This window comes from Bufo gargarizans, chromosome 9 (genome assembly GCF_014858855.1).
Source record: "Bufo gargarizans isolate SCDJY-AF-19 chromosome 9, ASM1485885v1, whole genome shotgun sequence".
Taxonomy (NCBI): domain Eukaryota; kingdom Metazoa; phylum Chordata; class Amphibia; order Anura; family Bufonidae; genus Bufo; species Bufo gargarizans.
Window position 1 is genome coordinate 129,632,352 of NC_058088.1, and position 72,089 is coordinate 129,704,440.

General features: G+C 47.4%; 1 pseudogene; it reads right to left on the reverse strand.

The window, feature by feature from the left end:
- Positions 1–12,923: 12,923 nt before the first annotated feature.
- On the reverse strand, positions 12,924–35,510 carry LOC122919809 (annotated as a pseudogene).
- Between the last annotated feature and the right edge of the window lie 36,579 nt (positions 35,511–72,089).

Consider the following 72,089-nt stretch of genomic DNA (forward strand, 5'->3'; position numbering starts at 1 on the left):
AATCCCCATGGCCAAATTGAATGCCTAGAACTTTGGCTGACGACTGGGGCCCAGGGTGTCCGGGAGACCGAAAGGCGGATTTCCCTCTCCCAGCCAGAGACTTTGACACTTATCCCTGTTGATCAAAGACCCGGAAACCTCAGAGTAGCGATCCACTTCTGACAACATGTATTCCGCCTCCCCTCCCGAGGACATGAAAACGCCACCACCCTCAGAGTGACTTCTTGCTCTGCCGGATCCATCCTGACTCCCGTCAACAGTCCACAATCAATCCTCATAAGAAAAGGATCAATCACGAACACTTATAAGAGCGGGCTCAACGGACAATCCTGGCAGAATCCAGACCCGGCCTCAAAAGGGCTGCTAGACCAACCGTTCAACAGTGGGAAACTCTCTGGCCCTGCATACAAGATCTTTAACCAATCGACAAACCATATCTCAGAAGGATGGACCAGAGGTACTCGTGGTTAACCCGATCAAATGCCTTTGCTTGATCGAAGGACAGCATGTACCCCTTTCAGATACCGTCCTACTCTGCTCCACTGCCTCTCGGACACAGAGTACAGCACTAAAAATGCTGGAAGTGAGCAATGTTGGGTCCCCAAAAAAAGCCGGAGTACACACTTCACAGGCCGATTGAACAGTATCAGCCAGAGTTTTCCTGTCCGTATTGAGAAGCGCTATGGGATGCCAATTCTCAACATGGCTTGGATCTCTAACTTTTGATAGAAGATTCAGTGCTGACCTCCTCATTGACTTTGGCAGAGCGCCCGAGGATAGGCACTTATTGAATACCTTTGTAAAAAGGGGATCTAAGGGGTCCTTAAAGGTCTTGTAAATCTTGGATGTTAAGTAATCTGGGCCCTGCAACATCTTGAGGGCAAGCCCTTCAATTGCTAGGCTAACTTCCTCTTCTCTGATCTTTTCTACCAAAACATCAAGAGAAGGGTTTACTCTTGACTCGGACAGTTTCAGCCAGGAAAGCCGACATCCTGTCCCGATTCAGATCCTTCCTCCCCAAGAGACACGAGTAAAAGGATCTGGCGATTTCCAGGATCCCTGACATGGACCTGTCCAAAGATCCTGTACCTTTGACCAGTCCTGTCACCAGCTTGCAACTCGCTGACATTTTACCGCTCGCCCGACCCTTACAGAAACTGTATTTCGCGAAATCCCTCTCAAAAACCAAAGGTGTGTTTATCTACTGGCACCTCTTGAGCAAAGATTTCACTTCGGAGATATCACTGCGGCTACCCCCAGTCAAGAACAGATACTCAAATTTCCTCCTCAGTCCCTGGTACAGGTGGTACCTGTCCTGAGGCTCGAGGGCTGTTGGAAGAATTTTGCTATCTGATCTTTGAATATCTTCCACCACTCAGATTTATTCTACATGCACACAACCGACTGAGTGCAGTCCGCATCTTTTGCGGCCCCATTGAAGTGAATAGGTCTGCATCCGAGCCGCCAAAACTGCGGCTCTGATGCGGACCAAAACAACGGCCGTGTGCATAAGGCCTTAGTGTCACAAAGATCCAGAAATGATACCTGACTCTTAACGAAGTCCTCAAAGGATTGTCTCACCTCTGCTTCCTCCAGGAGGGCCGAATTCAGCTTCCAGTATCCTCGTCCCATTTGGGGAGACTCAAGAAAAAGTAGTCTCCTCCTTCAAATAAAACCTATCTATTCTAGACCTGGTTTGACTACCTCAATAATAAGTGAACCCCGCGTGGCCTGGGGTGAGCCTAATGTGGTCATCCACCAGGCGAGCCTCACTAGCTATGCTATTCAATGCGACACTATCATAAGCCAGCCGCTCTCTGGCACCTCATCTGTCTTGGGACCTTGTGACTGTATTGAAGTCTCCACCAAAGACCACATGCTGGCTCATAAAAAGAAAAGGCTTAATCCGCATAAAGAGACCCTTCCGGGCCCACTTAGTTTGGAGACCATAGATGTTAATTAAGCAAAGCTCTTGTCCCTTCATGAAAACGTCTAGGATCAAACACCTTTCCATTGTTAATCTCATTGGTCACCACTACCCTCCCACTCGCACCACCCCTGTTGTCCTCAGTCTCAGGGCCTGGACCTGCCTCATCTCCTGGGGACCTTGCATCCCCACTGGAGAAAAGCTTGGGGCCTCCCAAAGGCTCTCTCTCCTCCCCAGAGGAAGAGGAGGCGTCGATTTCATTCAAGGTGAGGTATCGGTTGGAGAGCTCCAGGAGGGAGTTAGTTTCACCTTCCACGGCCACTCTGGTCGGTCTAGATTATTATTTTTTTTATTGGTGAGGCTCTTCCTTCTGATCTGACTCTGTCCTGCTACCCTTGATGAACTTTCGTAGCACGAGTCACCTTGGTACGGTCTAGCCTCCTGATTTCCTCATTCAGCTCGCTTTCCCCCAGGGTCTCAGCTCAAGGAGAGGTATTCTCCTGGGAAGGCGCAGGCATCCCCCCGGGATGGGGTTCCTCCTGCCCCCTCTCCCTCCACCTGGGATGAGCCAGATTTTCCCCAATGAAGAGGCTACATGAGGCGCACTTGCCACTTTTACAGTGGCTGGTCGACCCCCTCTTCAAATCGGGGCCCGAGGCAATACCTCCGACTTTATTTATTTCTTCAGTAGCCATTTCTGTAATACCTTTCCCCCAGACACACTGCTGGGCCAGATGGGGCTGTCCTCAATTTATATTGCTGGGCATCCACAGCTTTTAGAGCTGTCTCACTGACCCTGGTTTTAAGCGCATTGCTTTGATAAACCTGCACGTTGGCCACTCTCTGCTCTGCCTCCCCCTCACTCGAGGAGGACAGGGCAGACGTGGCTGAGCCATCACCAGACTTTACAGGCATTTTCTTTCTGGATGACTTGCCAGTTTTTGGCCAGTGCATCATGGAACCACTGTTCCCAGCAGCACAGGCCTCTGACACTGCAATTGCTGAGATCCCGCCTACCACCGCCATGCTCGTAGACATGTCCACTGGAACTCCCATAGGAGTGTCCACAGACTCTCCCTCCGTCCCTGATCCATCGCCCCCCCCCCCCCCCCGCAGCCGGCTGACAGCGGATCACACTGGGGCAGTGGATGAACAGAGGCAGAGATCCCGATATTGATCATGGCAGGGGGGCGCGATTCCACCCAGCACTTCTCCAGTGCTTATGGGGCTGCAGCGGCGGCTACCTGATATACAGCCACACCCCTTCCCTATCCTCCTCTGGAGCCTTCCTGTCTGGCCTCTGGGCCGACTCCTTTTCCTTACCGCCCCTACTATGGCAAGCGGGGATGGCATCCTGCGCCAACTTGGTTAGTTTCTTTCTCTCCCCACTCCTACGCTCCGGTTCGGATTAGGGAGGGTAGTGGGGTCTGCGCCCTGGAATCACTTTGCAGCCGGCCCAGTGCGCAGTTGGTGAGGGACATAGATAAGTCCAACCTCCATGTTTTCTTTGTCTTTTTTTTTTTCTTTTCCGGTGTTTCCTCCCAACAGGTTTATTGTCCAGTAATTCATTGCTGAAAACACAATTGTCTACATGGACCTGAGGGGACTCCAGGTGACGTAATTTTTCCATGACTTGTCCCCCCACACCACTGCTTTCGCTTTTCTCCTCATATGAGCTTGTGGGGGGCAGACGTACCTGCTCTGCAGGAATATTAGAGCTAACAGTCTGTTCCCCCGGGTCCTCCTCTGATGCTTCATCTGAGGACTCTGTGTTTCTTGCTTTTTATTCGTCTTTTCTGCCATCTTGCCAAACCTTTCCTCGTTTTCAAACTTTTCCTTGAAATTACTACTTTGCTTTAGAATGGCCATTCTCTTGTCCTCCTTATCTTTTATCTCTGCCTTGAGTTGCTTGATTTTGGTGGCGATTTACGGCCTCTCTTTCTTTGAGGCCCAATTGGCCTTGACTTGCTCTATCTTCAACTCAGTATTGAGTCGCTTCAGTTCCTCCTTTGCCTCTTTGTACTCCCAAAGGAAGGTCGCAATGCGGGAGCTGTAATCGGTGACAGGTTCCTGGGGTCTCATGTTACCCAAGTCAGCCTTGACTGCAGTATATGTGTTAATTATAGTGGATGGCACTTCTGGTGTATGGTGTTCGGTGCTCAGTGGAAGGGGTCAGTCAGAATATATATATAGAGACCACAGCACAGCCTTCACTGCACACTGCTTACCTCCAGCAGCACTCAGCCCACCTCTCTAAAGGTTACTGTCCAAACCCATGGATCTGCCAATGATGATCTCGGCGGCAGTCACAGCCCTAGAGCTGCCACTGCTTACCTCATTCCCAGGGGCTACAGGGGTCCCTTCAATAAGACCCCTGCTAGATCTTCTAACTCTTGGGACGGATGTTGGAGCCGAGGTTAGTAGCTCACCTCCCCTACCCCCCGCCGGCCTACTCCGGGAAGTGGGATCCTGGGTCTTGCTTGGCTTCATTGCCCAGGGACCCACCACCTTCCTGGGAAAAGGCAGGCCCAGGGCTGGGGAAGATGACAAATCCCTTCTGGATGTAGACAAAATACAGAGGAGCTCCACACAGACACCTCACCGCGGCTGCTGGCACCAGACTTGCCCTTTAATAGATTCCACGGATTTGCCACACCAGCTCTGTGACCAGGGAGAGGCGCCTGAGCCTGCCGAGACTGTGTAACTCCTTGCGGGATGTGCGAATCAGGTTCACTCTCATTCCAGTTCTCATTTTCAAAATGGCACTGTCTATGGTTCTCTGCAGCAGCGGGAGAAGGTCAGGGTCTCTCGCCCTTCTCCCCCGGGGTGTGAGAATCTGGATTCCATCGGGCGTGCCACACGAGTTCTGTGACCAGGGAGAGGCGCCTGAGCCTGCCGAGACTGTGTAACTGCTCGCGGGATGTGTGAATCAGGTTCACTCTCATTCCAGTTCTCATTTTCAAAATGGCACTGTCTATGGTTCTCTGCAGCAGCGGGAGAAGGTCAGGGTCTCTCGCCCTTCTCCCCCGGGGTGTGAGAATGTGGATTCCGCCGGGCGTGCCACACGAGCTCCGTGACCAGGGAGAGGCGCCTGAGCATGCCGAGCCTGTGGAGCTGCTCCCTGGATGCGCCAATCAAGTTCACTTTCATTCCAGTTCTCTTTTTTAATATGGAACTGCCGCCGTCACCCGCGGGGCGGCCGAGCCCCCAGGAATACGGCAAGGGGTTTGCCACTTCCACGGGAGGTGTTTATCTTGCACATGTTTCCCTGGAGCTTATTACTGGCACTGGAGTCACGGGACAGTCGCTTACACTTCTCTGCCTGCAGAGGAGGGAGCGGTGGGTGCCTACACATGGCCGCATCCCTGGAGCTCCCATATCTTCTCCCAGGGGCCACCATTAAGCCCATTTAGGGTGTACCTTCTCCCAGGGGCCACCATTAAGCCCACCTGGGTGTGCCTTCTCCCAGGGGCCACCAATAACCCCTTAGGGACCCATGACGTACCAGTACGGCATGGATTCCGAGTCCTTAAGGACCCATGACGTACCGGTATGTCATGAGTTTAAAGAGAGATTGTGGCACCCCAGGGGTTAATCCGCACAGGATGCCGGCTGAAATCATTCAGCCGGCATCCTGTCACAATGCTGGGGGGGGGGGGGTCATATGACCCCCCTGTATCGGTGATCGCAGCAAACCGCAGGTCAATGGTCAATTCAGACCTGTGGTTTGTTGCGATTTCTGCAGTTTCTGATCGCCGCGGTCCCTGAAACTTTAGTGTGGCGAAAATCTATATTTATCACCCCCCCCCTGCACCTCTGAATGATTTTAGCCCGGTGGGAGGTGCAGGGGGGGTGTTGCGGGCGGTGCGGGAGGCGGGCGGTGCGGCAGGCGGGATCGCGATCCCCCGCCCGCCTCTCGCCAAATAATCGTTGGCACATTGCTGACACCCTGGTATAAAAGGCTGACATCTGTGAATGGATGTCAGCCGTTTAACCCTTTCCATACAGCGGTCTGTACGGACCGCTGTATGGAAAGAGTTAACAGAAAGATGCGGATCCTTCCCCCTCCCATCGGGGGGCTGCTGTGCCTTTGCAGCCCCCCGACAGGATGGGGTGACAGAGGGAGGGAGCCCCAGTCCTTACCCTTCCCCGTCTGCGAAGTTCTGGCCACAACTTCGCAGACGGGGAAGGTTCCCATGGAAACTGGACGCCTTCTCAGGCGTCCTGCTGTTCATGGTGCTGAACAGATCTGTGCTAAAGGCATAGATCTGTTCAGACAAAGTGTAAGTAAAATATAGTACAGTACAATATATATTGTACAGTACTGTATTATACAGACATCAGACCCGCTGGATCTTCAAGAACCAAGTGGGTCTGGGTAAAAAAAAAAAAGTTAAAAAAATGTAAAAAACAAATTTATCACTGATTAAAAATGAAAAAAATAAAATCCCCTACACATGTTTGGTATCGCCGCGTCCGTAACGACCTGATCTATAAAACGGTCATGTTACTTTCCCCGCACTGTGAACGCCATAAAAATAAAAAAATAAAAACTATGAGAAAATTGAAATTTTGCCCACTTTACTTCCCAAAAAAGGTAATAAAAGTGATCAAAAAAGTCGCATGTACGCCAAAATAGTGCCAATCAAACCGTCATCTCATCCCGCAAAAAATGAGACCATACCCAAGATAATCGCCCAAAAACTGTAGTTTACAGCCACATATGGGGTATTTCTGTAAACAGCAGAGTCAGTGCAATAAAGATACAGTCTTGTTTGGCTGTTAACCCTTGCTTTGTTAGTGGAAAAAATGGGTTAAAATGGAAAATTAGGCAAAAAAATGAAATTCTCAAATTTCATCCCCATTTGCCAATAACTCTTGTGCAACAGCTAAAGGGTTAATGAAGTTTGTAAAATCAGTTTTGAATACCTTGAGGGGTGTAGTTTATAGAATGGGGTAATTTTTGGGGTGGTTTCTATTATGTAAGCCTCGCAAAGTGACTTCAGAGCTGTAGTGGTCCCTAAAAATTGGGTTTTTGTTAAAAATTTCAATATTTGCTTCTAAAGTTCTAAACCTTGTAACATCCTCAAAAAATAAAATATCATTCCCAAAATAATTCAAACATGAAGTAGACATATGGGGAATGTAAAGTCATCCCAATTTTTGGGGGTATTACTATGTATTACAGAAGTAGAGAAACTAAAACTTAGCAATTTGCTAATTTTTCAAAATTTTGGGTAAGTTAGGTATTTTTTATGCAAAAAAAAATTTTTTTGGACTTCTTTTTACCAGTTTCATGAAGTACAATATGTGACGAAAAAACAATCTCAGAATGGCCTGGATAAGTCAAAGCGTTTTAAAGTTATCACCACTTAAAGTGACGCTGGTCAGTATTGCAAAAAATGGCCAAGTCCTTAAGGTGAAATAAGGCTGAGTCCTTAAGGGGTTAAGCCCACCTGGGTGTACCTTCTCCCAGGGGCCACCATTAAGCCCACCTAGGTGTACCGCTCCGGGGGTGACAATTAAGCCCTCTCGGGTGTATAAGCCTCCCGACTTGCCGAAGAGGGTGTCTGGAGGAGAGAGAAAGAGGGGTTGGCACCAACATCACGCATCCTCGGTCACTGCCCCTTTGGACGTGGCCACGGGGAAGCGTGCGGGGTCGATTTTTGTGGAGGAGGATCGGCTTTTGCCCCGCGGATATTTTTTTTCCTTTGCAACAAAAGCTTGGCTCAAGGGATGACTTTCATTAGATCACAGCGAGGTAGCTGCTCTGCTACGCACAAAACCCTGACCCAAAATCAGGTCATCTATAAAGGATTTAGAACCAGGTTCCCAACGAACGTGCAATGCGCTTCGGGAGAGTGGCTCACCCATCTCTTAGGACCGACTTGCCCATAATCAACTGCTATTCACATGGAACCCTTCTCCACTTCGGCCTTCAAAGTTCTCATTTGAATATTTGCTACTACCACCAAGATCTGCACCTACAGTGGCTCCGCCTGGACTCCTGACTGCACCTCGGCGGCCCTCCTACTTGTCACGGCTTAGCCCCCCGCAGATAGGCTTTGGCCTGGTATGGGCCTGACGCTCCAGCGCCATCCATTCTCAGGGCTAGTTGATTTGGCAGGCGAGTTGTTACACACTCCTTAGCAGATTCAGACTTCCATGGCCACCGTCCTGCTGTCCATACAGTGAGGAACAGAAGTATTTGAACACCCTGCGATTTTGCAATTTCTCCCACTTAGAAATCATGGAGGGGTCTGAAATTCACAATGTAGGTGCATTCCCACTCTGAGAGACCTTGTATTATTTTTTTAAGAATTTATATGTCTTGCACTGCTGAACATAATTATTTGAACACCTGAGAAAATCAGTGGTAATATTTGGTACAGAAGCCTTTTGTTGACCAGGTTTGCACACACTGCAACAGAAATTTTGGCTTGATCCTCCAAACCCCCCGGCAGGCCATATCTCAGAAGGACAAACCAGAGGTACTTGTGGTTAACACGATCAAACTCTTTTGCCTGGTCCAAAGACAGCATGTACCCCTTCCAGTGACCCACCCTACTCTGCTCCACTACCTTTCGGACACCAAGTAAAGCACTGAAAGTGCTACGGCCTGTAACTGAGCAATGTTGGGGCCCCTGAAAGGAGCCGAAGTGCAAACTTCACTAGCCGGTTGAACAGTATCTTGGCCTGAATATTCCTGTCCGTATTGAGAAAGCACTATGGGACGGCAATTCTCAATACGGCTCAGGTCTCTACCCTTTGATAGAAGGATCAGAGCTGACCTCCTCATTGACTTTGGCAGAGTGCCCGAGGATAGGCACTCATTGAATACCTCGGTCAAGAGGGGAACTAAGGAGACAAAATTCTTGTAAAGCTTGGATGGTAATCCATCCGGGCCCGGCGACTTCTTTAGGGCTAGTATTGATAAAGACCAGCACTCTAAATCTGAAGTCACGCAGAGGGTCAAATATGTAACTAATTAATAGTCTATTTAATATTAATAGTAGAAATACATAAACACACCCCTGAATAAAATATAATAAATAAGATAAAATATAAGAGAATAAAAAGGGATAAAAAAAAAAGGGGGATGACCACCCTGTAGTATGTAGGCATTAGTTCTGTGACATTTACACTGCAATCACCTGATTTCAAACACTATAGAAAAGGAGCACAGTATTTAGCTGCCAATGTAGTTGCACTATTAGTCCACATCAAATCTGTCTCTATATAGTCACCATGCGGTATTTATAATATAGCCATCAGTTTCATATAAAACACTGCAGGATGGATTCTTAATGTTACTTGTAGAGCAGATGTAATGTTACCACAAGGTGGCAGCACAGACCAGAACTGGGCACGTAGTGAGTCCTGTATCTCGGCCCGCTTGGAACACATATAGCCACAAGTAGGTTCCATCAATTATCTCCATGTGTTCCACCTGCTTAGTTCTGGTTAAAGGTAGATTATGCTTAGTCCCGGTCAATGATAAAATAAAATATTGCTACTCTGATCAATGCACTGGTCCGATATCTCCAATTCTGCCAGAGTCCATTTGGCAGATACAATAATAGCAGGACTGTGCTGACCGATGTTTGACAGTGGCGTCCCACAGTACATGGATGTGCTGGCCGCTTACCTGTCCCGGCGTCCGCCCGGAGCTCTCGCTGTTGGAGAAGGCTGAGTGCTTTGCCTACAATTGGCACCCCACGTGTTGCCTCTGGTTCGGCGTCCCACATATGTATGTTGGCTCTGTGTATTTTGCTTGTGCGGACAGATCGTTATTTTGTAATACTAATGGAAGCGCTTCCACTCTCAATGCCCACTATATTCTTTCTCAGAGCACGGAATATGGGTGCTGTGTCCTCTTTTACACCAGACGCGTTTCGAAGTCCATTCCCGACTTCTTCCTCAGTGGTAGGAAGCCGACATCCTGTTGTGATCTAGATCCTTCTTCCCCAAGCGGCACGAGTAAAAGGATCTGACGATTTCCAGGATCAGGAACAGATCAGGACCTGTTCCAGAGACCCTGTACCATCGAACAGTCCTGTCACCAGCTTGCTCACTGACTTCTTACAGTTTCTGTAAGGGTCGGAAGAGCGGTACCTCCTGATGTCCCTCTCAAAAACCAAAGATGCGTGCCTATCATACTGGCACCTCTTGAGCAAAGATTTCACCCTGGAGATATCGTCGTGGCTACCGCCAGTCGAGGCCAGATGCTCGAGTTTCCTCCTCAGACCCTGGTACAGGTGGTACCTGTCCATGGACCTAACGCTTGAGAGCTGGCGGAAGAACTTTGTTACCCGATCTTTGAATATCTCCACCACTCAGACTTGGTGTCATAAAGATCCAGCAACAGTACCTGACTCTGAAAGGAGTCCTCAAAGGATTGTCTCACCTCTGCTTCCTCCAGGAGGGCAGAGTTCAGCTTCCAGTATCCTTGTCCAATTTGGGGCGACTGCAATATTCAGAGAAAACATAATTAAACAGTGATCAGAGAATTCCACCTCTACAACATTTTAAAGGCAAGAAAGTAGTCTTCTCCTTTAAATAAAACCTAGACATAGTCTGACTACTTCTGTAATAAGTGAACCCCGCGTGGCCTGGGTTATGCCTGACGTGGACATCCCCCAGGCCAGCCTCATTAGATATGCTATTCAGTGTTATACTATCATAAGCCAGCCGTTCTCTGGCGCCTCCCCTGTCCTAAGACCTCGTGACAGTATTGAAGTCCCCACTAAAGACCACCTGCCGGCTTGAAAAAGGAAAAGCTTAATCCTCATAAGAAGACATTGCCGCTCCCACTTAGTTTAGGGACCATAGATATTAATTAAACAAAGTTCCTGTCCCTTCATGAGGACATCTAAGATCAAACACCTCAACATTTCTATCTGTGCGGTAAAAAGGATCGCCACTCCGCTATACGGCTCAGCCGCAAGAGACCAGTAAGATGGACCACACCTCCATTCCTTTTTTTTGCTTTATGTTCTTCTGATCTTAGACCCTGTCTTACTACCCTCTGATGCACTTTCGTAGCAAGAAGACAGGTTCACCTCGGTGCGCTCTAGTCTCCTGATTTCCTCGTTCAGATTGCACTCCCCCAGTGCCTCAGCTCTTTTACGAGAAGCTACCTCCTGGGCGGGCACAGGCATCACCTCAGAATGGGATTCCTCCTGCCCCCTCTCTGCTCGGCGCCTCACTATCTGCCTCTGCCTGAACGGACCCTCCTTTCGCTTCACAGACCACTTAGCTCTACTGCTTTCGCCAGCACTCTCCTTGGCAGCAGGAGCCTCCCGCCTCTGCTCCGCAAGAGCCACATTAGCAACTGAATGGGTGCCCCAGTTCACCACACAGGATGCACCTAATCTCCTTACAAGATGCGACTAGGTGACCCTCCCCTCCGCACAGCGCACACTTGGTGCTGAAGTGCGAGGGGATGCCGTACTTGTGGCAGAGCTTAGGCTGCCCCTGTAGAAGACCAGGATCCTATTGCACCAGATGAAGGTAGACTATGGAATGTGGGAAACCGACCCACCTGAATGCTTAATTTTTATCAAACTTCCAGGCCCCTGACCAGATGCCGAATTCTTACTGGGAAGACCCTGGACATCCCCGTACCTGCTTAGCCAGGTTAAGTGGTCAATACTAGAAAGTGACTCATTATGTGTCAAAATGGTCACCTTCTTAACCTCACTCTGGCGGGTTATCACTTGCACGAAAAACCCCTGCCAGTCTGGCTGGTCTTCTGCCATTTTGTACCCTGACCAAAAAAGTTCTAAACCCTCTGGCCAGGCGAAACTGACGTCAAACTCCCGGGTGCCATACGGATATAGCAGGGCAAAGATGTTGCATGTCCTGATGCCCATCTGAAAGAGGTGCTCTGCCACCCTCTTTCTGATAGGGCACGCTTCATTGCCTCTCCATTTCATACAGACTACATTCCGTCTGGCTGTCCCAGGGCCAGTTGTGGGTGAAGACCATGTGGTCTTGCCCCGCCTTGTTCTTTGAAGGCACGCCGACTGTGCCTGTAAGTCAACACTGCCGGACCCTGACAGTGAGGAGGACAATGAGGGTCGCACAGCCCGCCCGCCCCCCCCCCCCTTGCAGCGGAAACCATGCTGGCATAACTTCTGCCAGGCGCAACCACCGCAGGAGGGGCAATTGGACCGGAATCCCCCCTCCCCCAGACCTATCAACTGCAGAAAGCGCAGGAGTCAAGGAGTCACCTCAGACCCCACCGAGGAGGCTACACGAGGCCCACCAGCCACTTTGACAGTGGCGGGCCCACACTTTCACCCCCTGGCAGGGCCCACAATACCGTTACTCTTTTGCGGCACTTCTCCAATGGCCACTACCACCACACTTTCATCATCCATACATACTGCTGGACCAGAGGAGGGTACTTTCTTTTTTGTAGCCTCTGCAGCTTTTCCAGATGCATCATTGGCTTTGATTATTACTTTTAATATTACTGTAAACTTGAGCCTTAGCCACTATCCGCTCCACCTCCCCTTCACAGGAGGAGGACAGAGCAGACGCGGCCGAGGAGTTGGTCTCAACAGGCTAACTCTACAGATGATGGCGTGATCGATTGAAGGAGCTCAAAATGTATTACCTCCTGGTGGTACCTCATGATACCCAGGGTTTCTTCAAGTTGAGATGTGAACCCCATCAGTAGTGGTGCATTTAAAGAGTGGTGCTTGTACAGTCCGGCCTTCATCATTTCAGACCTTGTATTTGTAGACCCGTGTGTTGTCGGGGTCCTATTTAGTAAAAATAAAATAAAAAAATGTTAAACTATAGAAAGGAAAGGTCAGTTGCAAAAGTCAAAGGTTAGTTGTAAAAATCAGAAGTAAATAAATATATTACCTGTTTAATTGTTGATCTTCAGCTATATTGTCTACATTATCTTCTGTGTTGTCTTCATCTTCTTCATCTATTAGGTTAGGCTCCCCTCCTTTCTCCATCTGTTCAGGCTCTTCTTCCTCATCAATGCCATCAGATTCATCAGCTGGAGCATATATTTCTACTGTTATAGGCATCTGTAGAGGTCCGGCAATGTCATGGGATGCTGTCTTGCATAATTCTGCATCTTCTGCAACCTCTGGTTGGATTTTAGAAGTCCTGAAAAAATAATATAAATTAAAATATTACATGGGTGGCATTATCAAAGCTGGATAGACAGGTTACAATTATTGTGAAATGATGAGCTCACACATGACCTAATGCAATGTATATCTAAATACAATATTGAAAGACATTAAAAGCATACACTGTACTTACACTTGGCGGGATGTCTCCATCAGTTAAATTTAATGAAAAATCTAAATATTAAAAAAACAACTACCAAAATTATAAACTTAGAGCAGCAAATATAAAAAAAACTAAATGGATCAAATATATAGAAATAGCAAAATCTGGCAAAGTACTAGGATTCCTAGAGAAGGAACTTCAGCAGCTTGCAACTTCAATGAGTGAGTTGGTTATGACAAAATTAGTTATTTGGAGCTTTTTTTTATATACTATCCTGGACCAGTAGATTTCCAGTCTTACCTTTTGATTGGATGTCAGGATGTGTATTGGGCTCAGATGGTGAATGTGTGAAACTGGTATGCCAATCCTGCCCAAAGACACTGCTCAGCAGTTTCACCCCTATGACAGACAGCCAGTATCAGTGCCTAGCTAAAATCAGTAAGTGCCAGCTAAAAGATTTAATAGCAACATGCACCAATGGCACATTATAAATAAAAATTGTATTAATATTTATTTAGCTAGCTGCTAAACCGATACTAACTTATAAACATAAATTGTAATCCCCCCCCTATCAAGCATCCCCCCCCCTTCCCCCCAGAAAACAAACATTTTAGGGGCAGTGTTATTGGTGACATAGCAAAAATTAATCTTTGTGGGCGAAGAGTCTTCAGTACATCTACCACTGGTGGAAAGTTATTCTTCCATCCCATCGAACAAATCAAGGCATTTACACTGTCTTCTTGGCTGCATCCATATTTCAAACATAATCCAAGTGTTATAAAAGGGAGAAACATGTCATTTATCTTTAAACATCCATACAGAAAGTTCTTAAATTAACTTCACTAAAACAAAGTATAGGATCTGTAATACATAAAACGCCAAACTCTTACCCACAATATGATCCACACGTAATTTATTCTGTGCCTTCCTCCACCGATCATACATATATCGCCCTTCGACAGGAAAATAGGCACGGCAATTATCTTGGCTTAGAGCATCCGCCCAAAGGGTAACTGGAAAGACATCTTTGAATTTTTGAAACATATCCTTCATTGTCTTTTTTTTTTTGTCTTTTCCTTGTGACTTTGAAATGAAGACTGCATGTTTTTCATTTTTATTTTCAATTTCTGGTAAGGCTGTGATGCCTTGTTGCCTGTTAGTGAAAGAATTTAAATGTTAGATATTACCAAGAGTTGCACATGTATTTATATTAATGTCAATTTTTGAAACATGAAATGTATTTAAAGCCTAATTTACCTAGAAGTGAAAGGTCTCAGGGCTGCATGTGAAACGTCGTAACATGTCTGCTGCTTCCACTATATGGGTAATGGTCTTCTCTCGATGGGTCCTTTCAGCTACAGAGTTAGAATGAGCCAGTAATCTTGCTAAACCGTTTCTTCTCCATAATTTTTAAGCTGAGGGGCCACAAAGGTATGTTATACGCTGTGTTTCTTGGCTTTTCACAGGTTGCAATCCAAACCTAAGAAGTAATATATTTTTGGAAAATGTTAGAACATTTCTGAAAATGTATAGTTAATAACAAACTAATAGCATATTTCATTATACCCCATCAACAGCCGGTTCCCCCAAGCAATAATATAATCACCACTTGCCTATGATGGAAGCGAGCAACATCATTTGAAACATTGCAGATTTGTACACCTGTAGAGGAGATGAAAAAAACGTTTTGGATCTTCCTTATCCTTAAGAAAAGCAGGCCTAACTTTGCCAAAGTAAATGTCAAACCACAGAGAGAAAACAAACAAGTGTTAGCAACCATTTTTTCATCACTGACATGGAAATAGAGGTATACAGTATCAGATGAACTTTTAGGACTTACCTTTTCCTTCTCACTGCTCAAAACCAATGAGGCTATCTGCTGGGCTGCCGTTTTGTGGTTTTTTGATCCCAATGACTATGGTGCACTCAGGCACCCCATCGTAATCCCGAACATGGCCTATTCTGTGAGACCACTCTTCCACCTGTAAGAAAATTTAGATAAGAGGGATGTTAATGGAACATCCACAGAAGCAACAATTACAAGGCAAAAACATTAACTAGTAAAATAATGATACTCACTGTAACATTTTTAACCACCCCTGGTCTATGTACATGTTTAAAGATCACAAGGCTCTCCAGGTAATATAAAACTGTCATTCCATCTCGCTCATCGATGCAATTCATCGTCTTAACCTTTTCAAGTGCTTCCATGAATGCTGGCCTTGCCACTTCAAGCAATTCACAGCACTTGTCTGTCTTTCTGTTCTGATGTCATAAAGTCAAACCTGGAAATAAAGGTACAATAAATGAACACGATTGCTCAATATCTTATAGAATATGACAGTAAAATGAATGATTATAGATCGCTTACTTTTTCGCCACAGTCTCTTTTGAAATGCCCTTGCTGATTCTTGATTGCAAATCATTTGTCATCTTTAGAAAAATGTCACGCCTTGTAAAAAATTTTTTAATTCTCATGAACCAAATTGGTGGCTTGCTCATTGTACTTTATAAACCTCTTCACATGCTTCAGATAGTTAAAAACTGTGGCATAGCTGTTTCCCAGGGACTGTAGCTTTTCGACCACTGTCTAGTTACACAAGTGTGAATCTTACCTCATGCTTATAATTGCCTCCTGACTACTTTTGAAGGTAATGTTGAAACGCAGCAAGGACAGGGGTATCTGCTGAATATTTTCTGTACATCCCAGCGGTATCCATTTCGTGCCACAGTAGGGCATTCTTGCTGTTTCTAATTAAGGAAAAACATGTATAATAATTAAGTAATGGTATCTAACATTATAGTCAAAAGATAAAGGATGACACTTGGATAATAAATATATGCACTTACAAGTTCAGTTGTTTAGAGGTTTTCTGTCTCTTTGGAGGAGGTGCACATTCCTCAACATCAGTATCGACCACTGATGTGGTAGTCATTTCTTCTTCATCCGATGTTGAAGATGATGACGAGCCGATGCTGAGAAAAAAAAAATAGATAAATGTCAAATTCAAAAAAGTGTGCCTCTGAATACTTTGCCATTTTAACTAAGCAGGAGTGATGTGTGATGCATACAAACTGCATCTAAGGCAGTACAATGCACATGTTCATTAGTAGAGGGATAAGCCACATTAAAAGGCTTCCGCCAGTGAATCCATTAGATCCAATCCAGCTCCCATTAGACAAATACTGTAACCTATACATTCCAGCACAACTCATCCTTATTCTGTAATGGCTGGTCCTCCACTTCTGATATAGAAGCATTTTCAGACTGTTTCTTCTGAAGCTGTTGGTTCACTTGCTCCACTGGGGCTGGCACAGGGTTTCTGAAAAACAAAATATAAATTCATTAGAAGTAATGGTAGTCTATGATAGATAGATTGTGTGCCTTGTGGTAAAAGCAATTGCACAATATATTACCTCGTTTCCACAACCTGGCAAGTGCATTGTTTTGGCTCTTGAGCAATAGCAATTTCTGAACTGGTGTTGCTGAAAAATAAAAATAGAACAGAACACAAAAAATCAGTAACAGTGCTAGTAATAGATGCACAATAGAAGACAGAGGAAGAAACAATTAGATGTGTAGAGCATACCTTGTGGGTTGTACGGGTTTTCCTTTTATACATCATCCGAGCTTCTCCAGAAATCTGACAAAATTCAAGTGGGTCTGAATCCTTATAATCCAAGTCTGTGTAATCAATGATGATCAGTCCTTTCAGAATACTGCGCATCTTTTCTCTGGCTTCAGACACCAGACCATCAATCTCTGCAGGAGAAGCATTCTTTGTACAGGTTCTTCTCAGATGCACAGGAACTGTTTCCTAGATCTTCAGGCAAAACCTGCAGCCCAAGGCATATCTGTTTTGTTGCCTGTAAAAAAAACAAAGTGCATTACTATTAAATAGACCGAAATGTGGGAAAATGGGTAGTGAATGAGCTAGGAATTATGCTTATCCCTTAGATGCCATTAGAGAGTTTATTGTAAAAAGTGAAAAAGAAAAGAGGTCCTGGGATTAAAAATGAATAAAAAAATGTCCTGGAATTCCTAGAGAACGATAGCTTTGGCAGCTCCCAAGAAATTGCCAGAGAATAATTACTTGAGCAGCTCACAAGGTCAGTCAGAGTGAATTCTGACCAAAATGAGTTGTTGAGGCCTTTGTATACAGTTACAGAAGGCGGTAATTAGGGTTGTGTATTGGGCACAGACCGTAAAGGTGTGAATGTGTACTTTGTTGGAGACGATGCTTCACTACGGCATACATATTAGGACATCGTCAGACATCATCCACAACTCCATCCTCCGTCAGGCAAAACTCCATCAGCCCTCAGACATCAGACAAAACTCCGTCCTCCGTCAGGCAAAACTCCATCAGACATCAGACAAAACTCCGTCCTCCGTCACCCAAAACTCCATCAGACCTCAGACATCAGACAAAACTCCATCCTCCGTCAGGCAAAACTCCATCAGACCTCAGACATCAGACACAACTCCGTCCTCCGTCACCCAAAACTCCATCAGACCTCAGACATCAGACAAAACTCCGTCCTCCGTCACCCAAAACTCCATCAGACCTCAGACATCAGACAAAACTCTGTCCTCCGTCAGGCAAAACTCCATCAGACCTCAAACATCAGACAAAACTCCGTCCTCCGTCACCCAAAACTCCATCAGACCTCAGACATCAGACAAAACTCCGTCCTCCGTCACCCAAAACTCCATCAGACCTCAGACATCAGACAAAACTCCGTCCTCCGTCAGGCAAAACTCCATCAGACCTCAGACATCAGACACAACTCCGTCCTCCGTCACCCAAAACTCCATCAGACCTCAGACATCAGACAAAACTCCGTCCTCCGTCACCCAAAACTCCATCAGACCACAGACATCAGACAAAACTCCATCCTCCGTCAAGCAAAACTCCATCAGACCTCAGACATCAGACAAAACTCTGTCCTCCCTCAGACATCAGCCAAAACTCCGTCCTCCCTAACTCAAAATACGCCCTACTACACACACTCTTCACCTGACGGAGCTGCTAGCTGCTGGAGAGGCAAAGGACCTGTGATGACGTCATGACCATGTGACGAGTCACGTGTGTGGGAGGGGTCAGATGTGCACAGCAGCTGGTAGAGTGTACAGAACAGTAGCCATCAAATAGAGCTCTGTACTAGAGATGTGTGTGTAACCTGCATGTAGCAGAGCTGTGTACTGTGTTACAGAGATGTATGTGTAACCTGCATGTAGCAGAGCTGTGTACTGTGTAGCAGATCTGTATGTGTAACCTGCAGGTAGCAGAGCTGTGTACTGTGTTACAGAGATGTACGTGTAACCTGCAGGTAGCAGAGCTGTGTACTGTGTAGCAGATCTGTATGTGTAACCTGCATGTAGCAGAGCTGTGTACTGTGTAGCAGAGCTGTATGTGTAACCTGTATGTAGCAGAGCTGCGTACTGTGTTACAGGGATGTATGTGCAACCTGCAGGTAGCAGTGCTGTGTACTGTGTAGCAGAGATGTGTACTGTGTTACAAAGATGTGTGTGTAACCTGCATGTAGCAGAGCTGTGTACTGTGTATATAGAGCAGTGTGTGTAACAGCATGTAGCAGAGCTGTGTACTGTGTTACAGAGATGTGTGTGTAACCTGCATGTAGAAGTGCTGTGTACTGTGTAGCAGAGCTGTATGTGTAACCTGCATGTAGCAGAGCTGTGTACTGTGTTACAGGGATGTATGTGCAACCTGCAGGTAGCAGAGCTGTGTACTGTGTATATAGAGCAGTTTGTCTAACCGCATGTAGCAGAGCTGTGTACTGTGTTACAGAGATGTGTGTGTAACCTGGGAACTATAAAAAAGTGTAAAAAAACCCCATAAATATTCAGATCACCCCCCTTTTCCCAAAATTAAAATAAAAGACACATCATGGGTTTCGCAATGTGTAAAAACGCCCATTGTATAAAAATATATTCCCCATACGGCAAACAGCAAAACAGAAAAAAAAAAGAGTCCAAATGTCCGATTCGCCGTTTTTGGTCACTTCATTTGCTACAAAAATGTAAATAAAAAGTGATCAAAAAGTCTTAAACACCCCAGAATGGTATCAGTAAAACGTTTAGATTGCCCCGCAAAAAATGAGCCCCCATCCAGCTCTGTACACATAATTACAAAAAAGTTATGGGGCTCAAAATATGGCGACAAAAAAAATCGGATATTTTAATTTTTTTATCACTATTAAAACGCAAGAAAAACTATACATATAAGGTATTGCCGGATTTGATCTGACCTGTAGAAAAAAGTAACCAGTCAGTTTTATCGCACATCGAATGTTGTAAATAAAAATCACATAAAACTGTGGTGGAATTGCTTTTTTTTTTTCAACAGGAAGAATGGGCAGTTCCCTTACGTCCTCAACAGCAGCACAGATGGGGTTAACTGCCCCTGTGGACTGGTAGGACCGGCGGAATTTTAATGAGCCCAAGAACCAATAAACGATCTTCAGCTCCCTGAAAGGGAGGAGATCACCCCCCAGCCCACCGTGTTTTTTTCTGTCCTCTGGACAGGTGGACTGGCGTGTCGCTCCCTCTTTGGGAGCTGAAGATTGCTTAGGGGTTCTTTTTTCCCTCCTTAAAGCTTAGCTCGCTTTCTATGCATCTCAGTGCCTTTATTTTAGGCCTGATCATGGCGATTTCGGTCTGGGGTACCGTTGGGGAGGGGGGCGTCCCCTCCCCTCTTCTTTCATCATCTGTAGACGGTGCTCCGTTCCTCCGTTACCGCATGTGTGCGGCGCTATGGGCGCCGCCATTTCCCGGAAGTGACGCGCCTTAGGTGCGCTACGTCACTTCCGGTTTTCCGAAGCGATGCGGTGATGTATAAAACTCACCTTTTCTTAAACTGGCTCCCTAGAATGACATCCTGGACTTAGGATTAGTCTGGGGAGACAATTTTTCGTTTAGGTAGAGCCAGTATAGGCTCTGGTTTTTCTGAGTGCTTGCTTTGGCAGCACATATACAAAAAAAAAAAAAAAAAGGGAGTGGTGCTGATCTCGTTTCAGGAACCCGCCCATTGGGCGGGGTTTCCTCCTTTTAAGCGCCCAGAGCCCATCAGTCAGTGCTCTGGTTGCGTTGCTTTCACAAGTTAGCTCCAGAGCTCTCCTGTGCTTTGTGATATTCCTGCAGTATTGCTTTGCTTGGGTTTTGTACTTCCTCTTCTTTCAGCTCTATTTCTTCTAGTGCTGGTGGGCCCCCTTAAGGTCTGGTTTTCTCCACCTCCTAATGTTGTAGGTGTTATGACCTGTTTTGTTTCTTCCATTACAGACTATGGCTTCCCCTAAGGAGGATCAGCGGAAGGCTGGGGCCAAGAGGAAGCATTTGGCATGTTACGAATGTAACACACCCCTAGTTGACAGCTGTCCTTACTCCAGATGTGAGAGTTGTCGCACGGCATCCACGGAACCCACGATGCAGGAGATGTTCCAATGGACCAAGACATACGTGGATGATTCCATCAAGGGAGTAGTTCAGCTACTTAATGAGAGGCTACCAGGTCCCTCTCAGACTCCCATGGAGGTGGGCGCACCGGTCGAAAGACCTACCCCCTGTTCAGTGGGGTCTTCTTCTTCTGAGGAAGAAGAATCTACTTCTTGCTTTTTTCCTCCAGAAAAGACGCAGAAGTTACTCAAGTCCATCAGGTCGGGGGACCAGGATGTTGACATGGGGGAGTCCTCCGATCCCGCCGGTCGGACACAGCGTGTCTTTAGAGCGGATGAGACCCTCCTCTCTGTGATGCGCACAGAGTGGAAGAAGCCTGAGAAGGGTCCAGTGCTTACCAGAAAATTCAGACTCATGTACCCGATGGCTAAACCCTTGGTGGAATCGTGGGGTTCCGTTCCCAAGGTGGACATGGCTATAGCCAAGTTGTCCCGGCGCACTCTAGTCCCTGCAGACGATGGGTCTAGCCTGCAGGACCCCCTAGACCGGAGGGCAGAGTGCACCCTTAGGAGGGGTTACGCGGCGGCCGCCGCCTCCGCATCTACTTCCATTGCGGCCACTGAGGTAGCCACCTATCTACGCTCTAGGCTTAATCAAATCCAGACGGATGTGGACCAGAGCGTATCAAGAGACGACATCCTGGCAGCCTTCAAGTCAGCCAACCTGGCTATGGACTTTTTAGTTGATTCCTCCCAGATGCAGCTAAAGCTGGCCGCCAAAACTATGGCCCTAGTTTCAGCTGCCCGCAGACCACTCTGGCTGAAACCGTGGATTGCGGATAACGCATCCAAGTTTAACCTTTGTGGGCTCCCCTTCGAACCAGATAGGTTATTCGGGTCCGAATTGGACAAAATAATGGAGGGGCTCTCCGATAAAAAAGGGAAGAGCCTCCCCCAGCAGCCCTTTCGGGGACGCCCCAGACAGGAAAAGAAGGGCGGAGGTCATTCTGGGCAGCAGTCTAGGCGCAGAGATTGGGGGGGGCCATCTCGTAAATATCCGAGACGCCCCCGCAAACCCACCAGGGAGGCAAAACCCTCCTGACTATGGGCCTCCTCGAGGCTCTTGGATAAGCCCTGCTGCCCCTGCAGTGTCTCCTCTAGATTTTCCCGTACCCCTCCCCCAGATTCCCGTGGGGGGCCGTCTTACCCATTTCAAAGACTCTTGGAGCCGGTTGATTGCAGACCCCTGGGTCCAGGACATAGTTTCCGCCGGGTACCGGGTAGATCTTATCTCTCTCCCCCCAGAGAGATTCATCGCCACACGAAGCTTCGGGTCTGCCAAACAGGTGGTCCTAGAATCTTACATTCAGGACTATATTTCCAAGGGAGCCCTGGAGGAGGTACCGGCAGGGGAGAGGGGCCTAGGGATTTATTCACCAGTGTTCCTGGTTCCCAAGAAGACAGGAGATCTCCGGATGATCATCGATTTGAGATTCTTCAATCGATTTATAAGGAAAACAAGGTTTCGCATGGAAACCATAAGGTCAGTCAGCCATATCCTCAATTCTGGGGACGTCATGGCTACTCTGGACCTCAAGGATGCGTACCTTCACATTCCGATCCATTCCGCTTCCCGGAAACTCCTCAGGATCGCGGTCCAGATCTCAGGGGTTTGCAGGCACTTTCAGTTCGCCGTGCTTCCCTTCGGAATCTCTTCTGCCCCCCTCATCTTCACCAAGGTGGTAGTTTCGGTGGTGGCAGCTTTGAGACTCCAAGGACTGACTATTATTCCTTATCTGGACGATTGGCTTTTCATAGCCTCTTCAGTTCCGATCCTTACCCACCATCTTCAGGTCGCAGTCTCCTTTCTCTTCCACCTAGGCTGGATTATCAACTGGCAGAAGTCGAATGTGAGCCCATCGACTTCAATCCATTACTTAGGATTCGTGGTCGACTCTGTGGAGATGTCCCTCCGGTTGACTCCAGAAAGGAGAGCGCGGATTCAGGACCTGGCAAAGGTCCTTTATGTCCCTCGTCGAGTCTCTATCCGGACTCTCATGAAGATGCTGGGGCTCATGTCAGCGGCTGCGGATGCGGTCCCTTGGGCGTTATGGCACCTCCGTCCTCTTCAGTCGGAGGTCTTACACCTATGGAACGGCAGCCCTGCGGGGCTAGATTCCCTGTGCTCCCTGTCCGGTCAAACCCGAAATTCCCTCAGATGGTGGTTTCAGCTACCACCAGGGAAGTCTATGACCCAACCAGCTTGGGTCATATTGACTACAGACGCGTCCCTTGTAGGCTGGGGCGCTCACCTGGACGGATCCCCAATTCAGGGATCTTGGTCTCCTCTGGAGCGGCATCTTTCCTCCAATCTTCGCGAGATGCGAGCTATCCGGCTAGCCCTCCTTCACTTTGCGCCTCAGATCCGGGGCAAAGCAGTGAAAGTCCAGTCAGACAATATGACTGCTGTCCTCTATATAAACAAACAGGGAGGCACAAGATCATTGCCCCTTCTGTCAGAGATCGGGGTAATTCTTCGGTGGGCAGAGCTGAACCTTTCCCATCTATCTGCCGTTCATATTCGAGGCTCCCTCAATATGATAGCGGACCGCTTAAGTCGAGGATTACCGACCATGGAGTGGTCTCTGCATCCGGAGATCTTCAGGCAGCTAGTTCACAGATGGGGTATGCCAGAAGTGGATCTCATGGCAACCAGGTTCAACGCCAAGGTGATGAGGTTCTGTTCCCTCTACAGGGAAGACAACCCCCTGGCGATAGATGCTCTGTCAATACCGTGGAGGTTCAGGCTGGCTTACATCTTCCCTCCCTTTTCCATGATACCGAGGGTATTGATGAAAATCCGTCAGGATCAGGCCTCGGTAATAGCCATCATACCGTTTTGGCCCAGAAGATCCTGGTTTACCCAGCTCATTCAGATGAGTCGGGGACAATACTGGAGACTCCCCCCGGAGCAGACCCTGGTGTCGTGGGACACTCACCTCTGCCCAGATCTGCACAGGTTCAACCTGACAGCCTGGAGGTTGATCAGTCCCTTCCCAACATAGAAGGGCTTTCCGAGTCGGTCCTGAGAACTTTGTCGCATTCCCGAGCAGAGTCTACAAAGAAGGCCTACTCCAGGATCATGAGAATCTTCGAGGCATGGTGTGATTCCAGACAGGTGGCGTCTGCAGATCCGCCCCTTCCTGCGATACTTCAATTTCTTCAGGATGGATTAGATAGAGGCCTATCTCCAGCTACCTTGAAGGTACAGGTTTATGCCATCTCGGCCTGTCTCAACAGGCCACATTCTCGGGACCCACTCATCAAACGCTTCCTGAAGGGAGCTGAAAGACTAAAGCCTACTATACTGAAACCTATCCCCCAGTGGGATCTTTCAGTAGTGCTCAGGGGGCTAGCATCTCCCCCCTTCGAGCCCTTGGAGGAGGTAAATTTTAAATTTCTGACTTTAAAGATGGTCTTTCTTCTGGCTATAGCTTCAGCCAAAAGAGTTTCTGAATTGCAGGCTTTTTCCGCAAATCACCCGTACATTATTTTTCTACAGGATAGAGTACTCCTGAAGTTTTTACCTTACTTCAGGCCTAAGGTGCCTACTTTCCAGAACATCAATCAGGTAATATCTTTACCAGTTTTGTTTACAGCCTCCTCCTCTGATACTCCAGCTAGAGACCCGCTGGATATTTCAAGATGCCTCCAGATCTATGTGGATAGATCTAGTGAGTTCAGGAAAGATGAGAATCTTCTTATCCTGTTTGCCGGTAAGTCTAAAGGCCGTAAAGCGTCTAAAGCCACCATTAGTCGCTGGATCAAGGAGGCCATTTTGGAAGCTTTCGTCTCCCAATCCTTAGATCCTCCCGAGTTTGCGAGGGCCCATTCTACTAGGGCGGTCTCCACCTCGGTTGCGGAGAGAAGACTCCTCCCCTTAGAGTTGATCTGTAAGGCGGCCTCCTGGAGCTCTGAGTCAACCTTCATCTCCCATTATAGGATAGATGCTAGGATGGCAGAGTTTTCGGCTTTTGGGCAGACTGTTCTTAGTTCTGCCAGGCATGAGGACCCTCCCTAGGGGATTCTTCTTGCTATCTCCCCATCTGTGCTGCTGTTGAGGACGTAAGGGAATCGTTAATTTCTAACGATAATTTGTTTTCCCTTAGTCCTAACAGCAGCACACAAATATCCCACCCTAAATACATTATGCTTGTTAAAAACACGGTGGGCTGGGGGGTGATCTCCTCCCTTTCAGGGAGCTGAAGATCGTTTATTGGTTCTTGGGCTCATTAAAATTCCGCCGGTCCTACCAGTCCACAGGGGCAGTTAACCCCATCTGTGCTGCTGTTAGGACTAAGGGAAAACAAATTATCGTTAGAAATTAACGATTTTACCATCTGAGAAAATAAAGAGCCTCATCCATAACTACCACAAAAGACTTCAAGCTGTCATTGATGTTAAAGGGGGCAATACATGGTATTAATAACTGGGGTGTGTAAACTTCTGATCAGGGTCATTTGGGGAGTTTGTGTTGTGATTATGATTTATAAAGAGTAAACACCGTTGTTTGACATAAATGGCTTCAGCCGACCACTAACCGTGAGCGAGAGAAAAGTGTCTGTGGTATCATTCATATTCTCTGCACAATGGTTAAAGGGGTATTCTCATCTTAATGATCACCGGTAAATCTGTTAATGATTTGACAGTGATAATTTTTCTAAATACATTTTATTACCCAATTCCCATCCTTTTTTAGAAAATAAGTCCCCTCTTACCTGATGTTGTCTTTGGTCTCCCCTGGTCACAGCCACCTCTCCTGTCGAATCCAGCCGGGCCACGCTTGCGCAGAAGACGGAAAATTCTCTCGCGGCTGGGCCGCGCAATGTCCTGAACGCGCATGCCGCCGCGCATGCGCCATGATGACTTCTTCCTGGCCAGTATAGTACAGAGCCGCGAATGCGCACGCCGACTCTGTACTATACAGGCCAGGAATAAGTCACCATGGCACATGCGCGGCGCTGTGCGCGTTCAGGACATTGCGCGGCCCGGCCGGGAGAGAATCTTCAGTCTTCTGCGCAAGAGCGGCCCGGCCGGGAGAAGAATACAGGAAGTGAACGTCACGCTTAACCACCTCCCGACCGCCTAACGCGCCGATGCGTCCGGGAGGTGGTTGATTTGTTCTTCCTGGACGCATCGGCGCGTCATTTCGCGATACCTGAGATTTCCTGTGAACGCGCGCACGCAGGCGCGCGCGCTCACAGGAACAGAAGGGAAGCGAGTGGATCTCCAGCCTGCCAGCGGCGATCGCTCGCTGGCAGGCTGGAGATGTGTTTTTTTTTAACCCCTAAAGGTATATTAGACGCTGTTTTGATAACAGCGTCTAATATACCTACTACCTGGTCCTCTGGTAGTCCCTTTTGTTAGGATTGACCACCAGAGGACACAGGTAGGTCAGTGAAGTCGCACCAAACACTACACTACACCCCCCCCCCCGGTCACTTATTAACCCCTTATAAACCCCTGATCACCCCATATAAACTCCCTGATCACCCCCCTGTCATTGATCACCCCCCTGTCAGGCTCCGTTCAGACGTCCGTATGATTTTTACGGATCCACAGATACTTGGATCGGATCCGAAAAACACATACGGACGTCTGATTGGAGCCTTACAGGGGGGTGATCAATGACAGGCGGGTGATCACCCATATAGATTCTCTGATCACCTCCTGTCATTGATCACCCCCCTGTCATTGATCACCCCCCTGCAAGGCTCCATTCAGACGTCCGTATGATTTTTACGGATCCACTGATACATGGATCGGATCCGCAAAACACATACGGACGTCTGAATGGAGCCTTACAGGGGGGTGATCAATGACAGGCGGGTGATCACCCATATAGATTCCCTGATCACCCCCTGTCATTGATCACCCCCCTGCAAGGCTCCATTCAGACGTCCGTATGATTTTTACGGATCCATGGATACATGGATCGGATCCGCAAAACACATGCGGACGTCTAAATGGAGCCTTACAGGGGGGTGATCAATGACAGGCGGGTGATCACCCATATAGATTCCCTGATCACCCCCAGTCATTGATCACCCCCCTGTCATTGATCACCCCCCTGCAAGGATCCATTCAGACGTCCGTATGATTTTTACGGATCCATAGATACATGGATCGGATCCGCAAAACACATGCGGACGTCTGAATGGAGCCTTACAGGGGGGTGATCATCCCATATACACTCCCTGATCACCCCCTGTCATTGATCACCCCCCTGTAAGGCTCCATTCAGACATCCGCATGTGTTTTGCGGATCCGATCCATGTATCCATGGATCCGTAAAAATCATGCGGACGTCTGAATGGAGCCTTACAGGGGGTGATCAATGACAGGGGGTGATCACCCATATACACTCCCTGATCACCCCCTGTCATTGATCACCCCCCTGTAAGGCTCCATTCAGACGTCCGCATGTGTTTTGCGGATCCGATCCATGTATCCATGGATCCGTAAAAATCATGCGGACGTCTGAATGGAGCCTTACCAGGGGGGTGATCAATGACAGGGGGTGATCACCCATATACACTCCCTGATCACCCCCTGTCATTGATCACCCCCCTGTAAGGCTCCATTCAGACGTCCGCATGTGTTTTGCGGATCCGATCCATGTATCCATGGATCCGTAAAAATCATGCGGACGTCTGAATGGAGCCTTACAGGGGGTGATCAATGACAGGGGGTGATCACCCATATACACTCCCTGATCACCCCCTGTCATTGATCACCCCCCTGTAAGGCTCCATTCAGACGTCCGCATGTGTTTTGCGGATCCGATCCATGTATCCATGGATCCGTAAAAATCATGCGGACGTCTGAATGGAGCCTTACCAGGGGGGTGATCAATGACAGGGGGTGATCACCCATATACACTCCCTGATCACCCCCTGTCATTGATCACCCCCTGTCATTGATCACCCCCCTGTAAGGCTCCATTCAGACGTCCGCATGTGTTTTGCGGATCCGATCCATGTATCCATGGATCCGTAAAAATCATACGGACGTCTGAATGGAGCCGTACCAGGGGGGGTGATCAATGATGGAGGTGATCAGGGAGTCTATATGGGTGATCACCCCCCTGTCATTGATCACCCCCCTGTCATTGATCATCCCCTGTAAGGCTCCATTCAGACTTTTTTTGGCCCAAGTTAGCGGAAATATATATTTTTTTTGTTTGTTTTTTCTTAAAAAGTCTCATATTCCACTAACTTTTGTCAAAAAATAAAATCTCACATGAACTCACCATACCCCTCACGGAATCCAAATGCGTAAACATTTTTAGACATTTATATTCCAGACTTCTTCTCACGCTTTAGGGCCCCTAAAAAGCCAGGGCAGTATAAATACCCCACATGTGACCCCATTTCGGAAAGAAGACACCCCAAGGTATTCACTGAGGGGCATATTGAGTCCATGAAAGATTGAAATTTTTGTCCTAAGTTAGCGGAAAGTGAGACTTTGTGAGAAAAAAACTAAAAAAAATCAATTTCCGCTAACTTATGCAAAAAAATATAAATTCTATGAACTCGCCAGGCCCCTCATTGAATACCTTGGGGTGTCTTCTTTCCAAAGTGGGGTCACATGTGGGGTATTTATACTGCCCTGGCTTTTTAGGGGCCCTAAAGCGTGAGAAGAAGTCTGGGATCCAAATGTCTAAAAATGCCCTCCTAAAAGGAATTTGGGCCGCTTTGCGCATCTAGGCTGCAAAAAAGTGTCACACATCTGGTATCGCCATACTCAGGAGAAGTTGGGGAATGTGTTTTGGGGTGTCATTTTACATATACCCATACTGGGTGAGAGAAATATCTTGGTCAAATGCCAACTTTGTATAAAAAAATGGGAAAAGTTGTCTTTTGCCAAGATATTTCTCTCACCCAGCATGGGTATATGTAAAATGACACCCCAAAACACATTCCCCAACTTCTCCTGAGTACGGCGATACCAGATGTGTGACACTTTTTTGATGCCAAGGTGGGCAAAGGGGCACATATTCCAAAGTGCACCTTTCGGGTTTCGCCGGTCATTTTTTACACATTTTGATTGCAAGGTACTTCTCACACATTTGGGCCCCTAAATTGCCAGGGCAGTATACCTACGCCACAAGTGACCCCATTTTGGAAAGAAGACACCCCAAGGTATTCCGTGAGGGGCATGGCGAGTTCCTAGAATTTTTTATTTTTTGTCACAAGTTAGCGGAAAATGATGATTTTTCTTTTTTTTCCTTTTTTCCTTACAAAGTCTCATATTCCACTAACTTGCGACAAAAAATAAAACATTCTAGGAACTCGCCATGCCCCTCACGGAATACCTTGGGGTGTCTTCTTTCCAAAATGGGGTCACTTGTGGCGTAGTTATACTGCCCTGGCAATTTAGGGGCCCAAATGTGTGAGAAGTACCTTGCAATCAAAATGTGTAAAAAATGACCGGCGAAACCCGAAAGGTGCACTTTGGAATATGTGCCCCTTTGCCCACCTTGGCAGCAAAAAAGTGTGACACATCTGGTATCGCCGTACTCAGGAGAAGTTGGGGAATGTGTTTTGGGATGTCATTTTACATATACCCATGCTGGGTGAGAAAAATATCTTGGTCAAATGCCAACTTTGTATAACAAAATGGGAAAAGTTGTCTTTTGCCAAGATATTTCTCTCACCCAGCATGGGTATATGTAAAATGACACCCCAAAACACATTCCCCAACTTCTCCTGAGTACGGCGATACCAGATGTGTGACACTTTTTTGATGCCAAGGTGGGCAAAGGGGCACATATTCCAAAGTGCACCTTTCGGATTTCACCGGTCATTTTTTACAGATTTTGATTGCAAAGTATTTCTCACACATATAGGCCCCTAAATTGCCAGGGCAGTATAACTACCCCACAAGTGACCCCATTTTGGAAAGAAGACACCCCAAGGTATTCTGTGAGGGGCATGGTGAGTTCCTAGAATTTTTTATTTTTTGTCGCAAGTTAGTGGAATATGAGACTTTGTAAGAAAAAAATAAAAAATAAAAATCATCATCATTTTCCGCTAACTTGTGACAAAAAATAAAAAGTTCTATGAACTCACTATGCCCATCAGCGAATACCTTAGGGTGTCTACTTTCCGAAATGGGGTCATTTGTGGGGTTTTTCTACTGTTTGGGCATTGTAGAACCTCAGGAATCATGACAGGTGCTCAGAAAATCAGAGCTGTTTCAAAAAGCGGAAATTCACATTTTTGTACCATAGTTTGTAAACGCTATAACTTTTACCCAAACCATTTTTTTTTTGCCCAAACATTTTTTTTCATCAAAGACATGTAGAACAATAAATTTGGCAAAAAATTTATATATGGATGTCGTTTTTTTTGCAAAATTTTACAGCTGAAAGTGAAAAATTTCATTTTTTGGCAAAAAAATCGTTACATTTTGATTAATAACAAAAAAAGTAAAAATGTCAGCAGCAATAAAATACCACCAAATGAAAGCTCTATTAGTGAGAAGAAAAGGAGGTAAAATTCATTTGGGTGGTAAGTTGCATGACCGAGCGATAAACGGTGAAAGTAGTGTAGTGCTGAAGTGTAAAAAGTGCTCTGGTCATGAAGGGGGTTTCAGCTAGCGGGGCTGAAGTGGTTAAGGAAGGTAAGTATGAAAAAGGGAAGATGAGAATACCCCTTTAAGAAATCATAAATTCTGCAAGGGTATGTAAACTTATCAGCACAACTGTAAGTAGCTGTGTGATCTAAATCTGTGGAATATGGGAAGCACAAGAGGATGTGCACCTTAAATCCCATCTTTGTAAGGCCTCTTGCACATGGCCGCTGTGTGCCTGTGGTCGTATTGTGGACCACATACGGCGGTTCCGCAATACACAGGGCACCAGCCGTGTGCATCCCGCATCCGTGATGTCGACCCATTCACTTGAACGGAACAGAAACACGGATCGGATCCCCACAGAAGCACTACAGAGTGCTTCCGTGGTGTTTCTGGCCATGCCTCCGCACAGCAAAAAAGTAGAACATATTCACGGACCCATTCAAGTTGAATGGGTCTGGATCTGTCCCGGCCGCTGCACGCACGTTGCCCGTGCATTCGGGACTGCAAATTGCTGTCCCCAATGCACGGAATGGACCAACAACATTCATGTGCAAGAGGCCTAACACTTGTGATCTGTGTGAAGCGGCATATATACATTCATGTTGCATGTATTTATTAATTAGGGTTACCAATTCTGAGTAACTCAGAGTGACAGGAGATTTACAGAATCAGATTTATTTTTTTTGTCGTCATATTTTGAGCTCTATAACTTTTTTGTAATTATGTGTACAGAGCTGGATGGGGGCTCATTTTTTGCAGGACAATCTGAACTTTTCACTGATACCATTCTGGGGTGTTTAAGACTTTTTGATCACTTTTTATTTACATTTTTGTAGCAAATGAAGCGACCAAAAATGGCGAATCGGACATTTGGACTCTTTTTTTTCCTTCTGTTTTGCCGTTTGCCGTATGGGGAATATATTTTTATACAATGGGTGTTTTTACACATTGCGACACCCATGATGTGTATTTTTTTAGTTCTTTTATTTTCATTTTGGGAAAAGGGGGGTGATCTGAATTTTTATGTTTTATTTTACACTTTTTTATAGTTCCCAGGTTACACACACATCTCTGTTACACAGTAAAAAGCTCTGCTACATGCGGTTACACACACATCTCTGTAACACAGTACACAGCACTGCTACATGCAGGTTGCACATACATCCCTGTAACACAGTACACAGCCTGCTACATGCAGGTTACACATACAGCTCCGCTACACAGCACACAGCTCTGATACATGCAGATTACACATACAGCTCTGCTACACAGTACACAGCTCTGCTACATTCAGGTTACAAATACAGCTCTGCTACACAGTACACAGCACTGCTACATGCAGGTTACACATACAGCTCTGCTACACAGTACACAGCTCTGCTACATGCAGGTTACACATACAGCTCTGCTACACAGTACACAGCTCTGCTACATGCAGGTTACACATACAGCACTGCTACACAGTACACAGCTCTGCTACATTCAGGTTACAAATACAGCTCTGCTACACAGTACACAGCACTGCTACATGCAGGTTACACATACAGCTCTGCTACACAGTACACAGCTCTGCTACATGCAGGTTACACATACAGCTCTGCTACACAGTACACAGCTCTGCTACATGCAGGTTACACATACAGCACTGCTACACAGTACACAGCTCTGCTACATGCAGGTTACACATACAGCTCTGCTACACAGTACACAGCTCTGCTACATGCAGGTTACACATACAGATCTGCTACACAGTACACAGCTCTGCTACCTGCAGGTTACACATACATCTCTGTAACACAGTACACAGCTCTGCTACATGCAGGTTACACATACAGCTCTGCTACACAGTACACAGCTCTGCTACATGCAGGTTACACATACAGCTCTGCTACACAGTACACAGCTCTGCTACCTGCAGGTTACACATACAGCTCTGCTACACAGTACACAGCTCTGCTACATGCAGGTTACACATACAGCTCTGCTACACAGTACACAGCACTGCTACATGCAGGTTACACATACAGCACTGCTACACAGTACACAGCTCTGCTACATGCAGGTTACACATACAGCACTGCTACACAGTACACAGCTCTGCTACATGCAGGTTACACATACAGATCTGCTACACAGTACACAGCTCTGCTACCTGCAGGTTACACATACAGATCTGCTACACAGTACACAGCTCTGCTACCTGCAGGTTACACATACAACTCTGTAACACAGTACACAGCTCTGCTACCTGCAGGTTACACATACAGATCTGCTACACAGTACACAGCTCTGCTACCTGCAGGTTACACATACAGATCTGCTACCTGCAGGTTACACATACATCTCTGTAACACAGTACACAGCTCTGCTACATGCAGGTTACACATACATCTCTGTAACACAGTACACAGCTCTGCTACATGCAGGTTACACACACATCTCTAGTACAGAGCTCTATTTGATGGCTACTGTTCTGTACACTCTACCAGCTGCTGTGCACATCTGACCCCTCCCACACACGTGACTCGTCACATGGTCATGACGTCATCACAGGTCCTTTGCCTCTCCAGCAGCTAGCAGCTCCGTCAGGTGAAGAGTGTGTGTAGTAGGGCGTATTTTGAGTTAGGGAGGACGGAGTTTTGGCTGATGTCTGAGGGAGGACAGAGTTTTGTCTGATGTCTGAGGTCTGATGGAGTTTTGCCTGATGGAGGACGGAGTTTTGTCTGATGTCTGAGGTCTGATGGAGTTTTGGGTGACGGAGGACGGAGTTTTGTCTGATGTCTGAGGTCTGATGGAGTTTTGGGTGACGGAGGACGGAGTTTTGTCTGATGTCTGAGGTCTGATGGAGTTTTGGGTGACGGAGGACGGAGTTTTGTCTGATGTTTGAGGTCTGATGGAGTTTTGCCTGACGGAGGACAGAGTTTTGTCTGATGTCTGAGGTCTGATGGAGTTTTGGGTGACGGAGGACGGAGTTTTGTCTGATGTCTGAGGTCTGATGGAGTTTTGGGTGACGGAGGACGGAGTTTTGTCTGATGTTTGAGGTCTGATGGAGTTTTGGGTGACGGAGGATGGAGTTTTGTCTGATGTCTGATGGAGTTTTGCCTGACGGAGGACGGAGTTTTGTCTGATGTCAGAGGGCTGATTGAGTTTTGCCTGACGGAGGACGGAGTTGTGTCTGATGTCTGACGATGTCCTAATATGTATGCCGTACTTCACACCTATCCAGGCCATGCCAGTGTTTTTAAATGCCAATGAAACTAAAGTTTTAAAATGTAACATTAAGTTGTATTTGCTACTATAAGAGACTGCTATCTATCTTCTATCTATTTATCTTATCGTACAATCTTTTTATCTTATCTTTCTATCTATCTAATCCTTAAATTAATCAAAATGTACAGAGGGAAGGAGGGGAAACCTAAACATATAAACAATATATAAGAATATCATCAAACCAGGCAGGCCATTATTCTTTATAAGCAATTAACAGTAATGTATGGCCACCTTTTAAACTTAGATTTGCTTAGCCCGTTTATGCCAGAAATTCTCCAGAGTCCTAAGTCCTACAGTAAAGTAAACATAATTAAACGGTGATCAGAGAATTCTACCTCTCCTCCTTCAAATAAAACCTATCTATTCTAGACCTGGTTTGACTAACTCTATAACAAGTGAACCCCACATGGCCTTACTACCTATGCTATTCAATGCTATACTATCATAAGCCAGCTGCTCTCTGACACCTCCTCTGTCTTGGGACCTTGAGACTGTATTGAATTCCCCACCAAAGACCACCTGCCGGCTCGTAAAAAGGAAAGGCGTAATCCTCATAAAGAGACCCTTCCGGACCCACTTAGATTGGGGACCATAGATGTTAATTAAGCGAAGCTCTTGTCACTTCATATGAGAGTCTAGGATCAAACACCTTCCCATTGTTCATTTCATTGGTTACCACTACCCTCCCACTCGCACCTCCCCTGTTGTCCTCAGTCTCAGGGCCCGGATCTGCCTCACCTCCTGGGGACCTAGCATCCCCACTGGAGAGAGGTGTAGGGCCTCCCAAAGGCTCTCTCTCCTCCCTGGAGGAAGAGGAGGCGGAGATCTCATCCAAGGTGAGGTACCGGTTGGAGATCTCCAGGAGGGAGTTGGTTTCACCTTCCACGGCCACTCTGGTCGGACTAGATTATTATTATTTTTTATTGGTGAGGCTCTTCCTTCTGATCTGACTCTGTCCTGCTACCCTCTGATGCACTTTCGTAGCACGAGTCACCTTGGTACGGTCTAGCCTCCTGATTTCCTCATTCAGCTCACTTTCCCCCAGGGTCTCAGCTCTAGGAGAGGTATTCTCCTGGGAAGGTGCAGGCATCACCCCGGGATGGGGTTCCTCCTGCCCCCTCTCCCTCCGCCTCTGCTGGGACGAGCCATATTTACCCCAATGAAGAGGCTACAGGAGGCACACCTGCCACTTTTACAGTGGCTGGTCGACCTCCCACTTTCACCCCCCCCCCCTCCCCCATCGGGGTGCGAGGCAATACCTCCGACTTTATTTATTTCTTCAGTAGCCATTTCTGTAATGATACCTTCCCCATTTCCCCCAGACACACTACTGGGCCAGATGGGGATGTCCTCACTTTATATTGCTGGGCATCCACAGCTTTTACAGCTGTCTCACTGACCCTGGTTTTAAGCGCATTGCTTTGATAAACCTGTGTGTTGACTGCTCTCAGCTCCGCCTCCCACTCACTCGAGGAGGACAGAGCAGACGTGGCTGAGCCATCACCAGACTTTACAGGCATTTTCTTCCTGGATAACTTGCCAGTTTTTGGCCAGTGCGCCATGGAACCACTGTTCCCAACAGAACAGGCATCTGACACCGCAAATGCTGAGAGCTCATCCTCCTGCCTACCACCCCCCTGCTCACAGACACGCCCACTGGAACTCCCATAGGCGTGTCCACAGACTCTCTCTCTGCTCCTGCTCTACCGTCCCCCGCAGCCGGCTGACAGGGGCCGGAGGGTACAGCGGATTGCACAGGGGCTGCAGAGGCAGAGATCCCGATATTGATCCTGTAAAGGGAGGCGGTGGAAACCACACCGCCGCAATTCCACCAAGCACTTCTCCAGCGCACCTGGGGCTGCAGCAGCTGCCACCCGATATACAGCCACACCCCTCCCCCATCCTCCTCTGGAGCCTTCCTGTCTGGCCTCTTGGCCGACGACTCCTTCTTACCGCCCCTGCTATAGCAAGCGGGGATGGCATCCTGCGCCATTTTGGTTAGTTTCTTTCTCCCCACTCCTACGCTCCGGTTCTACACCAGAAACCGTATAAGGGAGGATAGTGGGGTCTGAGTCCTGGAATGACTTCGGCACAGTGCGCAGTCGGTGAGGCACATAGATATTTATTTGTCTTTTTTTTTTTTTCTTTTCCAGTGTTTCCTCCCAACAGGTTTATCGTCCAGTAATTCATTGCCGAAAACACAATTGTCTACATGGACCAGAGGGACTCCAGGTGACTTATTTCTTCCATGACTTGTCCACCCACACCACTGCTTTCGCTTTCCTCCTCATCTAAACTTGTGGGGGGCAGGAATATTAGAGCTCAGTCTGTCCCCCCCCGAGTCCTCCTCTGATGCTTCATCCGAGGACTCGCTTTCTTGCTTTTTCTTTGTCTTTTCTGCCATCTCGCCAAACCTTTCCACGTTTTCTAACTTTTCCTTGAAAGGACCACTTTGCTTTAGAATGGCCATTCTCTTGTCCTCCTTTTCTTTTATCTCTGCCTTGAGTTGCTTGATTTTGGTGGAGATTTCCGGCCTCTTATTCTTTGAGGCCCAATCGGCCTTGACTTGCTCCATCTTCAACTCAGTATTGAGTCGCTTCAATTTCTCCTTTGCCTCTTCGAACTCCCGAAGGTAGGCCGCAATGCGGGAGCTGTAATCGGTGACAGGTTCCTGGCCATGTTACCCAAGTCAGCCTTCACCACACACAGCCTATCTCCAGGAGCACTCAGCCTTCCTCCCTGACGGTTATTGTCCACCCCCATGGATCTGCCGATGATGATCTCGGTGGCAGTAGCAGCCCTAGAGCTGCCACTGCTTACCTCATTCCTTTAAGATCTTCTAACTCTTGGGATGGGTGTTGGAGCCGAGGCCGGTAGCTCCCCTACCCTCCGCCGGCCTACTCCGGGAAGTGGGATCCTGGATCTTGCTTGGCTTCATTGCCCAGGGACCCAACACCTTCCTGGGAAGAGGCAGGCCCTGGGCTGTTGAAGATGACAAATGCCATCTGGATGTAGAAAGAATACACCGGAGCTCCACACAGACATCTCTCACCGCGGCTGTTGGCACCAGACTTGCCCTTTAATAGATTTCCCTGACGTGCCACACGGAGAGGCGCCTGAGCCTGCCGAGCCTGTGTAACTGCTCGCGGGGTGTGCCCATCAGGTTCACTCTCATTCCAGTTCTCATTTTCAAAATTACACTGTCTATGGTTCTCTGCAGCAGCGGGAGCAGGTCTGGGTCTCTCCCCCTTCTCCCCCGGAGTGTGGGAATCTGGCTTCTCCCAGGCGTGCCACACAAGCTCCGTGATCAAGGAGAGGTGCCTGAGCATGCCGAGCCTGTGGAACTGCTCCCTGGATGCGCCAATAGAGTTCAATTTCATTCCAGTTCTCTTTTTCAAAATGAAACTGCCGCTATCACCTGCTGGGCGGCCGAGCCCGAGGACGCTTCCAGTAAGGCGGCAAGTGGTTTGCCACTTCCACGGGAGGTCTTCATCTCGAGCACGTTTCTCTGGAGCTCATCACGGGCACTGGAGTCACTGGATAGCCGCTTACACTACTCTCTGCCTGCAGGGAAAGGAGCGGTGGGGGCCTCCACCTCATCGCCGCATCCCTAGAGCTCATCTCGGACACAAGAGTCGGAAGAGCCCCAAATTTTTTATTTTACAAGGGTTTTTTCACCATGAACCATTTCTTTTTCTCATGTGAAAACAAGTGATACATCTAAATGTCATGTATAGATTTATCTATTTAGCAAGCATGAAGCCCACTTGGATGTACCCCCTCCGGGGCCACCATTAAGCCCACCTGGGTGTACCCCCTACGGGGCCACCATTAAGCCCACCTGGGTGTACCTTCTCCTAGGGGCCACCATTAAGCCCACCTGGGTGTACCCCCTCCGGGGCCACCATTAAGCCCACCTGGGTGCCTTTTCCCAGGGGCCATCATTAAGCCCACCTGGGTGCCTTCTCCCAGGGGCCACCATTAAGCCCACCTGGTTGCCTTCTCCCAGTGGTGACCATTAAACCCACCTGGGTGTACCCCTCCGGGGGCGACCGTTAAGCCCTCTCAGGTGTATAAGCCTCCCAACTTGCTAAAGAGGGTGTCAGGAGGAGAGAGAGAGAGGGGTTGACGCCAACATCACGCTTCCTCGGTCACTGCCCCTTTGGACGTGACCACGGGGAAGCGTGCGGGGTCGATCCTCTTTGTGGAGGAGGATTGACTTCTGCCCCATGGTAATTTTATTATTTTCCTTTTGTGACAAAAGCTTGGCTCAAGGGATGACTTTCAATAGATCGCAGCGAGGTAGCTGCACCGGGTTCCCAACGAACGTGCAATGTGCTTCGGGAGAGAGGCTTGCCCATCTCTTAGGACCAACTCACCCATAATAAACTGTTGTTCACATGGAACCCTTCTCCACTTCGGCCTTCACAGTTCTCGTTTGAATATTTGCTACTACCACCAAGATCTGCACCTGCGGTGGCTCTGCCCAGGCTTCCAAGCGCACCGCGGCGGCCCTTCTTCTTGTCGCGGCTTAGCCCCTCCCCGCAGACAGGTGTCGACCTGGTATGGGCCTGACGCTCCAGTGCCATCCATTTTCTGGGCTAATTGATTTGGCAGGCGAGTTGTTAAACACTCCTTAGCGGATTCAGACTTCCATGGCCACCGTCCTGCTGTCCATACAGTAAGGAACAGAAGTATTTGAACACCCTGCGATTTTGCAATTTCTCCCACTTAGAAATCATGGAGGGGTCTGACATTCACAATGTAGGTGCATTCCCACTCTGAGAGACACTGTATGATTTTTAAAGAATTTATATGTCTTGCACTGCTGAACATAAGTATTTGAACACCTGAGAAAATCAGTGTTAATATTTGGTTCAGAAGCCTTTGTTGACCAGGTTTGCACACACTGCAGCAGGGATTTTGGCCCACTCCTCCACACAGATCTCCTCTAGATCTGTCGGGTTTCGGGGCTGTCGCTGAGCAACACTGAGTTTCAGCTCTCTCCAAAGATGTTCTATTGGATTTAGGTCTGGAGACTGACTAGGCCACTCCAGAACCTTGATATGCTTCTTACTGAGCCACTCCTTGGTTATCCTGGCTGTGTGCTTTGGGTCATTGTCACGTTGGAAGACCCAGCCACAACCCATCTTCAATGCTCTGACTGAGAGAAGGAGTTTGTCATTCAAACTCTCACAATAAATGGCCCCATTCATCCTCTCCTTAATACAGTGCAGTCGTCCTTGCCCCTTCGCAGAAAAGCACTCCCATGCTTCACAGTAGGGATGATGTTCTTAGGATACAACTCGTCCTTTTTCCTCCAAACGCGAGTAAAGTTTAGACCAAAAAGTTCTACTTTGTTCTCATCTAACCACATGACTTTCTCCCATGCCTCCTCTGGATCATCCAGATGTCCAGGCTCGTCTGAAGTTTGCTAATGACCATGTGATGACTTGACCGTCCGTGCAATGCATGATTTGAAACCATGACGCCGTAGTGTTCTACTGACCGTGACCTTAGAAACTGTGGTCCCAGCTTTCTTCATGTCATTGACCAGCTCCTCCCTTGTAGTTCTGGGCTGATTCTTCACCTTTCTTATCATCAGTGATGCCCCACGAGGTGAGAGCTTCCATGGAGCCCCAGTCTGATGGAGACTGAAAGTCGTCTGTAGGTTCTTCAATTTTCTAACAATTGCTCCAACAGTTGATCTATTTTCACCAAGCTGCTTGGCAATTGCCCCGTAGCCCTTTCCAGCCTAGTGGAGGTCTCCAATTTTGTCTCTGATGTCTTTTGACAGCACTTTGGTCTTGCTCATGGTAGTAGTTGGCGTCTGACTGTGGGGTGGACAGGGCTCTTTAAAGAGCTCAGACAGGTGCTACAAAGTTAGATTAATGAGTGGACTAGAGGTGGACTTTTTAAAGGCACGGTGACAGGTCTTTGAGAGCCAGGTGTTCAAACACTTATGTTCAGCAGTGCAAGACAAATAAATTCTTAAAAAATCATACAATGTGATTTCCTGAATTTCTTTTAATTTATTTATTTTTTATTCTGTCTCTGAATGGGAATGCACCTACAATGTGAATTTCAGACCCCTATCTAAATTTTTTTTTTTTTAAATAATATTAAACAACTTAACAATGAACCAACTAAGGCTACTTTCACACCCGCTTTTGGGGTGGATCTGGCACTGAATCTGCACAAACGCATCCCTTCAGATAATACAACTGCATGCATCCGTTCAGAACGGATCCGTTTGTATTATCTTTAACATGGCCAAAACAGATCCCTCTTGAACACCATTGAAAGTCAATGTGGGAGGTCCTAATCCTGCCCAGTTTCTCGTACTCTAAGGAACGAACCTTCACCAGGTCACCCAGAATGTTCCTACATACCTCTTCCACACGGAGGAATTTCTGCTGAGTCAAAACTAAACGCAGTGCGTTCCATGTGAAACCTGACCACTATACTAACTAGAAAAGCCGTGCATGGGTCCTTCCATCCCAGGTCTTTGAACACACCATAGGCCCACTCCGTGTAGGAGAAGTTGGCTATCCTAGGCCAGCCAATGGAAGCTCCCACCCATTTGTACACCTCTTTATTAAAGGGACACTGAAGCAGAAAGTGCTCCATACTTTCCAGTATGTTGCCACACTCCTCCTGGTGACAACCCTTTTCCTCGGAGTTCCTGTACTTCAGATTGTCCCTCACATACAGCTTCCCATAAAAGCAGTGCCAAGCCAAGTCCCAAAACATCAAGGAGATCCTTGCTGAATTTAACAACTATAACCCCTTGTCTAGATCCCGGCTTGGGCAATCCTTAAGGGCCAGGGGCTTTTGAAAGTCGTCAAGGGACCTCCTTGAGAGGGTCTTGATCTCCTTCACCTCCAAACCCCATCGGCAGATTACCTTCAGAATCGGGGTGACATAAGCCGGGAGAGATCCGTGAGGTATACGCAAATCCTTCATTTGCCCTCTTGTCTCCCATTCCTGGAAGAAGGGCCAAAACCACGCTCTTGCAGGAGACTACCCACGGAGGAGCCCTTTCTGCCTAGAGGTTCACCAGGTTGATCTTAACAAAGGTGTTCACTAGGAACACCTGTCACGGATGGTGTTGCAGAAAACTAGAAGTCACAAATATAGATCCGACTGACTTGATCCCAAACTAAGGAACAAACGGGTGAGCCCTATAAAAGCCCTAGAGCTCTCCCTGACTGCTCAGCCCATGCAAAGATCTTTATGATAGAAAGTTGCATGTCCTCGTACCTAGACTGTGTGACACCTGAAAACCCTACAATAGTGAGGGGACACGACCACCGGCTCCCTGCACTTAATACGGAGGGAGTCAGGGTCACCTAGAATCAAGCCAACAGGAAAACACAAATAAAGGAAAAGACTTATCTGAGGAAGCAGCAATTGCAGCATCTAGCACTGAGCACAATCCAGGAAGTTGTATTAACCACAAAGTGATGCAGTATGGGAGGGGATATAAAGGGATGCAATCAGTGCAAATGGATGACAGCTGAGAGAGGGAAACGAGATGACAAAATGAAACCAAAACAAAAGAACCTCAAGCAAGAGGTACTGAAGAATGTCTGTCAAAGCTTCTCAGAGATCTGGCGGTGACAACACCATGGAGTTGACCATACACAACCCCCCCTAGTCTCATTGTACAGTATGTCATCTGCCTTTTGACTAGGTTAAGCCTATTTCCCCATAACAGTTGGAAGAACAAGCTGTAGACCCGAGTCCAGAGAGGTTCTGGCGAGACACACACGCACACTGCCCAAATAGATAAGCAAAGGGAGAAGGAAGGTCTTAATCAGGTTTACCCTTTCCCTGAGGGTCAAAGACCAACCCTTCCACTGGTCGACCTTCTGAGCGGCGATCTTAAGCCTGGTATCCCAATTTTGAGTGGGATAATACCCATGGCCGAATTGCACACCTAGGACTTTGGCTAACCACTGGGGCCCGGAAACCTCCGAGTAGTGTTCCACTTCGGACATCACATATTCCGCCTCCCGTCCCGAGGACACGAAAACAGTGATGTCATCGGCGTACACCACCATCCTCAGAGCAACTTCTGGCTCTGCCGGATCCATACTGACTCCCTCCAACGGGGCGCAATCAATCCTCTTAAGAAAAGGATCAATCGTGAACACGTATAAGAGCAGGCTCAAGGGACAACCCTGTCAGACTCCATACCCAACCTCAAAAGGTCGACCAGACCAACCATTCGCCAGCAGAAAACTCTCTACCCCTGCATACAAGATCTTTAACCAATTGACGAACCCTCCCAGCAGGCCATATCTCAGAAGGACCAACCAGAGGTACAAACGCCTTTGCCGGATCTAAGGACAGAATGTACCCCTTCCAGTGACCCGCCCCAACTCTGCTCCACTGCCACTCGGACACCAAGTACAGCACTAAAAGTGCTACGGCCTGGAACTGAGCAATGTTGGGCCCCCAAAAGTAATCGGGGTGCAAACTTCACCAACCGGTTGAACAGTATTTTGGCCAGAATTTTCCTGTCGGTATTGAGAAGCGCTATGGGACGTCCATTATCAATATGGCTCGGATCTCTAGCCTTTTATAGAAGGATCAGAGCTGACCTCCTCATTGACTTTGGCAGAATGCCCGAGGATAGGCACTCACCTTAGAAAAGAGGGGGACTAAGAAGTCCTTAAAGGTCTTGTAAAGCTCGGATGTTAAGCAATCCAGGCCCGGTAACTTCTTGAGAGCAAGTCCTTCGATCACTAAGCTAACTTTCTCTTCTCTTTTCTACCAAAACGTCAAGAGAATTGTCTACTCCTGACTCTGTGACAGTTTCAGCCAGGAAAGCCGACATCCTGTCCCGATTCAGATCCTTGTTCCTCAAGAGGCATGAGTAAAAGGATCTGACGATTTCCAGTATCCCTGATCTGGACCTTTCCAGAGACCCTGTGCCATCGATCAGTCCTGTCACCAGTTTACAATTCACTGACATCTTACAGTTTCTGTAAGGGTTGGGAGAGCAGTACCTCCAGAAATCCCTCTCAAAAACCAAAGGTGTGTCTATCATACTGGCACCTCTTGAGCAAAGATTTCACCCTGAAGATATCCTCGCGGCTACCTCCAGTCGAGACCAGATGCTCGAGTTTCCTCCTCAGACCCTGCTACAGGCAGTACCTGGCCAGGGACCTGAGGTTCGAGAGCTGGCGGAAGAACTTTGCTACCCGATCTTTGAATATCTCCCACCACTCAGACTTAGTGTCAGAGATCCAGCAATGGTACCTGACTCTGAAGGAAGTCCTCAAAGGATTGTTTCACCTCTGCTTCCACCAGGGGGGCTGAATTCATCTTCCAATATCCTCGTCCCATTTGGGGGGATTTTGCAATAGTCAAAGAAAACATAATTAAACAGTGATCAGAGAATTCTACCTCTACAACCCTTAAAGGTGAGAAAGTAGTCTCCTCCTTTAAATAAAACCTATCTATCCTAGAACTAGCCTGACTAACTCTGTAATAAGTGAACCCTGCGTGGCCTGGGGTGTGCGGGATTTGGACATCCACCAGGCGAGCCTCACTAGCTATACTATTTAGTGCTACGCTATCATAAGCCAACTGGTCTCTGGCGCCTCCCCTATCTTGGGACCTCTTGACTGTATTGAAGTCCCCACCAAAAACCACCTGCCGGCTCGTAAAAAGGAAAGGTTTAATCTTCTTAAATAGACACTTCCGGTTCCACTCAGTTTGGGAACCATAGATGTTAATTAAACAAAGTTCCTGTCCCTTCATGAGGACTTCAAAGATCAAACACCTCCCCATTTCTAACTCAATCACCCGTTTGCATTCTACCGGTGGGGTGAAAAGGACCGCCACTCCGCTATACGGCTCGGCCGCAAGAGATTAATAAGATGGACCACACCTCCACACCTTTTTTGCTTTGTGTATTGCTACCAAATCTGGCAGCCTGGTCTCTTGCAAAAATAAAATGTCAGCTTCAACCTGGCTGAAAAAATGAAAGGCTGTAAACTTAGCCGTGTCCGATTTAATAATGGTGACATTAATGGTCACCAGTGTCAGCAGACTGCGTGCCACCATACAGGGTGATCAAATTAGATGGCCTTCTTCCTGCCCTTCCCACTCTTCCCCCCTCCTTCCAGAGGCTGCCCACCAAGGTGGCATGGCTCGTCTTGAGAGAGACAGTGGTGTTAATCTCATTGATCACCACTGCTCCTCCCCTCGCACCACTACCATTGCCCCCAGTCTAAGAGTCTGGACCCACCCCCCCCCCACCCCCCCCAGAACCCCGCATCCCCACCAGAAAGAGGCAAGGGGCCTCCCAAAGGCTCTCCCTCCTGCAACCCTGGTGCCCCACCTTTAACCTCCTCCCCAGAAGAAGAGCAGGCGGAGATCTCATCCAAGGTGAGGCACTGGTTGGGCAGCTCCAGGGAGGATTTGGCTTTGCCTTCCGCAGCTACTCTGGTCGGGCTAGATTTTTTTTCTTGGTCAGGCATTTCCGTCTTGTTCTATTTGGTACGGTCTAACCTCCTGATTTCCTCATTCATCCAGCTCGCTCTCCTCAGAGTCTCGGCTCTAGGAGAGGCTCTCTCCTGGGAAGGTGCAGGCAACACCCCTCTTCTCTATTTGACGCCTCTGCCAGAACGGGCCCTCCCTTCTCTTCGCCAACCACCCCTCCAGCCCTGCCGCCTTTGCCAGCACTCGCCTTGGCTGCAGGAGCCTCCTGACTCCCCTCCGCACGAGTCACGCCAGCAACAGAGCGAGGAGCAGCAACTGAACGGGTGCCCCAGTTCACTGCACAGGTTGCATCTAATCTGCTCACAAGATGCAGCTAGGTGACTCACCCCCGCCACAACGTGCACTTCTGCCACAACGTGCACTGAAGTGTGTGGGGCTGTCACACTTGTGACAGAGCTTAGGCTGCCCCCTATAGAAGACCAGCATTCTATCACGCCCGATGAAGGCAGATGATGGGATGTGGGAAATCGTACTTCCCAGACACTCGAGCTTAACATTAAACGTCCAGGCACCTGACCAAATGCCAAACTCATCCCTGTTATTGCTTGGTAGCATATGGACTTCTCCGTACCTGCCCAACTAGGTCATGATATCAGTGAGTGAGAAAGACTTGTTACGGGTCAGCACGGTCACTCTCTTAACCTCACTCTAGCCAGTCCGGCTGGTTCTTTACCAGCTCATACCCAGACCAAAAGAGCTCTAGGCCCTCTGGCTGGGCAAAGCTGACATCAAACTCATTGGAGCCATACGGATGTATCAGGGCAAAGATGTCAACTGCCCTGAAGCCCATCTCAAGCAGGAGATCTGCCACCCTCTTTCTAGTAGGGCATGCTTCATCGCCTCTCCACTTGAGACACACCACATTCCGTCTGGCCCCAGGGCCGATTGGGTGTAAAGACCAGGTGGTCTCGCCCCCCGCTTCCCTCTCAGAAGGCTCTCAGACCTTGCCTGTCTGTCCAAAAGGACAAATCCCCTCTTCAGTAATGGTGCCTCTCCCCTTTTTGATGGCTTCCAGGACCTGCCGCTGCAAGTCACCATCTCTGGACTGTGAAAGTGAGGAAGCCAATGAAGACAGACCCCCTCCCCACGGCTGCAGCCACACTGGCATAACTTCTGCCAGACACCACAACCGCTGGAGGGGCAGCCACCCCCCCTACTCTACCTACGGTAGGTGTCACCCTAGACCTCTCTAAAGGGGCTACATGAGAAACACCAGCCTCTTTTACAGCGGCTGGCCGACCTCCTACTTTTACCCCCCATCAGGGCACGGGCAAACACCTTTACTACCTTTCTTACTGGCCACTTTTTCAGTGCCCCCTTCCATACTATCCCCCTTCCTCCCTCCAGACACACTGTTGGACCATAGGGGACTTTGGACTTCATCTGTTTTATGAACCTGGGCTACCGCCACAATCTCCCCTGCCTCCCCCTCACTTGAGGAGGATAGAGAGGATGTCTCCCCTTGCTGGTGACTAAGTTTCAGCCTTGGCTGCTGCAACAACCGAGGTGCCGCCCCCTCCACCCACAGCCACTCCCACTGATCCCGCCCCCCCGCAGCCGATACACAGGCAGGATGGACAGTGGAACACAGCCGAGCTTGATGGGGCAGGGGAGGCAGAGACCCCGGCAGAGACCTTGACAGGAGGGGCGGTGGCAGCCACATCACACCGCCACACCTCCACTGAGCACTTATCCAGCGCTCGTGTGGCGGTGGGTGGGGCTGTCCAATATCCAGACATGTCCCCCTGCCTTCTATTGAAGCCTTCCTGTTCGTCCTCTCAGCCGGCGGCTCCTCCTCCTTACCGTCCCCGCTACGGAAAGCAGGGACGATGTCCTGCGCCATCTTAGATATTCCCTGCTTTTTCTCCCCACTCCTATGCTCCAGTCCCACTGCAGAGACCGGGCTAGGGAGGATAGTGGGGGCTGAGCTCTGAACCGGCATTGCAGCCGGCTCCAAACGCAGCTGGTTTTGAAAAGGGGCGTGGCTTGCAGCAGAGTGGAGCAGACGCTTTTCACCACAGCTCCGGTGGTTGCTCCCGAATCCGCTGTAATCTATCCCTCTACTGGTCATCGAGGTCTTTAAACATCTGCAGCAAGCTTCTGTAGAGCACCCGCAATAAAAAGAGACCAGTCTGAAGCCTGAAGAGCCCGGCCGACAAGAGGTGCAGCTGCAGCCTAGCAGACAGTCCGGATCCCTGGCCTAAATTCCTGGCCGAAAGCACGGGACTCAGAGGCGGGCAGCATACCTCCAGCCCTCAGAGGAGACCCTCAGAAGAGCACCGGAGGCAAAGCGGCTCTACCAGCCGGTGGACTATATTACATCGGGAGTCCTACCTCCCAAGCCTCACCTCTACAGACAGCAGCCGTTCGCGCCAGCTGGCGCCATCTTGAAAAGCGCCGACTTACCTTCACAGGCATGTCTGACAAGCGCACGGATATACGGAGGACAGCCGGTCTTCACAAGGACAAACAGTGAGTCATCCCCCTTACTCACATCATCAGTTGGGGATACTACATTGCTGACACCCTTTGTATCCCTAGAAGGTCTGCTTCATACAAGGCCCCAGACACTGTAGTCTCCTCCTCCCACATATCAAGATACCGCTGCATATTTACGGAGTGGCAGCGCAACAGTACTGCCTTACTTGGGGTTCAACAAGTATTCAATTTCTTCTGGCCCATTCCCAGGAACGATAAAAGTGGGCAGAGAGATGGAGAAGTAATGATGCTTTAGAAGCGTGGAGGGGAAGTCAACCTGTTACAAACAGATCCTTAACTGTTGTGTTATTAATATATATATATATATATATATATATATATGTGTGTACTCAGCACCTGGAAAGTAACTAATGTGTCCTCAAGCAGCTCATAGTATAGAAGACAAAATATGGTGAAAGTAGGCAAACCAGAAACTCTGCATTCTCCTGCAAAGGAAAAAAAAAGCGGCCAGAGATGGAAAAATTCTGGAAAAAAAGGCAACTCAAACCCAGGAGGTCAATCTAAAGACAAGTCACCACCACAGAACGACCGGGTAGAGGTGGAAAACTCCACCCTTGAATGCTCTAACGCTGAGGGATCACAGGACACTGAAAACATCCTAACAATCTCTCAAACCGCAATGCAGCGAATAATTGAAAATGCTCTTGAGCCTATTAAAAAAAGATCTTTCAGACATAAAGCAAGAGGTCCATAATATTGTTCAAAGAGTGGAACACCTGGAGGTGAATCAATCAGCTATAATATCTTTTGGGGAAGCCACAACAGTGGCCCTCCATTCTTGCCACACACATCTCAATACCCTTCTATCCCATCTGGAAGACCAAGAGAACAGAAATAGGAGGAATAATTTGAGGATACGAGGAGTCATTGAATCCATCCCATCCTCATCTCTGATGGACAAAGTTTATGATATCTTACGTCCACTACTTCCAGAAGAGGAGGCCTCTCATCTTGTCCTTGAACGAGCTCGTAGAGTGCTACGCCAGAAACCAAAGGAAGGGGAACCACTTAGAGACATTGTTTGCAAGATTTTGAACTTTCAACATAGAGAATACATCCTGAAAGCAACCAGGGACCTAAACAATATCACATATGAGAATTCCCATATTACATTTTATCAAGATATTTCTCCCCTGTCTCTCAGTAAACGTAGATGACTCAGTAAACGTAGATGTTTTAAGCCGATCACAGAGGTGCTGAGAAGAAAGGAAATTCCATACAGATGGCGGTTCCCATTTGTTATATAATTTCCCATTGGGGGAGCTTTCAAGACCATACGTCATCCTGAAGATCTGCCACGGGCCTGTGAAGCGTTGGACTTGGACCCCTCCACTATACCTTTCTGGCTCCAATTCTCAGAGATAATGGACCTACCTTCCAGAAACACAACCGTGGAAGATGGTGACAGGCCCCAACTTCAGAAAAAGATCTGTGGTTCCCCACAGGATCTGAGTGACATATACCTTCATTATTTAAGTTATAGCAGGTTTTTGCTTGGCAATGAGGTCTTGATATGTTAAGATAGTATAGCGAGACATCAAAAACCTTCTTGGGGGACTAAAATACTGTCCTTACCTGGGGGACTTGGGGCTCCATCCCTCCCTATACCCCTCTGGAAATGACTAATGACATAATATGTAAGGATTGCATTATTATGCTTATTCAGTTCAGACAGGGGAATGCCCCTCCTCGATCCCGAGGTGGGACATTTTCTTCACCCTAAGATACCATAGGAATATATTTTGTTCAATTTTTGGTTATTATCTGGATTAGATCTAGACTGTTATCTCTCATTACTCATTGATGTCTACTGTTCATATAGTTACCTGGAATGTTCATGGCCTGAATTCTCCAACTAAAAGGTCCAGGATTCTACAGCAACCCAGGTCCCTGCACTCAGACATTGCGATCCTTCAGAAAACACACTTCAAGCAGGATAAAATCCCAGCACTATCACACACTACATTCTCAAAATGGTTCCACTCATGTCACCCTACTTCCAAAGTAGAGGAGTCTCCATAGCGCTGAAAAAACAGTCCCTTTCACATTATCTTCTAGCATATCTGACCCAGAAGGCAGATTTCAGTTTTTAAAAGGCACCATAGCCAACATGTTGGTCTCCATAGCAGGCCTTTATGCCCCAAATAAGGAACAGGATCAGTGGTTGGTGAGGGTCTTCCGCCAATTTGAATCTTTCAAAGAAGGCATTTGTATAGTAGAGGGAGACTTTTTAATGTAGCTATTGAACCACACTTGGATTCTTCCTCTGCAAACTCACACATCATACCGCAAATTGAAAAACATAAAATTAGCTCTCCAATCTCTGGGAGCAACAGACATGTGGCGCTCCATATACCCTTCCCATAAAGACTTCACCTACTACTCTGTGCCGCATAATTCATACCAGCGCCTAGACTATCTATTCAGCTCTGCTCCACACCTACATTTGATTGCCAGGGCTCATGTAGGACAAAAAGTGGTCTCGGATCACGCGCCGGTATTAATCGGGCTAATCGGGGTATACACTTGGAGGCTAAATAAACTTCTCCCTAATAATGTTTCCTATAGGCGTAGGATACTGAATTCCCTCACCTCTTATTTTGAGGAAAACTCATCAGAGAATATATCTCCACCCACTATTTGGGAAGCCCATAAAGCGGTGATCCGCTGTGAATTTATTTCTATAGGTACCCATGCTAAAATGAGCCGAACTAAGGAAATTGACTCCCTTATGTCTGATATTGCAAGACTGGATAGGATACATAAGAAAACACAGGTCGCACAAAATCTAGTAAAGCTCACAGAATTAAGGGAGAAACTAAAATGGCTCTTAACCGCCTCACGACCGGGAGGCGGTTGATTTATTCCTCCTGGACGCATCCGTGCGTCATCTCGCGAGAGGCGAGATTTCCTGTGAACGCGCGCACACAGGCGGAAGGTAAGCGAATGGATCTCCAGCCTGCCAGCGGCGATCGTTCGCTGGCAGGCTGGAGATGCGATTTTTTTAACCCCTAACAGGTATATTAGACGCTGTTTTGATAACAGCGTCTAATATACCTGCTACCTGGTCCTCTGGTGGTCCCTTTTGCTTGGATCGACCACCAGAGGACACAGGTAGCTCAGTAAAGTACCACCAAACACCACTACACTACACCCCCCCTGTCACTTATTAACCCCTTATGAACCCCTGATCACCCATGATCACCCCATATAGACTGCCTGATCACCCCCCCTGTCATTGATCACCCCCCTGTCATTGATCACCCTCCTGTAAGGCTCCATTCAGACGTCCGTATGATTTTTACGGATCCACGGATACATGGATCGGATCCACAAAACACATACGGACGTCTGAATGAAGCCTTACAGGGGGGTGATCAATGACAGGGGGGTGATCACCCATATAGACTCCCTGATCACCCCCCTGTCATTGATCACCCCCCTGTAAGGCTCCATTCAGACGTCTGTATGATTTTTACGGATCCACGGATACATGGATCGGATCCGCAAAACACATACGAACGTCTGAATGGAGCCTTACAGGGGTGTGATCAATGACAGGCGGGTGATCACCCATATAGATTCCCTGATCACCCTCTGTCATTGATCACCTCCCTGTAAGGCTCCATTCAGACGTCCGTATGATTTTTACGGATCCACGGATACATGGATCAGATCCGCAAAACACATACGGACATCTGAATGGAGCCTTACAGGGGGGTGATCACCCATATAGACTCCCTGATCACTCCCCTGTCATTGATCACCCCCCTGTCATTGATCACCCCCCTGTAAGGCTCCATTCAGACGTCCGTATGATTTTTACGGATCCACGGATACATGGATCGGATTCACAAAACACATACGGACGTCTGAATGGAGCCTTACAGGGGGGTGATCAATGACAGGGGGGTGATCACCCATATAGACTCCCTGATCACCCCCCTGTCATTGATCACCCCCCTGTCATTGACCACCCCCCTGTTAGGCTCTATTCAGACGTCCGTATGATTTTTACGGATCCACGGATACATGGATCGGATTCGCAAAACACATACGGACGTCTGAATAGAGCCTTACAGGGGGGTGATCAATGACAGGGGGGTGATCACCCATATAGACTCCCTGATCACCCCCCTGTCATTGATCACCCCCCTGTAAGGCTCCATTCAGACGTCCGTATGATTTTTACGGATCCACGGATGCATGAATCGGATCCGCAAAACACATATGGACGTCTGAATGGAGCCTTACAGGGGGGTGATCAATGACAGGGGGGTGATCACCCCATATAGAATCCCTGATCACCCCCCTGTCATTGATCACCCCCCTGTAAGGCTCTATTCAGACTTTTTTTGGCCCAACTTACCGGAAATTTATTTTTATTTTTTTCTTACAAAGTCTCATATTCCACTAACTTGTGTCAAAAAATAAAATCTTTTTTTTTTTTTTTTTAATTATATTTATTTATCATTTTCTTCATACGTCTCTGGAAATGGTGCTCCTTTTTATATTTTTGTAGATACTTCTCCAATCCAAAATGGAAAGTTCCACCTCTTGTGCCCATTTATTTTCACTATTGAATCTAATCACCCCTCCTAACCCCTTCTTTATTTTTTTGTAGATCTGTGAAATTGATACTTTGCTCCCTATTCCCTGATAACAAAATTCAGCAAAATCTGAGTGTGAAATATTCTCTATTCTCGGTTGAATCAAATGCATGTTTTAATCTAGCATATCTGAACCATGTGAGACAATCTATATCTGTACTTAGCCCCATTTCCTCTAGTGTCTTCACCTGTCCTTCCACCACCATCTGAGACACAAACCTAATACCTTTTCTATCCCAAAATACATAATCTTCGAACTTCCGAAACTCTCTTAAATTCAAATTTCCCCAAATGGGAGTGAACCTTAGTGAATGATTTATACCCAATAGTTTTTTTCACGTTAACCCAAACTAAGTGCATCATATTACTAATTGGGCACTGCCTGCCCTTTATTTTTATTGCTCCAGTTTCTAAAGTGCTAATAATATTATATTGGAGACCTCCTAATTCCCCTTCCAAAAAACAACGCAGTCTATCATCCTCCATTATTAACCACTGAAGCTGGGATGCATAGTAATAACCCCCGAAAGCATGGAACGGACAGGCCACCGTCTTCTTCATCTAACCATAAGTATTTTTGTTTCAACCTGACCCTTTTTCTCCCCCAAATAAGATCGTTTATCACTCCTTCTAGTGCATTAAAAAAATGGTCCCCTATCCATACAGGGAAGGCGGAAATAACATACAAAATCTGCGGCAACAATACCATCTTTATTATCGCAATTCGATCCGCCTGTCGAATTAACAATTTTTGCCAGGTACTTGTTTTTTCTTTAACCCTTTTTAAAAGAGGATCAATATTAAGTTCTAGATACTCCTGTATCCTCGAACTAACTTTAATACCCAAGTATTCGAACGACTCTGTGGGTTTCAAAATTTTAACGTTAATTTCCTCCTGCCCTATTTCATGGCCAATTGGGAGCAGCACCGACTTTGTCCAGTTCACCCTAAAGCCAGACATTAGACCAAACTGATTTACTATTCCCATCAGGTATGATACCATTGGTATTCCCCCCTTCCAAAAAAAAAAAAATATCATCAGCGTAAAGGCATATTTTATCCAATGCACAGTTCCCCCCGAACCCCCTTATTTTATCGTCTGCTCGGACCTTGCAGGCCAGCGGCTCAACAAATATGGCGAACAATAATGGGGAGAGTGGGCACCCCTGACGGGTTCCCCTCTGCAAAGGTATCGATTCTGATATTACTCCATTGATTTTTACCCTAACTTTCGAATTGTTATATAGAAATTGTACCCATCTAATGAATTTTTCTCCCAAATTAAACTCATACATAATCTTCCAGAGGTATGCCCATTCCACCCTGTCAAACGCTTTCTCAGCGTCCAAAGACAGGATGGAATGAGCACCCTCCCCACCCATCTGCAAGTTCAGCAGTGTCCGTCGAATATTCGTCTGAGCCTGGCGTTTGGGTACAAACCCTGATTGGTCCGGATGTATTAACTTCTCAATAACTCTTTTTAGGCGGTTTGCAAGTAATTTAGTGCATAATTTAAAATCCGTGTTGAGGAGAGAGATGGAGCGATACGAATCCACCTTTTTCTCATCCTTCCTTTTTTTCCCTATCAGGCTTATTACAGCCTCCGAAAGGGAGGACGGGAGTTCGCCCCTGTCCATTGAATCATTTAAAACCTGCACAAAAACTGGGAGAATAACCTCTCCATATCTAATATATATCTCAAAGGGGAGGCCATCCAACCAAGGACTAGAGTTACCCTGAATAGTTTTCAAAGTCTCCCATAATTCCTCCACTTCAAAGGGGCCATTCAGTAAGTCCCTCTCTTCCTCCGAGAGTCTGGGGATCGGGACTCCCTCCAAGAAGAGTCTGACATCATCAGTCCCCCCCACTCCCTCCGAGGAGTAGAGGTCCCCGTAATATTTAATAAATTCATGCTCTATCTCTCCCTGGCTGGATGCCATCCCCCCATCTCTCCTCTCAACACTACCAATCCTATTACCTCCCCTTTGGTTCTGTACAAGTGTGGACAGTAATCTCCCCGACTTTCCGGATTCCCTGAAATATCGTTCCCCCTCAAAAAACACTTTTTGTTGTGCCTTATCCATCAAATAATTTTTTAATGCACTTTTAGCCTCATCCAACTGTCCTGTCAGTTCTGGGAATTTCTTAATCATAAGTTCTGCTTCTATTTCTTTTATCCTGTCAGCTCTCTCTCCTGCTTAACAAATCCCCCTTTTAATCCCTTAATTTTGCTTACCAAAATACAGCGTAGAAATGCTTTAAAGGCATCCCAAACATACCCTAGACATGCTGACCCCAAGTTATACTTCCAAAACTCCTCTATATCCGCCCTAATGCCCTGTTCCTCCTTGATTAAGTTCAACCAGTGTGGATTCTAGTTCGTCTAGAGTTTGTTTTAAACAACAAGCACACGGGGGAGTGATCTGAAATGCTATTTGCTTCATACCTCATGCTGGATATCTGGTCTAACAGTTCTGAACTAACTAATCCCAAATCTATTCTGGACATTATTTTATTTCCCCGACTAAAACAGGAGAACACTCGCTTATCATCATAGAGATACCTCCATACATCTATTAATAAAAGGTCCTGCAAAATTTTCCCCAACAGTGATTGTTGCACAGTCTCATACTTATCCTTTGGGATCACTGAATATCTGTCTAACTCGCTATTCATAACGTTATTAAGATCCCCCATTATTACTATGGGGCATTTGCCCCTTGAGTCTGCATACTCCACCAGTCTATGAATTAAGTTAAGGAGAAAGGGGGGGGTATATACACAAAAGTCAGGATACATACTATACCATTCCACTGACAGTGAAGGAATACGTATCTACCCCTCTCATCTATTTTCTGGTTAAGTGGGACGTAATCTACTTTGTAATGAATGTATACACTGACTCCGGATGAGTAGGTAGAGAAACATGAATGATATTGATACCGGGCCCATTTCTTCATTAATAGATTTATCTTATCTTTTGTACTATGTGTCTCCCCCTACTATAGCCGGGAGATGTCTGGTGACAATATCAAAAACCATAACCCTCTTAACCCTATCTCCAAGGCCCCGTACATTCCATGTCATGATACTACTCATTCGGATCTGTCACTTGCTTTTTCTTAACCTTCGTCCCTGCTAAACCTCCCAAGACGACCAATCCCCCCTCAAACCCCCCCTCCCCTTTTTCTATCCCCCCCCCCCCCACTATCTGGTCGGTAGAAATCAAACATTTCCCCCACCTCTTACACTCGGCCCCTTCCAACCCCTACCCCATACCCCTATGAACCAATCTGGTGCCTTTCATGTTCCTATTCCTTTAGCGTCCAGCCACTCCACTACCTTCTCTGGAGAGCCCAAAAACCTAGCCTGATCGCGGTATATTATACGAAGCTTAGTAGGATATAACAGGGCATATTGCATCTGAGCATCGGCTAGTCTCTTCTTAACTTCTTTAAACTCGCGCCTTTTTGTCTGAGTTGCTCTAGAATAGTCTGGATATATCTCTATATTATTTCCATTAAACTCAATTGTCTGCAACTTCCTTTTAGTTCTCATTATTACGTCTCTGTCCTTGGAGCTTTGTATTTTAGCTAAAATTGCCCTCGGGGGGGTCCCCCTTTTTTTGGGGGGGGGGGGGGGGTCTACCTGGTATTCTATGGGCTCTTTCCACTGAAAACCATTGAGATAGAGCATTATTTTTAAAACGATCCTGTAGCTACTGTTGAATGAACCCCGTTGTATCCTCTCCTTCCGCTCCCTCAGGGAATCCCACTATTCTGATATTTGATCTCCTGGACATATCTTCCATTATAGTAATTCTCTCTAGAAGGATTTTTTTCTCCCCCTCTATCCCTTCCACTCTTTTTTTTTACTCCTTCTAGATCCTTTTTCATACTTCCAGAGGATATCTGCAACTATTTCACCTTTTCCCTGACTTTATTCATGTCCTCCTTTATAAAGGAGAGGTCCACCTGTACTGAAGCAATCTTCGAAGTGAGCTCCTCCGGACTATGGTTAGTTTTTTGTACTGCGCCCAGGATTTCCAGAAGCTTCTTATCTACCAAATTCTTTCCTCCATCCCCTCTCCGCTACCCACCCTCCTTTCCACCCCCCCACGTTCCTCAGAAACCACCACTTCACCACTTTCCTTCTGACTTTCCTTATTACCCCATAAAGAGCTCTTAATTTTTGGGGGTGATCTAAGATATTTCTCCAAACTAGTTGTGGTGCTATTGCCCTTTCCTCCACCCGGCGAGGAGGTACCCACAGATTTTCGGTTTAAGCCCTTTGGAGGCATAACTACAACCTCACCAAGAGAAGGAGAGGGCAAACTTACAAAATAAATAACAGTTAAATGAATAACACTTAAATGAAGGTTGGTGGGATGGAAAGAGAGTACATAATATATTCAGCAGTTCATCAGATTGTATATATATTCGACGAACAGTGCCATCAACCGCGGGAGAGGACACAAAAAAAAAGAAAAAAAAAAGAAAAAAAAAAGAAGTTCTGTCCCGCTCTTTTCAGTCACCAAGCAAATAAAAATAAGTTGAATATTCGCTCCGGCCGATCTTTCACTCCCCGTGCTAATAAAAAACGGGTACGTTTTCACTCCTGCAGTAAAAATAGCGCAGTCCAAGTTCATGAAGGTAGAAGATGGTAATCATATACATAGGTCCAGGGGGCCTTGCAGATGTATACTGGAGGTACCCGTCTTTTCAATCTTATAGGCTGTTTCAACAGCCAGGGCGAAGGACCCCTCAGGTAATAACACCCTCAGCTTCCCCTGACTTCAGGTCGGTGTCAAGTATTTGCAGGTATTTAGGAGTATTTAAAGCAAACACATACCCCAATGTCCACAATGTAGATCCCGGAAGTTCCTACGGTGCCGCTTATCTTTTAACCCCCCTCTTTTCCGCCTCGTGCCACCAGCTGCATTCACCACGCCGCAGTCTACTCAAGGAGTATATATTGCTGCTGGAACCTTTTTCCACTATGGCTACACCTTCAGAAGCCTTGAATGGATTTTACAGTTTTCAGCGCTCTCTGCGCTACAGGAACCAGATCGCACATGTACTCAAAAGTAGCCAAAAGATAAGAAGGTACCTGTGGATTCTCTTCTTCTCTTCATCCACCACCAGGGGAATGCGCACTCCCGTCCGCGGCTTCTCGCGGGAAGACAGGGAGCTCACCCTTAATGCAAAGTCGCCGTAGATCATTCGCGACCGCTCCTGAATCCTTATGCAAGCAAGGACCCCGCAGGGACCACTGCCGTCTCGTACCCTTGCCGTGGCTCCAGAGCGTCCCGACTAGGCCATGTGTAGTACACTGCTCGCGTTCAAACACCGCGGCCCATGGTACACAGGGGAAGGGACGGGAGCGCAGCACGTCGGCGTCTTCACGTCATGCCGCTACGCGTCCACGGATACATGGATCGGATCCGCAAAACACATACGGACGTCTGAATGGAGCCTTACGGGGGGTGATCAATGACGGGGGTGATCACCCATATAGACTCCCTGATCACCCCCCTGTCATTGATCACCCCCCTGTAAGGCTCCATTCAGACGTCCGTATGATTTTTACGGATCCACGGATGCATGGATCGGATCCGCAAAACACATACGGACGTCTGAATGGAGCCTTACAGGGGGGTGATCAATGACAGGGGGGTGATCACCCCATATAGAATCCCTGATCACCCCCCTGTCATTGATCACCCCCCTGTAAGGCTCTATTCAGACATTTTTTGGGCCCAAGTTAGAGGAAATTTATTTTTATTTTTTTCTTACAAAGTCTCATATTCCACTAACTTGTGTCAAAAAATAAAATCTTACATGAACTCACCATACCCCTCACGGAATCCAAATGCGTAAAATTTTTTAGACATTTATATTCCAGACTTCTTCTCACGCTTTAGGGCCCCTAAAATGCCAGGGCAGTATAAATACCCCACATGTGACCCCATTTCGGAAAGAAGACACCCCAAGGTATTCCGTGAGGGGCATATTGAGTCCATGAAAGATTTACATTTTTGTCCCAAGTTAGCGGAAAGGGAGACTTTGTGAGAGAAAAAAAAAAAAACTATTTCCGCTAACTTGTGCCTAATTTTTTTTTCTATGAACTCGCCATGCCCCTCATTGAATACCTTGGGGTGTCTTCTTTCCAAAATGGGGTCATATGTGGGGTATTTATACTGCCCTGGCTTTTTAGGGGCCCTAAAGCGTGAGAAGAAGTCTGGGATCCAAATGTCTAAAAATGCCCTCCTAAAAGGAATTTGGGCCACTTTACGCATCTAGGCTGCAAAAAAGTGTCATACATGTGGTATCTCCGTACTCAGGAGAAGTTAGGGAATGTGTTTTGGGGTGTCATTTTACATATACCCATGCTGGGTGAGAGAAATATCTTGGTCAAATGCCAACTTTGTATAAAAAAATGGGAAATGTTGTCTTTTGCCAAGATATTTCTCTCACCCAGCATGGGTATATGTAAAATGACACCCCAAAACACATTCCCCAACTTCCCCTAAGTACGGCGATACCAGATGTGTGACACTTTTTTGCAGCCTAGGTGGGCAAAGGGGCACACATTCCAAAGAGCACCTTTGGGATTTCACCGGTCATTTTTTACAGATTTTGATTTCAAACTTCTTCTCACGCATCTGGGCCCCTAAAATGCCAGGGCAGTATAACTACCCCAAAAGTGACCCCATTTTGGAAAGAAGACACCCCAAGGTATTCCGTGAGGGGCATGGCGAGTGAGGGGCATGAACTCACTTTGCCCATCAGCGAATACCTTAGGGTGTCTACTTTCTGAAATGGGGTCATTTGTGGGGTGTTTGTACTGTCTGGGCATTGTAGAACCTCAGGAAACATGACAGGTGCTCAGAAAGTCAGAGCTGCTTCAAAAAGCGGAAATTCACATTTTTGTACCATAGTTTGTAAACTCTATAACTTTTACCCAAACCATTTTTTTTTCCAAAACATTTTTTTTTATCAAAGACATGTAGAACAATAAATTTAGTGAAAAATTTATATATGGATGTCATTTTATTGGCAAAATTTTACAACTGAAAGTGAAAAATTAAATTTTTTTGCAAAAAAATCTTTAATTTCGATTAATAACAAAAAATGTTAAAATGTCAGCAGCAATGAAATACCACCAAATGAAAGCTCTATTAGTGAGAAGAAAAGGAGGTAAAATTAATTTGGGTGGTAAGTTGCATGACCGAGCAATAAACCGTGAAAGTAGTGTAGTGCAGAAGTGTAAAAAGTGGCCTGGTCATTAAGGGTGTTTCAGCTAGGGGGGTTGAAGTGGTTAAACTTGAAAGCGGCAAAGGCCTATTTGTACTCTCAGCACAAAATATACCAAAACGGAAATAAAGGGTCAAAGCTGATGGCCTTGCTTTCTAAACGAAGACAAGAACAATTACACATTAAGAATATAACTTCCTTATCGGGAAATAAATACACACCCAGGTTATTACCCAACAATTTCAGCAGTTTAATGCTGATCTATATAATATTTGAGGAAACGAACCCCCGAGCACAAAAGCCCAACGTAAAATGGCTATTGCCTCCCTCCTAGACAAGTTGTCTCTGCCTTCACTAACTCTCAGCAAATGTCCTTGATAAAGAATTTACATCAGAGGAATTGAGACTGGCCCTCACATCATCCCCGCAAGGTAAATGCCCAGGTCCAGATGGGCTACCTGTACAATACTATAAATCTTTCCAAGAGATATTGCTTCCCCAAATGCTAAAGGTCTTCAACTCGCTAGGCGACGGACACAGCTTTCCCATGCAGTCTTTAGAAACCCACATAACGATATTACCCAAAGAGGATATTACCCAAATGTAGATAGTAAACTATATGCAAAACTATAGCGAACTGATTTAAAGACACTTTTGCCAAGATTAGTGAATGAGGAACAGGTAGGGTTTGTGAAAGGGAGAGAAGGTAAAGACAATACAACACAGGTTCTCCAACTGATTGAGCTGGCCCGGTCAACTAAAATATTTCCTGGCTTTTCTTTGAACCGATGCGGAAAAAGCTTTCGATCAGGTAGATTGGAACTTCATGTCCCAAACTCTAACAAAATTCAGATTTCCCGCGCTCTTCATCTCCCGGATAATGGCTCTTTGCTCTAATCCTACGGCATCTGTGAGGGTAAATGGATTTCTCTCTCCTCCTCTCATAATATCAAATGGCACCCACCAGGGGTGTCCACTATCTCCCTTACTTTTTGTTCTCACTATAGAAACACTCATTCAACACATCAGACAACAGACAACCAGTTCCCTACTACATTTCTGACGCAATTACATTTAATCAGCTAACCCTAGGTTTTAAAACGCTACTGAAACTAGGCCTCCTTCCGCATGACCTCACTTGGATAGAACGATTGTACTCTATGAGCTCTCCAGTTCCTAAATTAATCTCAAAGAAAGAATTGATAATGCTCCCCTTAAATTAAAAACTCCCATATATCAACATGGGAACAAGAACTGGGACAGAACCTCACCTCCACTGAAATATCCCAAGTCTATAAGAATAGCTGCAGCCCTTCTCGATGCATAACTTTACAAGAGACCAACTACAAATTATTAGGCAGATGGTACAAGACCCCGGTGGTGTTACACAAGTTTAATGAATCTATATTGGACCAATGTTGGAGATGTTTCTCCGATATTGGGACCTACGCACATATCTGGTGGGAATGCACTGGCATAAAATAATTTTGGAACAGGGTAGGGGAGATCATAAACAAGATATGCCCAGGTGCCCTGCATTTAAATCCACATCTCATTTTCCTTGGGCTAACACAGGGGTTTCCATCTTGTTTCAATAAAAAGCTTTGGGCCATCCTAATAGTCGCCGCAAAGGCAATGATTCCTCTTTATTGCAGAGACACTAATACCCCTCCAATCTCTCATTGGACCCACAAAGTAGCTCAGATCTCCCGCATGAAAGAGCTTAGCTATATTGCTACTCGCAATCTCTCTGATTTTCACAAAATCTGGGATGCTTGGGGGAAAGGTGATGCCCACTTTGCCAGTGGAGTGGCTGCCTGAATGAGAGAGGGTCGCGGTGTCTGCGTGGGGGACTGAACCTTGAAATAAGGTAATGAAATGCAGGAAATAGAAATTTCTGAATTTAAGTTGGCGTTCTAGGGCCAATTTATTATCCCAAAACTTTCAGACATTGTTCACAGTTTGATAAAAATTAAATACTATCAATACCTGTTAATACTATGGGTGCTACCCAATGTTCTTAGGGTCTGCAGGCTCAGTGTGCTGCAGGCCAACAAAATGTTTGATTTATACATGTGCTTTTTCATTGGATTATATAATCTAGTATGCCTAATCTCATGTTTCAGATTATGTTAACATACAAAAGACACTTGATGTTTGTAAATGCTTTATTATATGGATACTGGAATAAAAAGATATTTAAAACAAACACAGCTGGTTAGCGACATAAAAAATAACTGAAATAAAGTGGCCTAAATGAGAGGAAACGCTAAAAAAACGTGGCGTGTTTCTAACCAGGAGAGCAATTCCTCCACATGTGATCCGTTGCGAACGGCAATACCCAGCAAAAATGCGAGGATGACGGCAGCGGATCACATGCACCACAATGGCATCCTACACAAGATGGAATAGTGTGTGGATGCAAATATAAAAATGCATAAATCACTGCAAAAGATGCACCACAATGATATGCAACTGACAACTCTGGCTAATCCCTACAGCGGATGTTAAGAGCTGAGACTTTAGCCAATGTATTCCTGTCAGGAACATATCGGAGCCCTTTTGCACAACCGTCAAGGTATCTCAGTGTGGCATGGGTTCCTACCACTAGACTACCTGTTATAGGTGGGGCTTACAGCCTTAGCTTTCCCACTACACGAGTGATTTCACTATGGAGGTATGTGGGACCTTGGCTGTAAGTTGTATCTTAGCACCTCTCAGACGGTGTTCACACACCTTAGGTAGTCTAGAGGTAGGAACCCATGCCACACTGCGATACCTTGACGGTGACGCAAAAGACCTCCGATGTGTTCCTGACATGAATATATTGGCTAAAGTCTCAGCTCTTAACATCAGCTGTAGGGATTAGCCAGAGTTGTCAGTTGCATATCATTGTGGTGCACCTTTTGCAGTGATTTATGGTTAGCAACATACACAAACCTCGCCTCTGTGTTGGCTTTGCACTTCTTTTTTGTTATTTATTTATTTTTTATGCTTTTTCCCCTCAACCTCTTCATCTGGGAGTTCATCCCCGAAGAGAAAGTAGTCTTCATGGACCCGAGGGGACTCCAGGTAACTTACCTGTTCCATCAACTGCCCCCCTACCCCCACTGCTCTTGCCATCTTCCTCCACCTCATCAGAGCTTGTGGGGGGCAGATGTACCTGATCTCAGGGGCGTAGCATGGGGGGGGCCGGAGGGGCCATTGCCCCGGGCGCCAAATTGCAGGGGGCGCCAGGCAGCCGAAATTTCAATGAGGGCTACGGGAGCCTATGGCTCCCGTCCCCTCCGTTATGCCCCATAGGCTTCAGGCCTAGTGGCCTGAAGCCTATAAGGCAGTAGAGCGACGCAGGACTTGGTCACGATAACCTCACTGTGACCTCCTGTGTCGGGTCTCGCGAGATGACGCGGCGCAGGAAGGCACAGTGAGGCGTTCGTGACCGCCTGCGCCGGGAACAAGCGGGGATGGAGATAGGTAAGTATTTTTTTTTATGTTACCTTACCTAATTGCAGAGGCTCTGGGGGCAGTATGGGGGGTGGGAGAGGACTGGAGCAGAAAGAGGCTATCCTATTCAATGGCATTGGCACAGTAATAAGAGGGGGCCATTATATTAATAATGAAGAGGGGGACATTATATTAATAATAAAGAGGGGGACATTATATTAGCAAAGAGGGGGCCAGTACATTATTATTATTATTATTATTATTATTATTATTATTATTATTAATAATGTAATGACACCCTCTTTGTTATTAATGTAATGGCCCCCTCTTTATTATTAATGTAATGACCCCCTCTTTATTATTAATGTAATGACCCCCTCTTTATTATTAATGTAATGACCCCCTCTTTATTATTAATGTACTGGGCCCCTCTTTGCTAATATAATGGCCCCCTCTTTGTTATTAAAGAGGGGGCCAGTACATTAATAATAAAGAGGGGGCCATTATAATATACAATACACAATTTTTGGCTTGCCCCGGGTGCTGGCAACCCATGCTACACCACTGCCTGATCTGCTGGAATACCTGTTTCCACAAGTTGCCCCCCTGGTCCCCCTTCTCAGACTCCTCTTCCTCCTCTAACTCAGAGAAGTCAGCATCTTGCTGGCTTTGCTTTTTCCCCCGCCATTTCCAGGAACCTTCCTTCATCCCTCAACTTTTCTTCAAAAGGGCCACAATTTTTTTTTCTCAATGGCCGCCCTTCTGACTTCCAAAACCCTGATGTCTTTTAGGTTTTTAATTTTGTCTGATATCTCTGGCCTCTTTCTTTTAGAGGCTCGGTCAGCCTTTAGTCTTTCAGACTTAAGTTCATTTTCAAGCCTTTTTAAGGCTTCCCCAGCCTCTTCGTACTCCCGGATGTAGGCTGTAATCCAGGAGCTGTAAACTCTAACAAGCTCCTGGGGACTTTTACTGCCCCAGTCCGCTTCCACCGTACCCAACCTACCTCCGAGAGCACCCCTTTCACCTTCCAGAGGGCTACCGTCTGCCCTCCTGGACTTGCCGGCAATGGTCATGGCTTCACCCCCACGGGCTACAGGGGCCATCTCGGCATGACCCCTGCTTGATCTTCTGGCCCCTAGGGCAGATGATCGAGCCGAGGATGGTAGTTTGCCTCCCCTACCCAGGGCCGTCTTTACCAAGGGGCAAAAGGGGCAGATGCCCCGGGCCCAGTTGCTCCTGGGGGGCCCAAGGCAGCTGCCTCTTGAGCCCTGCTAGCCACTGCCCCGGGTTTCAGACTGTCAGCTTCACAGGGGTGAGTCCCGGCATCGTACTATGTTAGAGCTGTGAACGTGATCTAGGACCTTAATGACATCATCACCATGTGACCAGTAACCTAGCAATATTACTGGTCACATGGCTATGAGGTCATAACAGGTCCTAGCAGGAGTGTTGCAGGTGAAGTTTGCCTTACCTGTGGAGCTTTTTTTGTGTGAAGATTATATCAGAAAAAGGTGACACTCAGGGGCTGTTATGTTAATATACTGTAAACTACTGTATAGTGGGGTGCTGTATACTGTGTGGGGCCTGTATACTGTGTGGGGCCTGTATACTGTGTGGGGATGTATACTGTGTGGTGGGCTGTATACTGTGTGGTGGGCTGTATACTGTGTGGGGGCCTGTATACTGTGTGGGGGCCTGTATACTGTGTGGGGGGGGGGCTGTATAGTGTGGGGGTCTGTATTGTGTGGGAGGCCTGTATAGTGTGTGGGGGGCCTGTATAGTGTGTGGGGCCTGTATACTGTGTGGGGCCTGTATACTGTGTGGGGCTGTATACTGTGTGGGGCTGTATACTGTGTGGGGCCTGTATAGTGTGGGGGGGCTGTATAGTGTGGGAGGCCTGTATAGTGTGTGGGGGGCCTGTATAGTGTGTGGGCCTGTATACTGTATACTGTGGGGGATGTATAGTGTGGAGTGCTATACTGCTGTACTGTAAAGTGTGGGGTGCTGTATAGTGTGGGGTGCTGTATCATGTATAGTTTGGGATGCTGTATACGGTGAGGTGCTATACTGCTCTACTGTATACTGTTGTATACTGTGGGGTGCTGTATACTGTGGGCTGCTATACTATATACTGTGGGGTACTGTATAGTGTGGGGTGCTGTATACTATAGGGTGCTATACTGCATACTGTGGGGTGCTGGGGTGCACTGTAACACTAGGGTGAGCCGAGCCCCGGTCTCCTTCCTGCAGAGCGGTGCCCACTTCCAGCCTGAGCCCAGCTGCCCAGAGCAGTGATCCTGAGCCGTATTTACAGTCATTCACTGGACTCTACCAGATGTGTGGATTTTTTGTGTGTGTGTTGTGGTGTGGAGGGCATGATTGCCTGCTAAGGTGTGGGAAGGCGGGATCCAGGGAGCCCAAGTCATTTTTTGCCCAGGGTCCAATCAATATTAAAGACGGCCCTGCCCCTACCCCCCGCCGGCCTACTCCGGGAGGCAGGTTCCTGGGCCTTTTTTGGACTCATGCCCAGGGACCCACCACCTTCCGGCAAAGAGGCAGGCCCTGGGCTGGGGAAGATGACAAAATACCTTGGATGTCTGGTTACCTCTGGAGCTCCTCCACATCCACCCTCACTCCGCGGCAGCTGGCACCAGACTTGTGGGAACCTGGACTTTCTCCCCCGTGTGCCACACAAGCTCCCTGACTGGGGAGAGGTGCCTTAACCTGCCTCTTTTCTCAAAATGACAATGTCTATGGTTTTCTGCAGCAGCGGGAGACGGTCGGGGTCTCACCCTTCTCCCCCGGGGTGTGGGAAGCTGGAACGCTCTATATACATATATATATATATATATATATATATATATATATATATAAAAAGCATTTCCAGAAAATGCAAACCATTACAATATCAAATAATCCTTACTGACCCAGCTACATACACACATCACTCATACTAACTGAAACCTATCAAAACCTATTTAACAAAAACTTGCCCTCCAATACAACTGTAAGACCTAATAAAACTACTACAAAAGTTAACTGAAAAGTAGACAATCTTGTCATAACGCAAATAAAGGCAAACTTTGCCATAATGATAAATAAATTAATAATAAATATATATATTTTTTTTAATATTAAATAATAATAACACATCTATACAAAACTTGAACTTTACCTAACTTACCCTACTTACTCTACCTATCCCATCACCTATCACCCAGGGCTGACCTCCTCGTCATGTCTGTATCATGTCTGCATAGTCCGAGGCCAGCCCTTCCTCCACCACCCACATCCAGCACCTCGCCCCATGTCCTCTTATGTCCGCATAGTCCAGGGCTGGATGCAGGCCTCCCCACACCCAAAAATATAACCCCCCCAACCCCAGCCCACCCAACCTATCTATACCCCACTTACCCTGATCCATACATAAATATATACATAATTTTTACTAACAACTTCAAAAAGTTCAAACATTTATGTTTAAAAAACAGCCTCCCGAAGGCCCAAGCTCTGTCATTTGCAAACCTTTTTCAAAACTCCTTTCTTAATTTCAAAACAAACCACCAGGAAAGATACGAGTAAGCTAGGGCACATCAAAAGCAAAGCCTCTCCAGAGGATAGAGGCCCTACTCGTGCCCAGCTTCTCGTAATCTAAAGAACGAACCTTCACCAGGTCACCCAGAATGTTCCTACAAACCTCTTCCACAGGGAGGACTTTCTGCTGAGTTGAAACTAAACACTGTGCGCTCCATGTGAAAAACCTGACCACTATGTTGACTAGAAAAGCCGTGCATAGGTCCCTTCTTCCCAGGTATTTTAATACTCCATAGGCCCACTGTGCATAGGAGAGGTTGTCTAACCTATTCCAGTGAATAGAAGCGCCCATCCATTTGTACACCTCTGTATTAAAAGGAAACTGAAGCAGGAAGTTCTCCAAACTTTCCAGTGTGGAGCCGCACTCCTCCCGGGGACAACCCCTTTCCTCAGAGTTCCTGTACTTCAGATTGTGCCTTACATACAGCTTCCCGTGAAAGCAGCGCCAAGCCAAGCCCCAAAACTTCAAGGGGATCCTTGCAAAATTTAACAACTGAAGCTCTGTCTAGATCCCAACTTGGGCAATCCTTAAGGGTCAGGGGCTTTTGAAAGTGGGTCAACAAGACCCTCTCGTAAAGGGACTTCATTGACAGGGTTGTGATCTCCCTCACCTCCAAACCCCACTGCTGGATAATCTTCAGAACTGGGGTGACATAAGCCGGGAGATATCCTTGAGGTATAAGCAAGTCCTTCACTCGTCCTCCTGTCTCCCATTCCTGGAAGAAATGCCCAAACCATCCCCTGCAGGAGACTACTTTGTCAGATTACTCTTGACAAAGTTGTTCACTAGGAACACCACGGGATAGACCATACTCAAACCCCCCCCCCCCCCCCCCAGTCTCCCTCTTGACTAGGTTCAGCCTATTACCCCAGAGAGGGTCCAGAGAGGTTCTGGCAAGATGCATACACTGAAAAAATATGGGGGATTCAGGCCGCACAACCCCTAGCAGGTGCATATTGCTATGGTGAAATACAGATACAAACGCAAAAACACAAAATGCAATCGCACTCTGCAACCAGCACTCTGCCCTGCCTTTATGCTGGATGTTGAATAAGGCATTGGTGTACATTTTGGCCAAGCGTAATAAGCCATGAAATGGATGCCTAGGACTTTGACTGAACTGGAAGGGTGTCCAGGAGATCGAAAGATGGATCACCCCCTCCCAGCCAGAGACTTACACTTATCCTCGTTGATCAAGGAGTAGTGTTCCACTTTGGACATCACGTATTCCGCCTCCCCTCCCGAGGATACAAAAACAGTGAAGTCGTCGGCGTACGCCACCACCCTCAGAGTGGCTTCTGGTTCCGCTGGATCCATCCTGACTCCCGCCGACAGTCCATAATCAATCCTCTTAAGAAAAGGCTCAATTGCGAACACGTATAAGAGCGAGATCAATTTTACAACCCTGGCGGACTCCAGACCCAACCTCAAAAGCGCTGCCAGACCAACCGTTCACCAGCAGGAAACTCTCTGCCCCTGCATATAAGATCTTTAACCAATCAACAAACCTCCCCGGCAGGCCATATCTCAGAAGGACCGACCAGAGGTACTCTTGGTCAATTCGATCAAAAGCCTTTGCCTTATCTAAGAACACCATGTACCCCTTCCAGTTACCTGCCCTACTCTTGGACCCAGAGTACAGCACTAAAAGTGCTACGACCTGAAACTGAGTAATGTTGGGTCCCCGAATGGAGCCCGGGTGCAAACTTCACCATCCGATTAAACAGTATCTTGGCCAGAATCTTCCTCTCTGTATTGAGAAGCGCTATGGGATGCCAATTCTCAATTCGGCTTGGATCTTTACCCTTTGATAGAAGGATCAGAGCTGACCTCCTCATTGACTTCGGCAGAGTGACCGAGGATAGACACTCCATTAAAGAGCTCAGTCAAGAGGGGAACTAAGGAGTCCTTAAAGGTCTTATAAAGCTTGGTTGTTAAGCCATCCGGGCCCGGCGACTTCTTTAGGGCAAGCCCTTTGATCGCCAGGCTGACTTCCTCTTCTCAGATCTCTTCCACCAAAACGCTAAGAGAGAGGTCTACTCCTGACTCAGGGACGGGTTCAGCCAGGAAAGCCGACAACCTGTCCGAATTCAGATCCCTCTTTCCCAAGAGGCACGAGTAAAAGGATCTGACGATTTACAGGATCCCTGATCTGGATCTATCCAGAGACCCTGTACCATCGACCAGTCCTGTCACTAACTTACTATTCACTGACATCTTACAGTTTCTGTATGGGTTGGGTGAATGGTACCTCCTGAAATCCCTCTAAAAAACCAAAGATGCGTGCCTATCATACTGGCACCTCTTTAGCAAAGATTTCACCCTGGAGATAGCCTTGCGGCTACCTCCAGTCGATACAAGATGCTCGAGTTTCCTCCTCAGACCCTGATACAGGCGGTACCTGTCCAGGGATTGAAGGCTTGAGAGCTGGTGGAAGAACTTTGCTGCCCGATCTTTGAATATATCCCACAATTCAGACTTACTATCACAAAGATCCAGTAGAGATACCTGGCTCTGAAGAAAGTCCTCAAAGGATTGCCTCACCTCTGATGCCTCCAGGGCCAAATTCAGCTTCCAATACCCTCGTCCCATTTGTGGAGACTCTGCAATGAACAACAAATCACTGAAAATTTGACGATGTCACTGAAATAGTAAATATCCCCTTAAAAATGTACTTTTAATTGTTTCCTTTAAAATCCCGCAAATAGTGAACAAACAGTGTGTATGTAAAAAACTTGGAATTCTTACCTGATCACAGGTAAGTAGTATTATTGATGCTTTACCACGTCTGTGGTTACTCACGGTACATTTAAATTCCACGGTTAGGGCTCAAATAGCCATGCCTTCTTCTCCTGGTAGTAGACGAATATATAGATAGCCGCTATGCCGTCAGGTAATCTGTTTGTGTTCATCGTTCGGGAGGAAAAGAAAGTGGAGATAAACAAGAGCATAATTCGGACTGTGGGCAGTGGGGGAGCTATCCCTAGCAATCTACGTTTTCCCTGCCTACAAGCGGAGTAATCGCTCCGAAAGCTGCGGCCCCACTTCTCGGTGGCTGTACCTTGTTATGCTGTCCCTCTCTAAGAGAAACCCCAAAGGACACTGCCTTGATACCACACAGTTTATATTAGTCCTGCATAGGGTGTCTTAAAGGAGGTTGCGGTGGAATTTTAAAATTATAGGTCAGTCCCAAGTAGCAGATGTAGTCAGTCGCTGGTTACTAGTCCCATCAGTTCACGGTCCCGAGTTCTAGCAAGGGTAGTTAATTGATAACTGGTCCATTCAATTCATGGTCCCTGGTCCCAACGCTTTTCCCCCATTTATACAATAAGGGTTCATCAGGGGACTCTTCTAAGTAGCCCAAAGGCGATATTGTTTGTGGATGCCAGCAGATGATCGACTTCCAACAAGATAAGTCTGAGTTTAAATAGTCCCTCCTTACCTCATGAATGGTGGCGTCTCGAAACTATCTGTGCGCCTGCGCCTTCATCATGAGGTATGACGTTGAGTGCCAGTGAGCGTAAGCACTGGTGTTATGTTCCAGTATAGGCCGGACCTGAGGCTGAGAGCCTAGGGGGAGGCCTGGCATGATCAGGTTTGGAGGGAGTGTTAGGAAAGGAGGTTAGGAAGAGTTAAAAGTATGGGTGGAGAAGGCGGCGCTGCAGGGGGTGGGAAGTAGGTTTTAAAAGGGGAAGGCAGGAGCCGGGAAAAGGGTCAGCGCAGGTGGAAAGCCATAGTGTAGCAGCCCAGCAAAGTGTTATCTCTTACCGGTGGCTGGTGATGGCAGTTCCGATGTCCGAATTGGAGACGCTGTTAGCGCAGCTCCGGGCTGCAGCGGTGAGCAGAGGGACAGAATGCCTGCAGGAATCCATCCAGGGATTGCTGCCGGGGTCGGGGAATGCCAGTGCCATAGGGTCCCCCAGTTGCCGGCCGCGGAGGATTAGGCCTCCGGCACGCCTTAGTCCCGACAAGACCCCGTGGGTCCAGCGCCGGATCAGGAGCCCCTCCAGGGACCCTCCAGCACACGCCGCGGGTAGGAGCGCAGGGGCCCGGCGGTCGTGTGCTGGGAGGAATCCACATGTTAGGCGGGACCCAGGGAGGGGGAGGCCAGACGCCTCCTCGCTAGCAGCGAACATCGGGGGAGCAGGAGTGGCAGCTGCCCCAGTCAGGGGTAAGGGTTCCCGGCAGGGGAGGTTGAGGCAGTCGGGTCCAGGTGCACGGCGGGGTCAAGATGGCGGCCCTGTGCTGGAGGAGAGAATCGGGCAGCAGGAGGCTGGCCTAGAGACAACGTCAGCCCAGGCAGTGGCGGCCCCTTGTGGCGAAGCTGTGGTACTGCAGGCTTGGAGGACTGCTAGGACAGGAGAGAGTGCGGTTGGTGCGGAAGAGCCCAGGACATCCGGAGGTGTCGGCTAAACCAGTCAAGCTCCACCACATCATGTTGCGGCTGGTGGTATCACAGCGTCCACGCAGCTAGGTGAGACACAAGGGGATTCTCCGTTAATGGTTTCTTGTTTGGGGGGGTGGGGCTCCTGGGGTTTGGGGGGGCCCAGGGGCATCCGTCGCTGGCAGTTTGGGGGAATTGTTATTGGGTTTGCGGGAGCTGGTTAAGGGACTGGTGGGAACCGGGCCGGCGTCCGGGATGCCGGTGCGGGGGTTGCTGGGGTTTGCACCAGAGGTTGCCAGTGGGGGGGGGGGTCGCCAGGGGGGAGGCGGCCGGGGGAGCATCGGTTCTGATAGGTACGGCGGAGAAGGACGGGGAGAAGGAGGGGGCCAAGGATAATGGGGAACCGTGAATGGACGACTCTGCAAGGGGCAAGGTTTATGTGTGCTTTGAGGGGCCTCTGGGGGCCCATTTGAAGCCTTAGGATAAGGAAAGGATTTGGAAGGGGGAATATGTCGATATATTTTCATTACTCCCGCTGGAGCGCTTTAATTTGGATACGGACCGGAGAGAGGACAAAAAGAAGGATGAGGAGGATAAGAGGCGGCATCGGCTGATTCCACTGACTTTTTCCAATTGACTGCAGGCATTTGTGATCCTGGCCAGCGTCATTGGGGAGAAGGCGCCGGAGAACTGTTCTGCACTTTTTTGTTACCAGGATGCGATTGGGGAAGCATACCAGGTTAGGCAACGGAAGGCGGTACGAGTATCCGATGGGATCACAAAGACATCGGCTTGTGGATGCGGGTGATGGTCCTGGTCAGGGCAGGGCAGTCCTTTCAGGGAGGAGCCGGGGGTTCCAGGCAAGCGGAGCGCTCAGCGGCCTCTCAAAAGGGGTTATGTTTCCAGTTTAACGAAGGAGGATGCAAATATGGGGACAAGCGCAAGTTTAAGCACAAATGTTCCTCTTGTTGCGGGAATCACAGAGTTGGGGGGATGCAGCTGGAAAAGAGGCAGACACCAATTTGGGTGGCCAAGATGGTGCTGTTCCTAAGTAGGTACCCGAACACGGGGGTGGCGGAGTTCCTTTTGAGGGGTTTTAGGAAGGGTTTTCGTATCCCGTTCGTGGAAGGGGAGATGGGAAAAGGGGGGAGGAATTTGCGGTCAGCGACAGAGTGTCACCACCAGACATCTGAGAAGCTCTGACAGATGTCCTTCAGAACTTCCTCCTTGAGGTTCCTTTTGTTTTGCTTTCATTTTCTCATCTCGTTAGCCTCTCTCAGCTGTCATGTAGTTGCACTGATTGCATCCCTTTAAATCCCTTCCCATACTGCATCACTTTGCGGTTTATATTACTTCCTGGAGTGTGTGCATGCTGATGCTACTACTGAGTCTTCTACAGAAGTTTTGTTCATTCATTTGTGTTTTCCTATTTGCTGGATCCCAGGTGACCCTGACTCCCTCCGTATCAAGTGTAGGGAGCCGGTGGTCGTGTCCCCTCACTATTATAGGGTCTTCAGGTGTTATACAGTAGAGGTACGAGGATATGCGATCATCTATCATTGAGATTTTCGCATAGGCTGAGCAGTTAGGGAGAGAGCCAGGTCTGTTGCAGGGCTCTCCCTTTTGTTCCTTAGTTTTGGATCCAGTCAGTCGGATCTTCATTTTGTGTCTTCCAGTTTTCTGTACACCTTCCATGACATTATAAACCGCCAAAACCGTCTCAAGCATGGATCCGGTTTCACTTTTGACTGAACACATGCAGGCTCTTTCATTGGAGGTAGCAGATCTCCGTAAGACTCTTTCTCAGTTTCAGGTGACCGGTTCAGCTTACGCTCATGGAGTTTGTTCTGAGCCTAAGATCTCGCTCCCGGATACGTTCTCCGGGGGTAGTGAGAATTTTGTTCGTTTTAGAGAGGCTTGCAAATTCCATTTTCACCTACTTCCCCATTCCTCTGGTGGTGAGGAGGGTGGGGATCATCATCTCGCTGCTCAGGGATAACGCTCAGTCCTGGGCCTTTTCGCTGCCGGTGGGGGCACGGCCCCTCCGTTCAGTGGATAAATTTTTTTTAGCCCTGGGTCAGATATATGATGATCCGGATCGTATTGCTCTGGCTGAGTCTAGACTACGTCTTTTATGCCAGGGTAAACAGTCCGCAGAGATATACTGTTCAGAATTTTGGAGATGGGCAGCTGATACTGGTTGGAATGATGCTGCACTCCGAAGTCAATTTTGCCATGGTCTTTCAGAGGGATTGAAAGATGCATT